At 39.3% G+C, this 72,089-nt stretch overlaps 1 protein-coding gene and 1 long non-coding RNA gene across 3 annotated transcripts in view; both read right to left on the bottom strand.

Annotated features, from left to right (window-relative positions):
* LOC145816174 (uncharacterized) overlaps positions 1-9,762 on the bottom strand; it is a 10,207-nt gene extending 445 nt beyond the window's left edge. Inside the window, exons 1-2 of the long non-coding RNA XR_014358614.1 lie at positions 9,626-9,762; positions 9,423-9,503 (exon numbers count right to left, since the gene is read on the bottom strand). This is a non-coding gene — a long non-coding RNA (uncharacterized LOC145816174). The remainder of the gene's footprint in view (positions 1-9,422; positions 9,504-9,625) is intronic.
* Positions 9,763-28,248: 18,486 nt separating this feature from the next.
* LOC145816151 (serine carboxypeptidase-like 7) lies at positions 28,249-60,418 on the bottom strand. 2 transcript variants are annotated; one of them, XM_082912396.1, is made up of 14 exons: positions 60,066-60,418; positions 59,803-59,948; positions 58,651-58,727; positions 57,494-57,616; positions 57,180-57,282; positions 54,110-54,147; positions 45,833-45,931; positions 45,124-45,210; positions 44,694-44,846; positions 32,862-32,933; positions 32,374-32,492; positions 30,190-30,303; positions 30,045-30,090; positions 28,249-28,531 (listed from the first exon to the last, which is right to left on the bottom strand). In XM_082912396.1, exons 1-14 carry the CDS (start codon positions 60,206-60,208, stop codon positions 28,448-28,450), a joined length of 1,404 nt encoding a protein of 467 aa, XP_082768522.1. In that variant the 5' UTR covers positions 60,209-60,418; the 3' UTR covers positions 28,249-28,447. The 2 variants fall into 2 exon arrangements, with proteins under 2 accessions (XP_082768522.1, XP_082768523.1); XM_082912397.1 differs by lacking the exon at positions 57,494-57,616 and having other exon boundaries at positions 60,066-60,270.
* Positions 60,419-72,089: the final 11,671 nt, after the last annotated feature.

Raw genomic sequence — 72,089 nt, 5'->3', positions numbered from 1 at the left:
CAGAGTGTTACTAAATAAACATTACATGAACATCAAATTAAATGCCCTATGGGCTTACATCTTTCCAAGCCAACACTTGGATACAAAATAAGAGTTCTAACTCAAATGCCAACAAAGCCCTAGGCTTGATTATTTATCAAATAAAACAAACAACTAAAAATAGTCTTCAAAATCCAAATCCTTCCAAGCTAAGTCCTGGGAGGTAGCTTATCACCTGGACCTGAAAATGATGTTCCCATAAAGGGTGAGCCACAGCCCAGTAGAAATATACTAAACCACATATAAGCAATGAATAAAGCAATAGCATTCAACAGATGGTTAACCAAGATAATCAATTACTTCATTTTACAGTCTCATGACACTATTGTCTAAGATACGTTTTACTTTCCAATTTTATCAACATGGCTCAGAACCTGGCCAAACTTACAACAGTGAATTACATATATCATATTCACATCCTTCCAATATCAACAAACAAATGAGACTCAAGCTCAAATCAAAACACTTCATACTTCCAGATTGATACACATTTTAGTGTTGTATCAACAAAACACTTCAATATAAATAAGCACACATAAAAGTGATGCTAATGGAGTCCATCCCCTATCTCCTCCCAAACAAAATCCGGTTTAGAGGTCCATCCCCTATCTTCCCCTAAACCATGGAGTACATCCTCTATCTCCTCCCACACAAAACAATGTATGCAAATGCAATGCTCAATCAATACACGTATTTTCTGTATCAATGCAATAGTCAAAATTAATGACTTAACCAATGTGATTAGTTTCAGTTATTCCTAATCCACATGCAATGTCTACAACAATCACGACTATCCTCCACCGATAGCCCAAAACAGTTATTTCTAAACTGAAAATAACTATACAATTCAATAGACAAATGATTCAAATTATCAAACTACGCCATTTAATCAATGAATTCCCCAATTCCATGAATTTAACGATCTTTTCCCAATTCCATGAATTAATTATACAAATTAATTTAATAATACAACTAGGGTTTTTCCCAAAATTTACCAAAGTATCCCCAACATATCAAAATACCAAAACTTAGAACAAAACCTATAAAATGGAGTAGGAAATCCCTACCTCGAAGAAAACAACCCAAATGGTGAAGACAGAGATGAGTGCCCAAATACTAATGTGCTCCAAATCGCCAAATGTTCAGATTAAATGAAAGCCCTCGACTCCCTCTATATTTTTAATAAAGCAACTAGGGTAGAAACACCCTCTAAATACATCAAATCTAAGAAAGAAGGTGAGTAGGGAGAGAGAGAAGCCGGACCTAGGGTTTGGAATCAAAAGAAAATGAAAAAGACTGATCAAAACCCGCTGCTATGTATATATACTGGACAGGCTCGCTCGAGCGAAGACATGGTCGCTCGAGCGACCAGACACAGAGAAGCAACGCTCGAGCCAAGGAAGCCTTGCTCGAGCCAACAACCCAAAAGCTCGCTCGAGCGAAAGAAAACTCGATCGAGCGAAGAACCCAAACCCTCAGGTCTGTAACCAGACTCACGCTCGAGCGAAGGAACTATCACTCGAGCGAAGAACGGACTAACTCGCTCGAGCGAAGAAAATCTCGCTCGAGCCGAGAATGCAAAGCTACAGGTCCATACTGGACGCCACCTCTCGCTCGAGCGACCAACTCCTCGCTCGAGCGAAGAACCAAAAACCTGGACAGCAACACTTGGTTTCTAAACCCAACCAACCTGAAACAAACCTGCCCCACACATCCTATAATTCCAAATGAGAAAATAAGGGACAACAACAATAATTATACAATGACAGAATCTACGGAACCTAAGTCCGGATACAATTAACAAATGGGAAAAGACCGGGGTCGCTATAACCTCCCCCCCTTAAAAGAATTTCGTCCCCGAAATTAAGCATAAATTTTTGAAAACAGGTTTTTCTCAATTCCCAAAGATATTATATAACAATAATAAACAACTTGACCCAATACTGGTCACTTCATCTCTTTATCAAGAGGCATCTCACAATATATAAAACAACATATATTTCAGCCTGTATCACTATTATGCATAATTCCCTTCAATGTTAGCATTTCCCATATCATAGTCAATTGTATGATATATACAACACATTTAACAATGCAATCAACATATGCAATGTTACACTAAACTTTTATAATGAAGCAAGTTTCAAAATACACCCATTTACCAAAACATATCAATGTTTTACAACTTATGACATATGTAAAGCTCGTAAGTTCAATAATATACAGAATCTAATTATAAGATTACAAATCGACAAACATGTCCGGATATTTTTCGCGAACTTCCAACTCACGTTCCCAAGTGGCTTCCTCCACTCCGTGATGTTTCCACAAAACTTTGACCAAAAGGATGGTTTTGCCTCGCAAAACTTGATCCCTCCTATCTAAGACCTGAACCGGTCTCTCCTCATACGAGACATCCTCATCAACCACTAAATCGGTCCAATCCAACACATGTGATGGATCCGGCTCATACTTCCGAAGCATACTCACATGAAAAACGTCATGTACTCCGGACAGCTGCGGCGGTAAAGCTAAACGATAAGCAGCCTCGCCAATCCTCTCAAGGATTTCAAACGGACCAATGAACCGAGGGGACAACTTCCCGCTCTTCCCAAATCTCATCAAACCCCGTCTGGGTGATATCTTCAGGAAGACATGATCACCCACCTCAAACACCAAAGGTCTCCTCCTAGGGTCGGCATAAGATTTCTGACGACTCTGTGCTGTAACAAGCCTCTTACGGATAAGCTCAACTTTCTCCGTCGTTTCCCTCACCAACTCCGGACCCAACAGAGGTGCATCACCCACCTCAGCCCAACAAACAGGAGATCTACACGGTCGGCCATACAAGGCCTCAAATGGTGCCATACCGATACTAGAATGGAAACTGTTGTTGTAGGCAAACTCTACCAATGGCAAGTGTCTCTCCCACGACCCATTAAAGTCTAGAACACACCCTCGAAGCATATCCTCAAGGATCTGAATAGTACGCTCGGACTGCCCGTCAGTCTAAGGATGATAAGCTGTGCTAAAGGTCAACTTAGTGCCTAAGGCACTCTGCAAACTCTGCCACAACCTGGCAGTAAAACGAGGATCTCTATCTGAGACGATCATCACTGGGACCCCATGCAATCTCACTATGTCCCGAATGTATAGGTCAGCAAGATGATCGACTGAATCTCTAACACGCATAGGAATAAAGTACGCCGACTTAGTCAACCGGTCCACAACTACCCAAATAGCATTATTACCCCGCTGAGTCCTCGGAAGGCCCACAACGAAGTCCATAGTAACATGTCCCCACTTCCACTCGGCAATAGGCAAGGGTTGCAACAAACCCGCCGGCCTCTGATGTTCGGCCTTCACTTGCTGACAAGTAAGGCACTTAGATACGAAAGCTGCAACATCTCTCTTCATACCCCGCCACCAGAACTGGCGACCCAAATCCCGATACATCTTAGTGCCTCCCGGATGCACCGCAAGGCATGAATGATGGAACTCTTGGAGTACCTCCTCTCGGCAAGACTCCGGCACAAACAGACGGTCTCGGTATCTCACACTCAGGTCGGAATACACCGTTAAACCCTTCTCAACCTTCCCACCAGAAATCTTCTCACGAAGAGATTTTACCTCAAGGTCACCTCTCTGAGCCTCTAACACTCGAGTCACAAGTGTAGGCTGTGCAACAACAGAAAACAAGGCCGCAGCCTCAACGGATTCACCCAGAAGTAAATCAAACTCCCCAAGTGCACCCAACATCTCCCATTCTCGGATGGCTATACTAGCTATGTCACCAACAGGTTTCCTACTAAGGGCATCGGCCACCACATTGGCCTTTCCCGGATGATAATGCAACTCAAAGTCATAATCCTCTATGAACTCCATCCACCTCCTCTGCCTCAAGTTCAAGTCTTTTTGTGTAAACAAATATTTCAGACTTTTATGATCCGAGAATACTTCAAATCTCTCACCATAAAGATAATGCCTCCAAATCTTCAAGGCAAATATCACAGCCGCTAACTCTAGATCATGCGTAGGGTAATTTTGCTCGTGAATTTTCAACTGACGTGAGCCATAGGCAACTACTTTTCCTTCTTGCATTAATACACAACCCAGACCCTCTCGTGAGGCGTCACAATAGACTGCATAACCCAACCCTCTCTCTGGAATAATCAATACTGGAGCGGTGGTCAGTCTAACTTTCAACTCCTGAAACGACTTTTCACAAGTCTCACTCCATACAAATTTGACTCCCTTCCGAGTCAATCTAGTCAAAGGCGAAGCTAATTTGGAAAAATCTTTCACAAACCGGCGATAATACCCAGCTAACCCCAGAAAACTACAAATCTCAAACACACTCTTAGGCTGTGCCCAATCTTGCACTACCTCAGTCTTGGATGTATCAACAGACACTCCTTTCCCAGAAACTACATGGCCTAAGAACTTGACCTCTTGTAGCCAGAACTCACACTTCCCAAACTTAGCATAAAGCTTATGGGCTCTAAGTAACTCAAGCACCACTTTCAAGTGTGCCTCGTGCTCCTCCTCAGAAGGCGAATAGATAAGGATGCCGTCCACAAAAACAACTACAAACCGATCCAAGAATTCCCGGAAGATCCGGTTCATCAAGTCCATAAAGACTGCCGGTGCATTGGTGAGCCCGAATGGCATTACCAGAAACTCATAATGGCCATACCGCGTACGAAATGCCGTCTTCGGAATATCCTCTTCCCTGACCCTCAACTGGTGGTAACCCGATCTCAAGTCTATCTTAGAGAAACAATGGGAACCCTTCAACTGGTCAAACAGGTCATCTATACGGGGCATAGGGTACTTATTCTTGACCGTAGCCCGATTCAACTTCCGGTAATCTATACAAAGTCTCAAAGCACCACCTTTCTTTTTAACAAAGAGGGCCGGTGCTCCCCACGGCGAAACACTAGGACGTATAAAACCCTTGTCTAGTAACTCCTGGAGCTGAATCTTCAACTCAACTAATTCGGCTGGGGCAAAACGATAAGGTGCCATGGAAATCGGCGCCGTGCCGGGCACTAGGTCAATAGAGAACTCAATCTCCCGATACGGTGGCAAACCAACAAGATCCTCAGGAAAGACGTCCGAGTACTCACAAACCACCCTTGGCAACACAATCTGTGTCTCATCATCCTCACTAATCGAAAGGTTTGCAAGTAGACCACTAAGCTCACTCCGTCCTCGCGGAACATACCCCGGTGGCAACACATTACCAACCCGGTCCCCCAGAAAATGAAAATACTCTCCGCTCACGGTACAACAAGTGACCCCCTGGCGGTAGCAATCAATAACTGTCCGGTATGACGATAACCAGTCCATACCCAAAATAACATCGAAACCCCTCATAGGTATAACTACAAAGGAAAATGGGATTCTATGATAATCAACCTCTATATCACAACCCCTAACACCTTGTTTCAAAATCAATTCACCCCCAAGAGGTGACACTACACAAATAGGAGATGCTAGCTGTGCTAACTCCAACTCCAAAACAGATGCAAATGCAGCAGACACAAAGGAATGAGATGCACCCGTATCAATCAAAACATTAGCAACCGAGTTGCAAAACAAGAAGGTACCTCTCACAACTGATGGTGCCGGTACAAGATCCTGCGCGGTAACAGCATACACGCGCCCAGACGACCTCTGATCAACCTGCTCACCCCTAGGAGCATAAGATTGCTGCACTGACTGGGACGATGAAGCCCCCTGATTGGCCCTCGAGGCCTGACCCGACTGAGCTGGCTGCTGCCCCTGAATCTGCCTCAAACCAGATGCACCAGGTGTGCCACCCAACTGCGGGCAATACCTCTTCATATGCCCTGGCTGACCACACTGAAAACACGAGAGTGGCTGGCCTCTACCCTGACTCTGGCTCTGAGATCGAGCCGAAGATGATGCTGCTCTCTGCACTTCTCCCCTCTGAGGACAAACTGGAGACTTGTGACCCAACTGGCCACACTTGAAACAGGTAATGTCTCCCTGACTGCCTTTCCCCGAACTAGCACTCGGCACAGGAAAAGTCGATCTAGAAAAGCTACCCTGAGACTGCTGAGGATTAAAACCCTTCTGTCTCCTACCATCACTCTAACCATCCTGACTCCTCTTGGAGCCCTTCTGTCCTTCCTCCTCCTCCTGCATCATGATTTCCATGTGGGCTGCAGCATCAACCAGACGCCCATAATCCCGAATCATAGTTCCCCCAACTCTCAGCTTGAGGCCACGCCTCAACTTCTTCCCAAACTCAATACAGCGGCGTTCCTCAGACGCCACCAACTCAGGTGCAAACCTGGACAAACTAGTAAATGCAGCCTCAAACTCGGCCACTGAAGAACTCGACTGCTTAAGCTGGCAGAACTGGTCTCTCAGCTTCTCCCTAACTGCTGGAGATAAGAATTTCTCCTGGAAAGCATTCACAAAAGCCTCCCATGTAGCTCCTATACGACCCTTAGTGAACTTCCACCACTAACCTGCATCCCCTTTCAACTGGAAAGATGCCAAGGTCACTTTCAACCCCTCGTCTTCGATGCCAAGCATCTCAAACCTCTTCGTTGTCTGTTCGAGCCATTCATCTGCCTTAAGCGGCTCTTTAGGATCACCCACAAATTCATCCGGATTAGACCGGAAGAACTCCCTCTTCAGAAAGGAAGGTCCTGCATCCGCAACAACAACCTGAGCTTGATTCTCAGCTCTGAGAATGCCTACTGACTCCCTGAATGCCGCTGCTATCTCTCGGGCTAAAGCGCCCATAGCCTGCTGGCCTACTGGCTCGGCCATATTGGCCTGGCCAACTCCTTCCTGAACTACCGAAATCTCCTCTGGCACAGGCACCTCCTGCCTACCCGGCCTACCACGCCTACCGCGCCCTCGTCCTCGTCCTGACATCCAAATAAAGGAAACAAAGACATTAGCACATAAATAAATGTGCCGAAGCTAAACACTCGCGTCCTAATGCATTGGACAACAATAATTCATTCCACGTAAGCACATAATCACATAAGCACCTACGAATTTCATTCCTGGATAATGATAGTCCCAATGCGTTACTATAGTTCCGGTTGGAAGCAGCAGTGATCAAGTGCCTTTCCAACAAGACTACTAGAAACTCAAGGGTCCAATCAACATCCTAGAAACTACATTCCATACCCACATAATCACATAAACATGTTATCACATAGGCATATAACATTACACTAAGTCTCTATCAAACGAGACGAACCCAATGTGATACTAATCACTTCCCACGTACCCAAAGTATTCAAACCCGGTACGCCCTGATACCAAGTTGTAACGCCCTCAAAATAAACCCATTATATGTATATCATCAACATGCATTACTTAAAGAAAACAATTTATTCATCAGAGTGTTACTAAATAAACATTACATGAACATCAAATTAAATGCCCTATGGGCTTACATCTTTCCAAGCCAACACTTGGATACAAAATAAGAGTTCTAACTCAAATGCCAACAAAGCCCTAGGCTTGATTATTTATCAAATAAAACAAACAACTAAAAATAGTCTTCAAAATCCAAATCCTTCCAAGCTAAGTCCTGGGAGGTAGCTTATCACCTGGACCTGAAAATGATGTTCCCATAAAGGGTGAGCCACAGCCCAGTAGAAATATACTAAACCACATATAAGCAATGAATAAAGCAATAGCATTCAACAGATGGTTAACCAAGATAATCAATTACTTCATTTTACAGTCTCATGACACTATTGTCTAAGATACGTTTTACTTTCCAATTTTATCAACATGGCTCAGAACCTGGCCAAACTTACAACAGTGAATTACATATATCATATTCGCATCCTTCCAATATCAACAAACAAATGAGACTCAAGCTCAAATCAAAACACTTCATACTTCCAGATTGATACACATTTTAGTGCTGTATCAACAAAACACTTCAATATAAATAAGCACACATAAAAGTGATGCTAATGGAGTCCATCTCCTATCTCCTCCCAAACAAAATCCGGTTTAGAGGTCCATCCTCTATCTTCCCCTAAACCGTGGAGTACATCCCCTATCTCCTCCCACACAAAACAATGTAGGCAAATGCAATGCTCAATCAATACACGTATTTTCTGTATCAATGCAATAGTCAAAATTAATGACTTAACCAATGTGATTAGTTTCAGTTATTCCTAATCCACATGCAATGTCTACAACAATCACGACTATCCTCCACCGATAGCCCAAAACAGTTATTTCTAAACTGAAAATAACTATACAATTCAATAGACAAATGATTCAAATTATCAAACTACGCCATTTAATCAATGAATTCCCCAATTCCATGAATTTAACGATCTTTTCCCAATTCCATGAATTAATTATACAAATTAATTTAATAATACAACTAGGGTTTTTCCCAAAATTTACCAAAGTATCCCCAACATATCAAAATACCAAAACTTAGAACAAAACCTATAAAATGGAGTAGGAAATCCCTACCTCGAAGAAAACAACCCAAATGGTGAAGACAGAGATGAGTGCCCAAATACTAATGTGCTCCAAATCGCCAAATGTTCAGATTAAATGAAAGCCCTCGACTCCCTCTATATTTTTAATAAAGCAACTAGGGTAGAAACGCCCTCTAAATAGATCAAATCTAAGAAAGAAGGTGAGTAGGGAGAGAGAGAAGCCGGACCTAGGGTTAGGAATCAAAAGAAAATGAAAAAGACTGATCAAAACCCGTTGCTATGTATATATACTGGACAGGCTCGCTCGAGCGAAGACATGGTCGCTCGAGCGACCAGACACAGAGAAGCAACGCTCGAGCCAAGGAAGCCTTGCTCGAGCCAACAACCCAAAAGCTCGCTCGAGCGAAAGAAAACTCGATCGAGCGAAGAACCCAAACCCTCAGGTCTGTAACCAGACTCACACTCGAGCGAAAGAACTATCGCTCGAGCGAAGAACGGACTAACTCGCTCGAGCGAAGAAAATCTCGCTCGAGCCAAGAATGCAAAGCTACAGGTCCATACTGGACGCCACCTCTCGCTCGAGCGACCAACTCCTCGCTTGAGCGAAGAACCAAAAACCTGGACAGCAACACTTGGTTTCTAAACCCAACCAATCTGAAACAAACCTGCCCAACACATCCTATAATTCCAAATGAGAAAATAAGGGACAACAACAACAATTATACAATGACAGAATCTACGGAACCTAAGTCCGGATACAATTAACAAATGGGAAAAGACCGGGGTCGCTATACATGCTGCATAAAGAAAAACCCAGCGAAACTTCAAAATAAACAAGGGGAAGAAACAAATAATACCAGAGGCACAATGCTACATTCTTTACAGAACAATGTACTGCAAGTTAAAAACCAAAACCTGTTTAAATATACTAGAAACCGGATCTAAACCTCGAGGTATTTTGGAAAAGAGCCTATACATCCTTGATAAATCCTCTACCTACAAGAGAACAGGAAAAAAATGTTAATAAACTTTAGTTAATTGCAACTGAAATAACAGCAAGAAGGCTTGAATAATAACACTATCCAAGTCTGATAAAAAAAAATGGTCCAAATGACTACCTTGTCATCCCTAAGCAATGCATGACATCCAGAGTGCTCCTTCTCGAGCAATTGGGTTGCATAAACGGACAACAATTCATGTTGAACTTTCTATAGGAAGACAAAATTACCCACAATTATAACAGCAAAAGTGCATATCTTCAAAATTGGCCTCAAAATAAATAAATAAAAAAGAATTTGTTATATTTACACATGTAGAGAACCATAGCTTGGCTCAATTTCCAAAAGTAAGCTTTCATTACCAATGTTTTAATTAATATGAATATGCTTTTATTTCATGTAATACCCTAATTTTTCAAAACTACAAAGGGAAAAACTTTTCAAAATCACAAAATGACTTCTGATTCATATTTTGTGAACACTAGATGGATTTCTTTTATCAGATAATTTAAAGCATTTACTGTCATTGATATTTTACATATTTATGTGACTTGCATATTTATTGGGAGAAACTGTCAGGTTGCTTGGGATGTCTGTCTGTAAGAGGCATGGACCACCACATGGCCTTCGCCAGGTGATGTCCTGGAAGCACTGAATAACTTCTCCCAAAGCAGAGCCCACCTGTAGGCCTTTTATCCACTTTTAAAAACATATTTATTTTTATCACAGCACAAACCAGATACACATTTGAAAAACATAATATACCATGCAATCAGCGTAACTGGAAAACATGCAAAAAGAAATGTACACCTGATCCATACTTATATCAATGCAAATAACTTACAGTAGAAAGCTGGAATGGACAGAACTTCGGCTTCCCTCTGCATCCATACTTTAGCAGATATGCCCCCCTCTTTAAGGCTGCAATAGACTACATTTAAAAATAAGATACAGAAAAAATTATCAGATCACTCACGGATAATTTAGCAAAAGCATATAGCATACTGAAGTACCCTAAGAGAAAACAGGGAGAATATTAAGAAAATTAGCATATGTGAAGATAAATAAAAACTTCATGATATCACAAGAAATTCCCAATCATGAGCTTCCTACACCAAAAATGGTGTTTAATCATGGGCATCCATCCCATGTCTAAGGCCAAAGCAAAGATAGAAGCATAGGAACCACTGGACCACAAGCAACAAAATCACTTGATGCACTGCTGGATTACTCTACACAATAAATACTCGATCAAAATGAGGAATCACTCAACTCCAAAGCAAGAACACTTGCAAACTTGATCAAAAGGCCAGCCTACCTATCATATTCTCAGTGATGACTATAGATTACAATGTAAGAAGAGGGACCATTCGACTCAAAGAGGAAGCCAAAGGAATTAACCATGTAACTAATATTCAAAACTAGGATACTACTTGTTCACAATTCAAAATGGCACATAAGCATTTTAATTGTTCCTAGGCAGTCAAAATGTAAAACTGGAATGGAGACTTGCATCTTAAAGTGAAAAATATTTCATATGACTTCTTGTTGGTTTTTATTTTTTTGTTCTTCTATTCTTTTTTCTTCTTTGTTTATGTTTAAGAACTCCAGCAAGACTCATTTCCATCAATTGCAGATACCAACAGCCATCTTAGTTCTTTCAGAGAAAAGAAAACTGAAAGCACTTAAAGCAGACTTTCAAATGGGAAATTCAATGCAATTGGATATCAAGTCAACACAGAAGCCACACTTTCAGATTCTGGCTATTAAAGGAAAGAACAAAATTTCTAAAGTCTTAATTTGTAAATTGAAGTAAATTTTTGGCAACTATGTATATTTGAGCGGGCATTGTGCCCCTCCATTGTTTGATTTTGTAGTCTTGTGAGTGTGTAGTATTTTTCCAATTGAGAAAGAAATTGTGTCAGACATAACAGATTCAATGTGGCCCAATAAATTGGTTTATGATTTTTTTACACTTGCTTCTTCTCCTAAAAAGTTGTGAAAATGGCTTTTACAATATTTAATAGTTAAAGCTGTTCCCATCATATAGCTATGGAAGCAACCTCAGATAGGAAACAAAAGCAAAAAAATTCTAATTGGCAATAAAATTATGAAAGAAAAGAAAAGGAAAAAGATAGAGAAGTTACATCACCTGCTCGACATCCCTTTCATCAAAACTAGTCCTCTGTACATGAGCCATTCACACTGCAATATCAGGTATAGCCCTTGTGCAGTGTAAATTCCATTCGGACAACACAAAATCTCTAGAAGATGCATCGAAATTCGCCCCATAAAAAACCTAACAGCACGCTCGGCACTAAAGAATCAAAACTTGGCAACAACCAAATCAACAAAACAGAAGAGAGTTATAATATATATACATATATATATATATATAGAATCACTGAACCAACACAAACAAAATAGAATCACCGAATCAGATTTATGATAGTCATATAGAGAGAGAGAAGGGGTAGATCCGAACCTTTCTGCCTTCTCTTAATGCCTTGATCTCCGCATAACAAATAGACCTTCGCAATCGAGAGAGAGACCTTCGAAATCGAGAGAGAGAGCGCTTTGAAATCAAAATCGAAATCGCCGAGATGTCATTCTGAGATGAATCACCGAGATTCGATTGATCGATCCGTTGAGAGAGAGCGATCCGTTGAGATATCGATCGATTGATATTCTGAGATGAATCATTGCTATTGGAAGTATTTGAGAGAGAGAGAGAGAGAGAGAGAGCGAGCCGTCCACAGATTAGGAGAGGGTTGAGTGACTGAGAGCTTAGGAAGAGGGTGTAGAAGAGTGAGTCAGCGGCCGGCCCATTTAGGGAGATAGTGTTTAGAGATTTGAAGGCGCTTTTGAACGCCTCCTATCATTAAAACGGTGCCGTTTTCATTTAAAAAAAGGCGACGTTTGCAAAACGCCGTTAAATATTATAAAACAGTGACGTTCAGAAAAACGTCATTAAATAAACGCCGTTAAAACCTACATTTCCTGTAGTGTTAGCGTGGCTAGCATTCGATAAACACTCAATGGGCCATCAATTGCACTTTGTGCAGTAGCAAGCGATCATTGAGATATCGATTGTTAAGCATAGTATAGCTTTGGCTTTCTTGCATACTCGTGTGATTGATTGTGCATGTGTTAATTAGGTTAATTGGTTAAATTGAACATAAAATTAACTTTTTTTAATTGGATAGCCTACTCATTCCCCTCTAGACACAGAATATTCAAATTCCAATATTACAAGAAACTTAATAATTACATTCATAATTGGATAGCCTACTCATTCCCCTCTAGACAAAGAATATTCAAATTCCAATATTACAAGAAACTTAATAATTACATTCATAATTTCATACATAATTCCCCTTTTACTAATATATTTTTGTTCCCTTAAAAATAGGATTAGTCCAAACGGACTATTGCTTTGGCCCTCCGGAAAACCGGCACCAAGACTTTCAAAAACAAAGTAGAAAGAATAAATTATATCTTCAAATTCTTTTATGGTTCCATCCTAAAATTCTTTAATTAATTACGCAACAGTTCAAAAATTTCAAAATCTTCACATGATTCGTTAAGACATAAGAGAGACACGCACAGATATTTCCCGGCGTAGGCCCTGCTCGTTTAGGCCCATTTGGGCCTAGGCCCGAGCCCCTAGGCTAGGGCCTAGGCCATCATTTTGAAGCCCGGCCCTACTTGTGGGCCCAACTGGTTAAGGCTCACTCATCGCCTGGCCTGAGGCCTAGCTCGCCTAAGGCCCAGTGTTTTTCTTAGTAGAAAATTTTGGTAGAAAAAATAAAAAAAAACTAAAAAATTTGTTCACGCCAGCCCGAAGCCCCGAGCCCCGAGCCTAGGCCCACCGGTCCATCCAAGGCCCGAATACCTCCTGGGCTTGGGCCTAATTTTTTAGCCCTGTGGGCCAGTCCAGTCTGACTTGAATTTTGGTTGGAGCTTGCGAGGCCCAACATGGGCCGGGCCGGGCTGGGTCAAATTTACACCCCTAATTGACGCATTTCTGACCCAGCCTCAGCTCAAAAATAATTTTTAGAATGGGTCTAGCTCCTCTCTGGTCTGGAAATTTTGTTTGGTCATGGTGGATATAACTCTGGACTCATCTCAATAATCTAAATTGTTTAATATGTAGAACTCGTCAAGCACATTATCTTTATAAAAAAATCACGTTAATCGGACATCGATAACGACTTGATTAGTTTGCATTTGTGTGTGTAATTTCTTTTAAAAACATAATTGCCGTTGAAACAAATGCAATCTGTGATTAATGAAATTGATGAATAGTTCCATGTGCTTTCAAACAATTCCATTAATCATGGCATTATTTCCATAAATAAGTCACCAAACAATTTCATTAATTTGCTATTTATTTGGTTGCATATTTTGAAAATAGTTTTGTAGTTTGGAGTTTTTTAGTTTGTGATGTTTTGTAGTTTTTTTTGTAATTGAATAGATGGGTATGAAAGAAATAGTGATTGAATGATGTGTCAAATGCAATATGCGATTGACTTTTTATGAAAATAAGGACATGATTAATGAAATTGTTTAGTGAGTAGGTCAAATTATTGTGTTGAAGAAATTTGTTTTCTAATTTATGCCACTGATGCTAGATCTCACTACCAGACCACCGCCAACGCTAGAAAATTTTCCAGAAAAATGGTCGAAAATGTCTGCAGAGGTGGCGACTAGTGGTAGTGGTGATATGGACAAATAGACAAATTATATAGACAGATAAGTAATTTGTGGATAAATACTGTCATCACCTGGATTTCCAAGATCTAAACTAAAAAGAATATTCCTGCACAATAACGGAAAAGGCAATAAATACTGAAAATAAAATATCATTCTCCGTGGCTATATGTATCTTTTAATACATGAAACATATTTATTATATACATCATATATTCTATATGGCATGAATATAAAATATGTAAATAAAAAAAATCATTATTTTCACAAAAGAGATGCTTGTAGGCTTATATAAAAAACTGTGTAACCTGTAGCAAAAATATAGGCACTTGGCCTACAAAATATAAAGGCCATATAGGACAACAATTAACAGAGCTATCTCTAGCTCATGCACACATCTGAGGTCAACTCAAGGTCATGGCATGTTCTCAACATTTCAAAATTTATTAACAACGTAGGGTGAACATATAATTCAGTAGAAAATTCTTTATCTCTACTAATATGTATCCACAAAAGCATTTCATAATGATACTACACATATATAGGATGCTCAAATTCGTTTTCCATCAACAACAATGTTTACTTTCCAAATTTCATAAATTCTCGAAGTGTTTAGTAAGAAACCTCAATTCTCAATTACATTCCATTGAAATCCTCTCAAGGTACATTCATTTGTTAATGGCCATCACTAAGCACCATCTAAATACCACATTTTACCAGTTACTAGCTAGAAGGACAAATGGGTACTTATTCTGTAGTGGCCTGGGTCGAGGCTGATCCATTGTATTCTCTCAAGTTTGGACACGGGATTGTCCCAGGTGTTTGTGGCCTTGATGGTGTGGTGTAGGGCCTCGTAGGGTCTTGGGTTGGCTGTGTAATAGTAGCACATAACTTTCTATCTAGGCAGGTTGTACCCGCGGCCATAGGGCTTGCAGTCGCAATGGTCTAGTATGGAGGTCGCGCCTGTGATGGGCCTCGGCCAAGCTGCAACCAAAACATAGCTTCACGTTGGTTGACTAGGGGGAAGAGTGCATTGCCTGTGAGAAACCACGGTGTCAGGCCGCGACTAAAGCAGTTGCACCCGCAAGGATCCTGGTAGCCCTCGTGACCAGGTATGCTAGGTGATTGCACATGCGATGGTGTTGGTCGCATTCACGAGGTGTTAGATCACGGCCATGATGGTTCGTATATTTAAGTCGTCAGTGCGCTGAAAAGTTACTTTTTTGGGTTCTCTCTTCTGCCATTTTCGAACCCTTTAAGCTTTCAAGCTTGTATTTCATCTATTTTCAATGATCTTTGACCCCTAGTTACATAGACCAAATATAAAGGATCATGAGGGCTTCGATTTAATCTGAACAGATCGTGTTTTTGTCACTGGTGGATTTTTTACTCTTCTTCTCTTTGCGTCGAGAGGCAAGGATTCTAGAGCTTCTTTTCAATACCTCGCTATACATAGACTTGTGATACTTTTTACGGCTTTTAAAAACATAATTTTATAGTTGATTTTGTTAAAAAGCATATGGGTTGCTTTGGGTTTAAATTGTTGGATTTATGAATTATGTTTATAATTGACTATGGATTGTAAAAGCATGTTTAGGATATGGGGTTGGAAGGGTTTGGCATTTCATTCATAAATTTTGAAATGTTAAAGAAAAGCTTAATGTTGAATTGAAATTGGGTTATGTTGTGGTTGTTTACGAATTTGTGGTTTTGGATTAATGTTATTGGATGTTGGCTAGTATTGTCTATGTTGGGATTTGGAGTAGTGAGGATTTGTTTTCGAAACAAAGTATGATTAAATTACCTCTTTTATAAAACAAGAGAGTTTGGAACGAGCATGAACATGGAAATACCAACAGGTGTATTTATTGTTTTGATTATGTAATTGGCGTCTAGAGTTTTGTCCTTGGCCATTGGTGGAGGATAGTATTGATTGTTTCTAGATATATGTTATGAGTATTATTGTATGACGGGCTATGTAATGTAGGATGATATGTTGTTGATTGTAAATGGACATTATGAATAGACAATTAAATTGTTGAGTTGTGGATTATGTTGTTAGAGAAGGAATTGAAATGCTTATGGATGTGTTTATGTTATGAGACTGTTGTTGGATAGCTATGGTTTTGATGTGTAGTAATCTATATTGTGTTTTGGAAACATTTTGGAAATGTAGGAAAACTTGTTGTTGAACGGTGGTGCATGGAGCACATTTTGAAATAAGTGGGTTAATGTATTTAACTATTAATAGTCGTGGTTGTGATAATTGGACTAGGTTTATGTATTACACCATTATTTATGTTGGTTAGCGTGTTATGCTTTTATTGTGATGTTGTTTAGGGGTCCGTTTCCCGCTGTATTAAGTTAGCAAAGCGTGGTGCCTTGACAAAGGTTTCCTCGTCCTTTTGGTTTTGCACCCTGTAAAGTGTGAAAGGGAGTCCATTTCCTGCCGTATTTGAGCCGGCAAAGTGTGGCACCTTGTGATAGGTTCTTCTTCCTTCCAGTTTGTGCCTCGTAAAGAATGACCTGAGGGGTGCCCCGTTCCGGGCAAGGCCAGTAAATTGTTATGTGTTATTTGTATTCTGAAATCTGCCTGTGATAGTTGAGTTTTTCAGGCCGCTCGAGTGGTCATTTGGTCACTCAAGCAGTGATCTTCAGCTCCCAGTAGTTGGTTATTTTGCGAGCAAGATCGCTTGAGCGGTGAAGTTGTCGCTAGAGCGTAGAATTCATGCTCCTAATATTTTCACTTTAGCTTTGTAAAACTTCTGGGACTTTTTTTTTTTTTTTTTTCCCTTGAGCGCTGGAATGATTGCTCGAGTGATCGCTTCAAATTTGCATTGTTCGCTCGAGCATAGGAAGTTGTCCTCGAGTGGTCTGTTCGGGATCAGCCAGTATAAAAGCCACTTTTTGCTCATTTTTTCTCATTCTTCACTTTTTTCTCTCCCTTCCCTCTTCATGTCCGAAAACCCTAGCCACAAAACCTTTGATTTCACCTTATTATACCAAGGATCCACCTTAGATCATGTAAGATTAGTGAAGATGGAGTGAGGATCTTCCTCTTGACCGATTGGATTACGATTTCGTTAGAGTTTGTTCTTAGGTCTTTATTGTTTGCACACCTTCTTGAGGTAGGGAGTTCTCTTAACTCTAATCTTTTAAGATTTAGTTCAATTATGTTGTATTATGGAAAGTTTAGGTTGATTTGAGTTTGAAATCTTTGATTTAACAGATGTTTATATTAAAAAATTAGGTTTTTCACTCAACCTTTGAAATATTTAGAATGCTTTGGTACTTTGATGGTTAACGCTTGATGATTTGAGGATTTAACAAAGAAATGAGGAAAACCCCCAATTTTATTCAAAACCCTAGAATTGGGTTTTTTAAATTAAAAGAGGTTTGAGTTAATTGGTACCTTGTGTTGAAAATTAAAGTGATTTTCCATGTTGATAAGTGCGTTGGATAAATTTATTGCCTATGATGATATTATTGGTGATTTAAATAAGTTGAATTGTGTAAATACTACGAATGTTGAAAGGATGTAAGGTAATGTTTTGCAAGGATTGATGGTTGGTAAAGAGTAGAACATGGAGCCTTGAAAATGAGAATAGTTCATTAGATTTTATGTGTTGAACTTTTGTGCAATTAAAAAGGAATTTTGGGATAAAGAGGAAGGTTGAGAACTCATGCATTGCATTGCATTTCCGTGGGGTTGGACTAAATATTGGATCATTCTAAGGTGTGTGTGTTTGTGGTTTCGAAATGCGTTGTTCGTGTGTGCGTGTGTGTGTGTGCTGAGGTGCCCAATTGCCCTTCCATGCTCAACGGCCGGTAAATGTGGGGGATGCCATTGATATTTTGGTACACGTGCCCAATTGCCCTTTCATGCTTGGTAGCCAGTAAATGTGGGGGAAATGTGAAATGATTGATGGGTGTCCAATTGTCCCTGTGTTCGGTGGCCTGAAAATGTGGAGATGTTTTTAAAATGAAACAGATGTCCAATTGCCCCTCCATGCTTGGTGGCCGGTAAATGTGGAGGTTTTCAAAAAAAAAAAAAAAAAGTAAAAGGTGCCCACTTGACCTACTGTGCTTGGTGGCCAGTAAATGTAGGGGGGGGGATTTTGAGGTGTCTTGCGTGGAGTTGGTTTCAAAATGAAAGTTCTTGGTCATGATGATGGGTAATGAGTTGAGACACATGGGTTATAAATTATGTATTTCAGAATTTGGTTTCTAAATAAAGTTAAGTCGTAAACATGCCATGACATTGCATGAGCATAATTATATTGTATATTCATTCATGTTCTTAAGTTTACTTCCTACTGGGTGTAAAAGCTCACTCCCGTTTTATGGGCTGGATGTCCTCAAAGTCCAGGTGATGAGGGTGACCCAGGACATCGTTGATAAGTGAATGGAATTCAATACGGAGCATTGAAGCTTCTTTGATGTTGTTTGCCTACAGTTATCGAGCTTACTTGTCGAGTTAGGATTTTGTTTGTTGAAATCAAGGCCCTTAGTCTTGAAAGGTGTAAGCCCTTATGGAAATTTGGATGTATTTAATTCTTCTTATATGTATTTCTGCGCCTTGTAAATTATTATAAAGAACTTGAAGAGGAACCTATGAGAATGTGACAGACTCCAGTTTACAAAGTTATTTACTTTTATTTATTGTTCACATGTATAACCCAAAAATTAGGGAAATTAATATTGGATTATTGGATAATAAGGAATGATGTGGTATAAATCGGGTCGTTACAACTTGGTATCAAAGCGCACCAAGTTTGAATACATTGAGCTCTTGGGAAGTGACGTTTATTACAATGGGTTACTAGTTTAGAATGGGACGTTTTAGTGCTTACTCAAATTTGTGTTTGCTGATGTGATTATGTGGGTATGGGATTAAACTCTTGACATGAAGTTTGTGCCTATGAATTCTTAGGCGTCTTGTTAGGAGGGCACCTAATCAATGCCATTCTAAACTTGAATTCTTTGAATGTTGTAGGATAGATTGGCATCTTAGGAGGATAATCCGTATGCACTTTATGTGACTATGTGTTTTTGTGGTTTGTTATTGTGAGATAGTTATGTGTATATACATGTTTAGATATTTTGGGTAGAGTGTGGGGTTCCATTCAGGTTAAATTGTGAGATAGGTTTTATCTTATTCTTATATAGGATGTTCGGGCGTAGTGATGGGAGTCGTGGTAGACCTCGTCGTAGTGGTCGGGGTGTTTCCTCTCGAGGAGGGGGTAGGCCAAGCAAGTATGGCCGAACGGGAGGTGCATGGTGTAGTGGGCTTGTTTGCTCGAGAGTTGGCGGGTGCACTTCCGGAATCTATGAATATATTGAGGGATGAATAAGTGGCATGGGCTGCTGTAGGAGAGGCTAGATTCTCTTCTTTGGCTAAGGAGTTCTTTAAATCTAATCCTATGGAAATTCACGGTGGTGCTAATCCCCTTCCAGCGGATTAGTGGCTTGAACAGACATTTGAGGTGTTTCACATAGTAGATGATGAGCTTTGGGTCACGTTGGGGGCTTTTCAATTGAAAGAGGACGTGGGTCAATGGTGGAAATATGCCAAAGATTGTATAGTGCACATGTGGGTGCCATTCACTCATGCCTTCCAAGAGAAGTATCTCTCACCCACAGCCAGAGAGCGTCTAACAAAACAGTTTGAAGAGCTTGAACAGCTCGACACAATCGTAGCAGAGTTTGAAGCCATTTTTACTAGTTTGTATAGGTTTGCACTAGAGTTAGTGGCAACCAAGGAGTGCCATTGTTTGGAGTTTGAGAAGAGACTTAGGTGGGAGATTAAGATGAAAGCGGTTGGTAGTATGATTCGGAACTATAATAGACTCATGGAAGCAGCCACACATGTGGAAATTACTTTGGAAGGGGAAAGGTAACAGGAAAGTAAGAGATAAGAAGAAAACGAGTCACGGAGTGACTCGGGGACATCCAAGAAGTCGAGGGGTAGCATTAGCACACCTTTGCAATCACAGCGAACTGAGCCTCAGGGTTTGGTAACGGGGATAAGTTTAGGGAGTATCAGTCAGAATAAGATGACTTGTTTTTTATGTGGCCAGCAGGGTCACAAGGCTTCAACTTGCCCTCAACGGGAGGGAAGATGACTATAGTAACGGTTGGCTCCTTCTTAGAGTTAGTTTCAGGGTAGTGGTTAGATATCCATCTGCTACTAGTGTTGACAACAAGGGCATGTGAAGAGACTTTGCCCACAGTTAGTGGAAGTCCCTAACGTCTCGGGATCTAAACAGTCGCGTAACCATCCACCAGTCTCGAATTGGAAACAACTCCACCAGTCAACCCAATCACAAGATAGGGGACCCTTTACTTGTTTTAAGTGTAATCAGCCAAGCCATGTTAAGCATAATTGCCCCCAGAGTGGATGGGACCCATTCAATTATCCTAGTCTAGATGGTGATGTTATGAAGGAGTAACGTGATGTATTGTTGTTTTAGTATGGTAATGCTATGGTATTGTAGGTAAGGCAGTGTAATTACAGATGTTGCATATGTATGTATATATGTGTGTGTCTTTTCCAAAGGAATTGGACGGTAATTATATGTAATTTTATATGTTCTGATGAATCCTTGTTAAGTTTGTAATCTTAATCCTGTTTCGAACGCATTATTGCTTTGTAAGTTGAGTGTGTGAGGTCTTGTGAGAGTTATATGTAATTGGGATGGGATTGTTGGAATTTGGGATTTATACTGAGATGTTAGGAATGGAATTTCTTTTATTTAGGTGTATAATATGAGGGTGGTGTGACCCCTTAGAGTTCATAGAAGGAGAGAGTGGTTGGGAACAGGTTGGTGCGGGGAGTGAGTTATTGTAACTCTATCAGTCTATTGTGTACTGTGAGAGGTTTGATGGCCAAAGGAATATGTGTGACTTGATTTAAGGGTGTGAGCGGTATGCTTTGACCTTTAGAAGTCCAATTCGGACTCAGGTGTGATAAGAGGATGCACTTTCCTTATAGGCATGTGAATGGTGGTTTGTTTGAGAACATGAGTGGTAGGGTTTGATTTGGGAAATCTGGTATGAGTTCAAGGAATGTGTGGAATGGTGTGAAAAACTCCTTATCGAAGTAAACAGTGTTCGGTGGAACGTCTATGCTTACTGTCGCATGTAGGAATTTGTTGAGTTGGTTAATCAGTGGGTTGATAGGGGAGTTTGGTTATCAAGTGGTCACCTTGGGAATGGCAGGGCTTGAGTAGGAGGACTGTAAAGTTGTAGGTGCATTAGGGTGGTTTTGTGAGTGTGAAGTCTCGTGTATGTGGTTGTGTAGCTATAGTGAAGCTTGTCTTGAGTTGATGAGATTCCCTCGGGTTGGAGTAATGTGTGGTAGACTCATTGTTTTGACTTCTGCATTATGCCTCGTGTAGGTAATAATTGATGGTAATGTTATGGAGGAATAACATTGCAGAATTATGAATTTTCTTGTGTTTTACTTGTATTGGTAATACGATTGTTGTTCCTATTAATTATTATTATAGAAATGTTGTGTATACGTTGTTGCATCACTGTAAGAATGATGAGCGTTGTTGGGTGATGGTAGAGGTTCACTGGGTATTATGTGAAAAAGGAAGCGGAAATAAAATTTTTCTTGTGTTATGATCGCTAATGGCGTTGATAAACGTATATGTCATGGATTTGACCTAAATTCCGATGAGGGATTTCACCAAATAATTGTTGCAACATAATTGTGGAGGATTATGTGTCCAAATTGGCACTTACGTGAAAAAAATAAAAATAAAAAAATTGAATGAGAAAAAAATGTATTTCTAACTTTGGATGGTATGAGTTTGAACACTTTTTGAGAAATGTTCTAAATACAAAAGATTGATTTTCAAATAATTAAGAAAAGAGAAATTTTCTTTTAACAAGGAGTTATGTTGTTAATTCTTTGAAATGAATGGGTTGGATAGCGACCTTGTTTGAATTGTTAGTCACAGGTTTGTGTGGTTGATTGGAGGAGTGTTTTGGGGTTGTTGGGGCTTGTTATGCCGGAGTGTTGTTTTAATCATGTTCTATTGTAAGTTCTTCTCTTTGGTGAGAGTCGACCAAAGGTTCGATTGCGAGGGCTTTCTTTCATATTCGAGCATTGAATACTCGATGGGGTTGTGCATGTTGTTGGTAGTGGGGCATGGTGAACAATCTGGGGGTGAAAGTTGTTGTTGTTATTGTCCCTTGTCTTATAGGCTCTAATGAGTTATGTGAGTCGATGAGATGTTTTTCTTTTTCTTTTTCTTAAGTTGTTGTTGTTCAGAAGTCCTTGGGGCCCCGAAATGTTGGACCGGATTCGGGAATTTCTTCCAACTGGACCTAATTTCAGTTTGTGGTCATCCTTCTGTTGGTGGTTGAGTCATCTTGTTAGCTTTTTCTTTAATTTTGGGGACGAAATTTTTTAAGGAGTGTAGACTATGACAATTCAGTTTTTCGGACCACTCGAGCGATCATTTGGTCGCTTGAGTGGTGATCTTCAACTCCCAATAGTTGGCTATTTTGAGGCAAGATCACTCGAGCGGTGGAGTTGTCGGTCGAGCGTAGAATTCATGCTCCCAGTATTTTTACTGTGTCTTTGCAAAACTTCTAGGACTTCTCTTTCTTCGTTCGAGCGGTGGTGATCGCTTGAGCAATCACTTCGAATTTGTGTCGTTCGGGATCAGCCAGTATAAAAGTCACTTTTTGCTCATTTTCTCTCATTCTTCTCTCTTTTCTCTTCCTCCCCTCCTCATGTCTGAAAACCCTAGCCACAAAACCTTTGATTTCACCTTATTATACCAAGGATCCATCTTAGATCATGTAAGATTAGTGAAGAAGGAGTGAGGATCTTCCTCTTGACCGATTGGATTGCAATTTTGTCGGAGTTCGTGCTTGGGTCTTCGTTGTTTGCTCACCTTCTTGAGGTAAGGAGTTCTCTTAACTCTAATCTTTTAAGATTTAGTTCGATTATGTTGTATTGTGGGGAGTTTGCGTTGATTCGAGTTTGAAGTCTTTGATTTAAAAGATGTTGATATTCAAAAAAATGAGTTTTTCACTCAACCTTTGAAATATTTAGAATGTTTTGGTACTTTGATGGTTAATGCTTGACGATTTGAGGATTTAACAAAGAAATGAGGAAAACCCCCGATTTTATTGAAAACCCTAGAATTGAGATTTTTAAATTAAAAGAGGGTTTGAGTTAATCAGTACCTTGTGATGATATTATTAGTGATTTAAATAAGTTGAATTGTGTGAGTACTAGGAGAGTTGAAAGGATGTAAGGTAACGTTTTGCATGGGTTGATGGTTGGTAAAGAGTAGGACATAGAGTCTTGAAAATGAGAATAGTTCATTAGATTTCATGTGTTGAACTCTAGTGCAATTAAAAAGGAATTTTGGGATAAAGAGGAAGATTGAAAACTCATGCATTGCATTGCATTTCCATGGGGTTGGATTAAATATTGGATCATTCTAAGGTGTGTGTGTGGTTTCGGAATGTGCTGTGTGTGCGTGTGTTGAGGTGTCCAATTGCCCTTCCATGCTTAGTGGCCGGTAAATGTGGGGGAAATGTGAAATGATTGATGGGTGTCTAATTGCCCCTCTGTGCTCGATGGCCTGAAAATGTGGAGATGTTTTTAAAATGAAACAGACGTCCAATTGCCGCTCCATGCTTGGTGGCCGGTAAATGTGGAGGTTATCAAAAAAAAAAAGAAAGTAAAAGGTGCTCACTTGCCCTACTGTGCTTGGTGGCTAGTAAATGTTGAGGTGGGGAATCTGAGGTGTCTTGCTTGGAGTTGGTTTCAAAATGAAAGTTCTTGGTTATGATGATGGGTAATGAGTTGAGTCACATGGGTTATAAATTATATATTTCATAATTTGGTTTCTAAACAAAGTTAAGTCGTAAACATTGCATGGCATTGCATGAGCATAATTATATTGCATATTCATTCATGTTGTTAAGTTTACTTCCTACTAGGCGTAAAAGCTCACTCCCATTTTATGGGCAGGATGTTCTCAAACTCCAGGTGATGAAGGTGACCCAGGACATCGTTGATAAGTGAATGGAATTCAACACGGAGCACTGAAGCTTCTTTGATGTTGTTTGCCTATAGCTATCGAGCTTACTTGTCGAGTTAGGATTTTGTTTGTTGAAATCAAGACCCTTAGTCTTGAAAGGTGTAAGCTCTTTTGGAAATTTGGATGTATTTAATTCTTCTTATATGTATTTCTGTGCCTTGTAAATCATTATAAAGAACCTGAAGAGGAACCTATGAGAATGTGACAGACTCCAGTTTATAAAGTTATTTACTTTTATTTATTGTTCACATGTATAACCCAAAAATTGGAGAATTAATATTGCATTATTGGATTAGTAAGAAATGATGTGGTATAAATCGGGGCGTTACACTACCATCCGTTCTATATGCCGGGTTGATGGAATTGGTAGTATGTATTACTCTCGGTTATTTATTTTTTATTATATGTGTTATCGATTTCGTGTCATGGTTGTCTGTTTGCCCTTGGGCCTATGGCCAGAGAAGATAGTAGATGTATTGGTGCGTAGATGCATTTAGTGTATTGAGATGTGGGGTTGGGTTATGACTTGCATGTGGGGTTGTGTTTTCAAAACAAATGTTTAAGTGAGATTATTTTATGTTAACGTGGAAGGTTTTATCAAAAGAAGAATGGGGTTGGAAATGCTTTTGGAAGCAAGACAAGAATTTAAAAGAGAAGAAATGATTTTTATACTATGTTGTGTCAAGAGGAACTTTTTGGGAAAAACATATTTATATGAGTATTCTTTTGGATATTAACTATCACATTACTCATATGGTCTATTGTGGTGCATGCATGATCATTTCTAACTATATGTTATGATTGGTTACGATCTTTGGAATCTCTACTAGGCATGGTGCTCATCCCACATATTGACAAATTTTTCAAGTACACGGCTGGAAGATTGTTCGGGACTTGAAATCTTTTGTTATGTTTGGCCACGGAGCCTTTCTATTTGTTGGCCGAGTGCCATGTGATATATAAGGGTAAATCCCTTTATTTCTATCTATTGTTATTCAATGTAAGCCTAAGGGCATTATACCATGTTTTATTTATACATCATCATCATTATCGTGAGAGAATGTTATTATTCATTCTTAGTTCATATTCTTGAATGGAATGAATGGTTTAAAAATAGTAATAATATAAAGAATTTGGTAATGGATTCCAACAATAAAAGCCGGCACGTTACATATTTTGCACGTATTTTTAGTCTTTCATTGTAGACTCTCTCACCAACTTAATCTCATCCATTTATATATTATATGGATTCACCATGACCATTCAATTTAAAATAATGATTTTCTAAACTCAATGCAACAACACATGCAATTCTAATGGATTTGCATCTCTTGAATTCAACAATTCAATATACATCACATGAGTTTCAATTCATCCTATACTGATGATTTCTACCGTGATATCATTTTCCACCAATAGCCAATAATAAATCTTTACAATATGCAAAAAATTCACAATTTAAAGGTATTCAATTGAAACAAATTAGGTATGGTGATCGATCGCCCCAACTTTGCGATCCATCATTCTGCGTAGAAAGTTTGGTTTTAACTCTCCTATATAATGCCACTAACACCAATATCAACTTCTCAACTCCCGGACATGATTTATTGTTTTAGCAACATTATGCACATGTGATAATGATACATATAAGCAAATGTATGTACAAGACTAAAAAGGGTCATGCCTAACATCAAAACAAATATGAGTAATTAGGTCGAATAAAGACCCGAAGTGTTACAAATATAGGCAATAACACATGGATAGATAGGTGGACAAATAAATGACACCTGGACTGATAGGTGATGTGAATAGATAGACAAATAGATAGGGATGATATGATCTTCTCAAATTATTGTATACTTTTGAACTTACAAAAATACTAGACCTTGGGGCTACGGTCCCAAAAAATTTTAAAATTAGACTTTAGGAAAAAAAAAAATCAACTTTTATTATAAAAAATAAAAAACCACCAAAATGTTTGTCATCAGCTAAAAATTCAACTATCACATCAAATATTTTTTTTTTTCATTAATCAAAAGTAGTTTTATAGTAATTTACCAAACATATTTTAGGGTTTTTAATCTTTAAAAAAAGCCAAAAATCAAATAAAAAAACAAACGTAAACAAAGAGAAAAGTGGGTTTGGTAAATTTGGAGAAAATGAAAGCAGTTGAGTGTCATATTATGGTTGCTAGTTATGATATTTGTGGTGTTAATTATCACAAATTAATGTCATAACTAGATCTTTTTAAGTTAAAAAATAAAAAATAAAAAATTATAACCAAACCCCATATAAAGACTTTTTTAAATCATAACAAAAATATTATCATAATTATCATCTCAATAAGTCAGAATCAAATTATAACTCATATCACAATAACTAAAAAACAATAATTCTGAAAGTAATAATTGGAGCATAGAACACATATCTTTTTATATATCATAGAATTTCTATAGTTTTAAATTTATTTATTTATTTATTTATTTAATTATGATAGCATTTAGCAGCAATATGCGGGTCACGTGGAAATTATAAAATCACCTACACAGTAAGAGACAGAGAATCAAAATCTGTAATAATTGAGTAGCCGGTCATTAATCAAGATCTATGTCATTATATTTTATTTTTATTTAAAAAAATGTTATAAAAATCTAAAATAAAATAATATGTAGGGCGTGTTTGGGTAACATTTACATATATAGTTATATGCTTATAGTTATAGAATTTTTAAAAATTTTAGAGCTCTTTTGGGAACACCAGTAAAAAGCCAGCTTTTTAGCTTTTCAGCTTTTTTAGCCAAAAAACTAGTTTTTTTATCCAAAACAACCTAGTTTTTTGCTAAAAAAGTCAAAAAGTCAACTTTTTATCAATTTTTCAAAACACCACTTAATCCAAAACTCCTTTAATTTTTGTTTTTATTTTCAAAAAGTTGTAATTAGTTTAGTAACCACCAAAAAAAAAAAAAAAAAAAAAAAAGAAAGAAAGAAAGAAAAAAAGAAATGGAATAAATAAATAAAAGGAAATGGAATAATTAGTTTATTTATTCCATTTCTTCTTTTTTTTTGTTTTTTTTTTTGTTTTCTGTTTTTTTTTTTTTTTGAACCACCCCCATTGCACATCACTACTATTGACCACTATTACAAATGGCCTCTTTTGCCAACCACCTCCCTCGACTATAAGCCACACCTTCTACCGCTGCCAACTACCTTCCTGTGATAATCACCTCTGCCAATTGATCACAATCTCTAACCGTAGACAACCACATTTGATCACTTCTAGCCACCACCAATTACCTCTTACCGATGACAACTACCTTTAGTCACCAACTCTCCCATCTGCTAACCATCTCCGACCATCGACAATTACATCTTTCACTTGTTTTCAAAATACAATTTTGAAATACTTGTGTACTGAGCATGACTTATATGACACCAATTATATTATTGAAGTGAATTATATATATAAATATATATATATATATATATTTATGAAGTTTCATCATTGTATGCCACATATGTTACTAAAATAAATAAATAAATAAATAATTGCATGTGAAAAGTCCATACTTATGAGGTCATACATGTTATTTGGTCTAAGATTTAATCTTTTTCAGTTATAAGGGCACCTGTTGTCATTGCAGTAAAATTGGCCAAAAAAAGTCATTGGGTGCCGAAGGAGGTGGTTGGTGGCAATGAGGTAGACAAATATGTGACATTTGGACAGATATATATCATCTTTTGGACAAATAAGTTATATTTGAATAGATAGACAGATAGATGAGCTTTTGGACAAATAGATGTGTTTTTGAATAGGTAATGTCTTGTTGGCCCCAAAAAATTTACACTTGGGGCTAGTGGCCTAATAATTTAAGAAGTAAACATCTGACCTGAATACCATATTTTATTTCTAGATCCACTAGGATCATTTTTTGAACAAGCAAGTGAGCATAGACAATTGAAATATACGAGCCTACCCATTTATTGATCACTTTCTCATAGAAAAATAACAAACATTGCATCCTTAAAAAATGGTGTTTATATAAAAATAGTTGTAGCAATAGATAAGACCATGTCTCGTATTGGAGTTTTGGCAACTTGAAGGTGATCACACTTTCAGGTGTTGGCACATCCATTTGGGTTAGGTAAAAGATTGATCATAGAGGTTGATTAGAAATCCATCTTTCGAACATAGCACAACATTCAGCAGGTTTTTCCTCTGGAGCTATATGTCCTCCTCCCTGTTAACACACATAGAGTTCACACACACACAAAAACAAAAAGGTGGGGAGAGTGGGAGGGGGTTAATTTCACTTTCTTTTATCCTTTTAACTATTGCCATTTTTCTTTTGTAATTTTATCTTAAATTATTAATTTTATTTATATGGTTATTGAAGTATTGACCACAAACTCATCTAAAACCTGAAGTTGCTTGATAAAACAACAACTTTATTATTTATATTATATTTTCAACATGCCCTCTTACATGTGCCTGAACTTTTATTCTTCATAATAGGCCAAACACGTGCAAACATTTTTTAATTAACGGGTAGGTGGTGAGGTTCAAAGACAAAATATTATCTGCTCATATACCATATTGAAGTGTTAACTACAAACTCATCTAAAAGCTCAAGTTGTTAGAGAGAGGGGTAATTTTATTATTTATATTATATTTTTGATATTAGTCTATAGAGTGTTTTATTTATTTATATTTCAGTTCATATGATCCAATTCAAGATAAAATGTACAAATTAATAGTGGTGGAATTCTAACCTTTTACGTCCATACAAAAGGTAGTTTTATAATCCACACAATCTAAATCATACAATCAACCATTTGTCTTCTCACTCACATTATGCTAGACAACTTACAACCTATAACCAAATAACCCATATTCTTTTCCACTCCTTATTTCAAAATAATGAGCAAGAAAATATATTAGTGTCTCAGTTGTGTGGTTTAAATTGCTTAAATTTTAAAATGACATTTTTGCCCATCAAAATAGTCTTAGTGGTTATATTTATTCTTCATTTGGCTAGCTTAAAAGCCAACTTATTGGTGTTTTTTTTTTTTTTTTTTTTTTTTCTCTAGAAACTCTTACATCTTACTAATTCATGTTTTGCAAAAAAGCGAACTTTAACTACTCAAAAGCTTGTAACAAAACCGAAAACGTTAAGAATATGTCAAATAAATTAGTTTTTTTAATAGTAAATTTTTTTGTTGACTTATTTTTACCCAATAAATTAGTTTTTAAACTAATTTTCAATAGATAATCATCTCCAAATAGACTAAGTCTACCCTCAAATTAGAAACTTTAGGAAGGAAGTAGACAAAATTGATACAAATAGAATAAAGGATGATCATTTAAGAGATAAAAGTGAAAATGACCTAAAAAAAATACGAAGAACGTAAACAGAAAATAAAGAAAGAAAAAACAAAAGAATAAAAGAATGTACTTCACCTTTTGTACTATGATCATTTTTTTCTTCAAAAAATAAAAAAGAAAAAAAAAATGATGCAAAAAACTTGTTTGGCTACTTGTTTTTCTAAAATATTTTTCCAACATCTCTGTTTTTTGGAAATACTTTTCTCAATTTTTAATAATAACTCTTTTCGCACAAAAGTAAAAAGGAAAGTGTTTTCAATTTTTTTTTTTCATTTAAAAAAACGTGAAAACCAAAAATAAAAAATTTGAAACGATACCAAACACATTTGAAAAATATGCAAAACAAGTGAAGTGGAGAAATATCATACCTTAACCGTAGCAAATGTCATCCGATTGGAGTAAGTCCTTGTATAACTACACATTGTCAATGAAAAATAAATAAATAAATAAAACAACATTTGCAGTAAGCTTTCATCTAAGAAAAATGAATATGAAAAACTAAGGTGAACCTACCCGGCAACTTGACCTTGGACCCACCATGAATGCCAGTCATCAACAATGGAATAGTTGAGAGCTCTAATCCATGCTTGGGTTCCCAAGAATGGAACTACCATGTCGTGATCACCACTGTTTCAGCCATCATTACACCAACAACTTCTTTATTATTATTATTACTAATTTATTATTATTATTATTATTGTTATTACTATTAGGTTATATTGTAAATATACTCCTTAAAATTTGCTGAAAGTACAGATTACAAATCTACCCCTTCAGGTTATGTCTGGTTAAGTCTCACTTTAATATCTAAACAGTTTATTATGTAAATTTTTTGCATATCAACTCATCATAAAATAAAATAAAAATTAAAAAATTAAATAAAATTGATCTAATAGTGATTATTATATATAATTTTATCAGATTTAACTTCAAAATATAAAAGTATGTTCTTTTCACTATGAATCTTAGTTGTTTAATCGTGTTTCAAGAAAATATAATGAAATCATGTAATAATAATTTATTAATTTCTTTTTCCTTTTTTTTTCTTTTTTGGTTTTGTTTATTTATTTATTTATTTATTTTTGGGTGTGTGTAGATGATCAATACTTATGAGACCTATAAAAATGAAGAGTTAGACTTCTCTCCACGGAGAAGCCAACTCATTTTTTCTTCTTTATGCTTTTTATTTTTGAGAGCCTTTTTTTGTCCCCACAAATCAGTCTCTTTACCCTTACCATTTTCCAAATTTTATTTATTACCATTTTATCTATAATTAAATTACCATTTAAAAATTGAAACCTTAAAATGATACAAATATTGCATCATTGCTAAACCCTCTCCCTTTGTTATCCCATTTTCAATGGCCTCTTCTCTACCCTACTCGCCACCTGCTCTTTCCCACCTTACCACCATTTGCATCGCTAGGAACGCCTGCCTCTTCTTCTCTTTCCTTCCTTACCATTCCTCCTTTTTTCCCTCCTTATCTTCCTACTTGCAATATCTTTCATTTCCACTACCCTACCTCTTCATTCCCTTACAATCTACGTGAGACCTCCCGTCCCTTTCTTGCTCTCCTCACAACCTCCACAACCTCCTCTCACCACCTAAAATCCTAGTTCTCGTCATTGTTGTACCCTTCGAAACCCTAAATTGAGAGATCAAGGCTCATCTTCTCATACATATGAGAGTGAGAAGTATGAGAGATGATAGAGAGTAAGGAGAAAGTAAAGAAGAGAATGGATGTAGAGAGATGGAGTGAGGTTAACATTGGACCTACACTTATCCCTAATTTTTTATTACAATATTATTTCCATTCCTAGTCTTTCAAACCCTAACCCTAACTCTACACCACCCACTACCACCATCTTAGGCTGCCACACCTAGACCTTACTGACCCTCTCTCATTGCTCCCCACCGCCTTTAGCCCCAACCTCATCCTCTTCAGTCCTTCTTTACTATTTATCACCCTTTTCTAGCCTAGCCCTACCCTTCTCCTCTCACTTCCCTATGCAACCCCTTTGATAGAGAAAGAATAACACTGCGAGAGTGCATTCAAGAGAGAGAAAGAGAGTAAGAGAATAAGAAGAAGAGAAAGAAAATAGGGGGTATCGAGGGAGGATAAATAGGGGTTGATGTACTAACAGAGAAAGAAGAAGCGCTAAGGAAGGGCATAAGATGGTGCAAATGGGGTTGGGAGCTAGTGATGGTGGGTACAGATGGGCTAAAAGGTAACGACAAGGTAAGGGATGGGCTACTTGAGGCAGAGGTAGAGGTGGGGGCTAGGGTTGCAATTTCATATGTTAGGAATGAAGATAAAATTAAGATTAAGGTTGGTGTTCAAAGTATGGTTGGAGAGGGTGGGTGAGGATGGGCATTAAGGTGGCAGACGTGTAGGGGATGGGCTACTTGAAATAAAGGTTAACATAAGGGCTAGAATTAGAATTTCATATGTTAGGGATGATGATAGAATTGAGATTAAGCTTGAAGTTCAAAGTAAATAATAATAAAAATAATAATAATATCAAAAATCAAAATTGTGGTAGTGTTGAAAGAAGATAGGGGTCCAAAAAAACATGAGTACTTTTAGCAACATTATTTTTAAATAGGTACAATGAGGTGAAATATTGTGTAACTAAAACCACCATTATTTATTGCACTTAAATTTTTATTGTAATGAAAGAAACATAGTGATCTCACCTGTATATGAGAGATTTGTAACCTTTAGTGCTGAGGTTCACATGATATTGGAAACTGTCCGAGATTAATTGAGTGTAAGGCAATCCATAGTCGCATCTTATCCATTCCCCTATGCTTCCCTATTTTAAGAAATACAATTCATTTTCATGATATTTTTCTTATAAATAGTTTTAAATATCTATAGAAATGTATCTTTTTTTCCCTCCTGGTATTGATACATTTCGACAAATCAATGAGAAAGAAAAAAAATACATGTATATCGGTCAATTCACAATAGTAGCAATTTGTACCTGATACCATTGGTTCACAGTATTGATACGACAAGTTATGCTACTATAAAACACATTTATTTCACGGTTAATGATTTAAAAAAAATTGACAACCCATCTCTCAATTTTAATACATTTCACTCGATTTTCTCGATACTAATTCTTCTCTGAATACAAGTATTTAAACATTTTACTCTGAAGAAACAATGTAAGATGTACCTTTTGGATATGCAGTGCTTTTCGGACTCTATCATCGTTAAGCCACAAATGGGAAAGTTTGTATGCATGAGTCTGCAATCAAGGAAGACAAGTGAAATAGTCATAAGATAGAATCTCATTCTCAAACCGTACTTATGGGATAATTGAGATAAAATACAGTTTCAAATGATATATCAAAGTTTGGGAACCTTGCCAATTGAATAGCTCAGTTAAAGGTTTTCCATTAGGGTTCTCACCCCTCCTGCTCGTCACCTACTTGTGGAATACTTTATCATTTTTTACACATCTATCCAACCAATGTTGGATCTTTCTAAAATATATCTAATCGTTAATAGTAATGTCAAAACTTTGGCAATCTACTAGAGCTTTTGCCAAATTGGCATAAATAATCGCAATGCTAAAATTTAGAAACTTCAATGGCAGCCTCGTTAGATCACCCAATTAATTCAAATAGTTTCTACAATGTTTTCAACTTCAAAAAGATTTGATGGACATAACTATGTAGTTGCCAAACTTCTCTTTTGTAACGCCCCGAAATAATTACAACAGGAGTATCCACAATATTAATAAATAACAATACCATGTTGAACACAATAACCTTTTTATTTCATATAGTCCCGTCGTACAAAAGGTGGCACATGCAGTTATATATTCACAAGTCTTAATCCTGAATTTATAGTATGTGTTACAAGCTAAAGATATGAAATAAGATTTAAAGTAAATAAGAAATTCCCTAAAGGCTTATAACTTTCCAAGACAATGCTTGGTTATAACAAAATGGATTTAAATCCAATACAGTTAAAGCTATTGGCTTGCAAAAAATAAATACAACCACATACAAAAAGAAGCCTTCAACTCCATGTCTTCCTAGGCTATTGCCTTGGCGGAGGCATATCATCAATACCTGAAAATGATTTTCTCTACATAGGGGAGCCAAAACCCAGTAGAGATACTATAACACAGTTTACGAATCGTAACAAAGATATAAGGTGAATGCATATGTAATGCTCGTGCCAAAACATTTTCATTTCTCTTTCTAAAATCGTCCAATGTCAAGTTTATATCTCAATTCATGATATCATTTCCTTTACAATAGAAAACAGGGCAATAAATACAACACTGTGAATCTCTAGGACGTTTCTGCGAGTAGGTTACAAGTACTACAAATTTGTCATTTTTACCAGTATTAACAGGAAGGCTCGACACCTTACCGCGTGGGTTTTTGGACCTTCACCAAGGACGCTCCGGCCAACATAATACCACAACTACACTCCTATCCAGATTCACTAAGATATTCACCTCTTTTTGCTCAAAACAACAACATTTTCAATGTGTTAAATATGCAACAATGCTCAATGCAATGGTTGAGAAAATAGTTTCAATTCTCCTAATTCTCATGCAATTTCTACAACAATCATAGCTATCCCCCCACCAATAGCCCAAAACAGATTTCTCTAAACAGATAAATAATTTCCATAAAGATAAACTTTTCAAAAATCTCAAGATGGAAGTGATAATACATATCTAACTTCACCATCCTTATCAACATCAATCCAATTCCACATTTCTAACATCAATTCCATTTATCCTTACAAAATCAACATTTGAAATCTTTAGGGCAAAACCCATTTTTCTTTATAAATCAATCCCCATGATAAAACGCACTATTTTATCATAACTCATCCTTATTTACAATCCTATAACCATTTCCAAGAATCCATTTGAAAACCCCACTTTTTGATTTTTAACTCAAAACCCCAGAAAATTCCCAAATCACAATATTGTTTTAGAAATAGCAAATAGCTAAAAATCATAAGAAAGTGTGGAGAATCCCTAACTCAAGCTTAGAAGACAAGAGAAGGAATGGAGAAACTTCAACAACGCCAAAACCCAACTTTGCTTCGATCAAAAGGAAGCTTTCAGAGTGTTCTACCTTTTTATCAAAGGGACATAGGTGAAAAAATCAATGGATCTAGGTGCATTTGTAGAAAGAAAGTGAGTTTTTGAGAGAGAGGGTCCCAACTTAGGATTTTTAGAAAGTTTACACAAAGAGAGAGAGAGAGATGAAAAAGTGAGCCAAAAATGTGACTCTACGAACTGATATACACGCAGACTACTCGAGTGCAAGGAGTGTCACTCGAGCGACCAGAGACAATAAGTGAGACCACTCGAGTGCAAGAATGGTCACTCGAGCACGCAATGCACCCTCCCAGTAGTTCAAACCTTTAAAATTTTTCTCAAGCATAAGAAATGTCGCTCGAGCGCATATATCAAACTCTTAGTAGTTTTGCAGACTATAAAAGAACGATCGAGAGTAAGAAGTGTCGCTCAAGAGAACGAGCAAAATTCTAGGCAACACAGTTTTGAAAAGAGTAACTCCTAACTTGTTCCAAACACGATAATGATACTCCAACTCAATGAGGAATAAGGGGAAATAAGACATGAACAACCATATAAGACAATGAAACCCAAATTTATATGACAATGAAATAGAAATCCAGAACATCAAATGGGTCAAGTCTAAACTAGAATCGCTATAATCTCCTTCCCTTAAGGAATTTCGTCCTCGAAATTTTAAATCTACAACAAAACCATGTTTAAACCAATTACGACAATGATAGTAAATCAAATTCATCACCATGACCCATCCATCAGTCATTCATTTTCATACCAATGATAAACAATTTCTCAATAGTGAATATACAATTCACATTTCCAAAACATATACAATGTTTATATTACATTAACATAACAAAACTTTCAATAAATGTTGAAACATCAACAAATAGGTCCAGATACTTCCCACGGATTTCCAACTCATGCTCCCAAGTTGTTTCCTCAATCTTGTTATGTCTCCACAACATCTTTACAAAAGAAACTGTCTCATCATGCAAGACTTGGTCTCGAGTATCTAAAACTCTAACCAGTCTCTTCTCATACGAGATATCCTCATATACCTTAAGCTTGGTCCAATCCAACATGTGTGATGGATCTGACTCATACTTCCGAAGCATACAGATATGAAACACGTCATGAACCCTAGAAAACTGTGGCGGCGAGGCGATATGCTACCTCCTCAATCCGCTATAGGATCTCAAAAGGCCCAATAAATCTAGGAGACAACTTCCCACTCTTCCCAAACCTCATCAAACCTCATCTAGGTGATATTTCCCAAAAGACATAATTACCTCAGATAATAACGGTCTCCTCCTATGGTCAACATAAATCTTCTAACGACTCTAAGCTGAAACTAACCTCTTACGAATAAGTGTAACCTTCACGGTCATTTCCCAGACTAACTCTGGACCCAACATAAGTGCGTCACCCACCTCGGTGCAACACACGAGATCTACATGGTCGGCCATTCAGGGCCACAAAAGGTGCCATGCCAATGCTCACTTGAAAGCTGTTGTTATAAGCAAACTCCACTAAAGGAAAGTGCTTCTCCCATGACACTTTAAAGTCAAGAACGTAACCCCAAAGCATATCCTCCAGGATCAGAATGGTGTGCTTTAACTGCCCATCAATCTTAGAATGATAAACAGTGCTAAAAGTCAACCTAGTGCCCAAGGCATTCTGTAGGCTCCGCTACAACCGAGCTGTGAAACACGGATTTTTGTACGAAACAATAGTCACAGGAACCCTGTGAAGTCGAACAATGTCCATAACATAAAGGTCAACTAGAAAATCTATTGAGCCACTCGTGCGCATAGGTACAAAGTACACTGACTTAGTTAACCAATCAACTATCACCCAAATGGCATCATTACCCGGTTGAGTCCTCGAAAGACCCACAATAAAATCCATCGTGACATGCCCTCACTTCTACTAGGCTATAGGCAAGGTTGCAACAAACCCGCTGGCCTCTTATGCTCGGTATTCACATGTTGACAAGTATGGCACCTTGATACAAACACAGCTACGTCCTTCTTCATCTCCGTCTACCAAAACTAGCGACTAAGGTCATGAAACATCTTTGCGCCTCTCAGATGCACCGTAAGGCGCGAATGGTGGAACTCTAGGAGTACCTCCTCTCTGCAAGACTCCGGCATGAAAAGACGATTAAGGTATCTAACACTCGAGTCAGAAAACATGTTCAAGCCTTTCTCTACTTTCCCACGAGAGATCTTCTCCGGAGGGATCCTACGTCATGATTACCCCTATATACTTCTATAAGTCGGCTCACAGGTGTAGGTTATGCAACTACAGTAAACAAAATTGCTGACTCAATGGACTCACCAAGATGCAAGTCGAACTCGCCAATAGTGCCCAACATCTCCTATTCCCGAATGACAATACTAGCTACACTGCTAAAGGGCTTCCTACTCAAAGCATCAGCCACTATGTTGGCTTTCCCGGAATGGTAATGTAATTCAAAATCGTAATCCTCTATAAAATCCATTCACCTTCTCTGCCTCAGATTCAAATCCTTCTGTGAAAATAGATACTTCAAACTCTTGTGATTGGAGAATACCTCAAACCTCTCACTATACAAATAATGTCTCCAAATCTTTAAGACAATGATCACTGCTGCTAGCTCTAGATCATGACTAGGATAGTTTCTCTTTGTGTGTGTTTAGCTGACGTGAGCCATAGGCTACTACCTTCTCCTTTTGCATCAAAACACATCCCAAACCTTCCCGAGACACATCACAATACACTGAATAGCCTGAACCCCTCTCTAGAACAATCAACACTAGAGCAGCGGTAAGTCTAAACTTAAGTTCTTGGCATGACTTTTCACAAGTTTCACTTCATACAAACTTAATTCCTTTCTTCGTCAGTCTAGTCAAAGGTGAGTTAACAAAACAACAATAATACCTAGATAATCATAAGAAACTATGAATCTCAAAGGCATTCTTAGGTTGTTCCCAATCTTGTATTGCTTCTATTTTGAAAGAATCTACAGTCACCCCTTCCCCGGATACCACATGACCTAAGAATTTCACTTCTTTCAACTAGAATTCACATTTCTTGAACTTAGCATACAACCTGTGGGCTCTAAGTAACTCAAGCACAACCCGCAAGTGTTCCTCGTCCTTCTCCTCAGAGAGTGAGTAAATCAAAATGTCATCAACAAAGACAACCACAAAATGATCTAGGAACTCACAAAAGATCCAGTTCATCAAATTCATAAACAAGGGTGGTGCATTGGTCAATCCAAAATGCATCACCAGGAACTCATAATGGTCATACCGTGTACGTAATGTCATTTTCTAGATATCCTCCTTCTTTACTCTCAATTGGTGATAACCCGATCTCAAGTCTATCTTAGAAAAGCAACAAGACCCCTTCAACTGGTCATACAAATCATCTGTACGAGGCATTGGGTACTCATTCTTAACAGTTACCCGGTTCAACTTTCGATAATCTATACAAAGTCACAATGTGTCATCCTTCTTCTTGGCAAAGAGAGCCAGTGCTCCACAAGGCAAAGTACTAGGGAATATAAAGCCTTTATCTAGCAATTCTTGGAGTTGAATCTTCAACTCATTGAACTCGGTGGGTGCAAATCTATACGGTGCCATGTAAATCGGTGTTGTGCCAGACACTCAATCTCACAGGGAGACCCTCAGGAATGACATTCGGGTATTCACAAACTACATACGGTAACTCAACTAGGGTTATATCACTCTCAATACCCAAGAATGTAGCAAGAAGGAGACTAAGCTTGCCCCGACCACGCGGATCACGCACTGGAAACAAGGCTCTATCAACTCTGTCCCAACTCTGTCCCCTAAGAAATAAAAACAATCACCACTCGAGATACATACAGTAACCCTCTAATGGTAACAATCTATAACAGCCCAATAGGATGACAACCAATCCATACCTAATATAATATCGAAACTTGACATATCAATCAACACAAATGCAAAAGAAAGTCGGCGATTGACAACCTCTATTTCACAACCCCGGCACCCCTGGTCCAACACAACCTCACCACCAACTGGTGACTCTACCCTGAGTGGAGATGCTAACTTAGCCACTTCTAAGCCAAATATCAATACAAATGCAGACAAGATAAAAAAAATGGGATGCACCCGTATTAATCAATACATTGGCAATAGAAGTACACAACAAGAAGTTGCCTCTCACTACCAAAGGCGCTGGCACTAAATTTGGCGTGGTAACAGTATACACACGCCCTGTAGCTCTCTGCTCTATTTGCTCACCCCTCGAAGCATAAGTCTGCTGCATAGATTAAGTTGAAGAGGCCCCTTAATTGGCCCTTAAGGCCTTGCTGACTATGCAGGCAGATGGCTCTGGGTCTGCCTCTGGCCAGATGTACCAGAGGTGCCACTCGACTGAGGACAAAACGTCAACACATGCCTTAACTGCCCACACTAATAACAGGTAGGCAGCTACCCTCTTCCTTGATTCTGGCTCTGAGAACGAACCGCAAACGGTGTAGACTATTGCCCTCATCCCTTTTGTGGGCAAACTACCGACTTGTGACCTAGCTGGCCACAATTAAAACAAGTGATACCTTCATGACCACCTCTTCAGAACCCGAACTTGGTACTGGAAAAATGGACCTAGACTGTGCTTCCTGGGACTACTGTGGGTTGGAACCCCTCTGCCTCTTACTGTCTCGAGTCTCTCCTTGAACCTTCTGACTCCTCCACCTCAAACCTCTCATCATCTCCTCCTCGGTCTAAATCGCGGTCTCTAAGTGAGCTACCGCCTCCACAAGACGACTGTAATCCCTAATTATAGATGCGGCCACCTTGAAAAGGAGTCAGGTCCTTAACCTCTTCTCAAACTCCAAGCAATAGCATTCCTCCGTCGCCACAAGCTCTAGTGCAAACCTTGATAAACTAGTGAAGGTAGCCTCAAACTCGGCCACCAGTGTGTTCAACTTTTTGAGCTTCAAGAACTACTCCCTCAACTTCTCCCTCATAACGGAAGGCAAAAACTCGTGTTGGAAGGCTTTGAAAAAGGCCTCCCAAGTCACCCCAATGCGCCCCCATACAAACTTCCACCAATGACCCACATCTCCCTTCAACTGGAAATATGTCAAAGTCACCCTCAACCCATAGTCATCGATGCCAAGCATCTCAAATGTATTGACCATTTACTCCAACCACTCATCTGTCTTCAGTGGCTCCTTCAGATCCCCTAAAAACTCATCTGGATTAGACAGGAAGAAGTCCGTCTTCAAGAAAGATGGCCTTGTCCTCGTTACTTGTGCTTGGACTTGATTCTCAGCTCTGAGAATGTCCATGGATACCCACAAGATTCTGGCCATTTCACGGGCCAAAGCATTCATGACCTGTAAACCAACTGGTTCGACCACACTTGTTTGACCAACCCCTTCCTCCTGTACCAAAATTTCTTTCGGTAAAGGCACCTCCTACCGTCTAGGCCTGCCATGCCTACTACCACCACGTCCACATCCTGACATCCTAATGAAGGTAACAGCAGAGATTAGCACATTTACAAATGTGTCGAAACTAACTCACTCGTGTCCTAAAGCGATGGACAATAATTAATTCACTCCACATAAGCACGTAGTCACATATAATGATCGTCCTGCGACATTACCAAAGTTCCAGTTAGAAATAGTAGTGATCAAATGCTCTTCTAACTGGACTGCTAGAAACTTGTAGATCCAATCAACATCTTAAAAATAAAATTCCATATCCATTTACCCACATAAACATTTTATCACATAGCATACCATGCATACAAATATCTCTATCAAGGGAGATAAACCCATTGTGGTAAGAACCATTTCCCACGTACCCAAAGTAATCAAATTCGTACACTCTGATACCAAGTTGTAATGCTTTGAAATAATTACACTAGGATGATCCACAATATTAATAAATAACAATACCATACTGAAGACAATAACCTTTACATTTCATATAGTCCCATGGTACAAAAAGTAGCACATGCAGTTATATATTCATAAGTCCTAACCCTGAATCTATAGCCTGTGTTACAAGTTAAAGATATGAAATAAGATTTAAAACAAATAAGAAATGCCCTGAAGGCTTACAACTTTCCAAGACAATTCCTGGTTACAGCAAAACAGATTTAAACCCAATACAATTAAAGTCCTTGGCTTGCATAAAATAAATACAATAACACGCAAAAAGAAGCCTTAAGCTCAAAGACCACCCATGCTATTGCCTTGGTGAAGGCATATCATTAATACCTGAATATGGTTTTTCCTACATAGGGTGATCCAAAGTCTAGTAGAGATACTACAACACAGTTTATAAATCTTAACAATATTATAAGATGAATGCATATGCAATGCCCGTGCCAAACATTTTTATTTCTCTTTTCCAAAACCGTGTAATGCCAAGTTTATATCTCAATTCATTATATCATTTCCTTTATAATAGAAAATTGGGCAATGAATACAACATTGTGAATCTCTAGGACGTGTCTGCAAGTAGGCTACAAGCACTACCGATTTGTCATTTTTATCAACATTAACCGGAAGGCCTGACACCTAACCATCGGGTTTTTGGACTTTCACAAAGGACATTTCGGCCAACATAATACCACAACTACACTCATACCCAGATCACCAAGGTATTCACACATTTTTCTCAAAACAACAACATTTTCAAATGTGTTAAATATGCAACAATGCACAATGCAATGGATGAGAAAATAGTTTCAATTCTCCTAATTCTCATGCAATTTCTACAATAATCATCGCTATCCGCCACCGATAGCCCGAAACAGATATCTCTAAACAGATAAATAATTTCCATGAAGATAAACTTTCCAAAAATCTCAAGATGGGAGTGATGATACATATCTAACTCCGCCATCCTCATCAACGTCATTCCAATTCTATATTTCCAATATCAATTCCATTTATCCTTACAAAATCAACATTTGAAATCTTTATGGCAAAACCCACTTTTCTTTATAAATCAATCCCCAGGATAAAGCGCACTATTTTATCATAACTCATCCTCATTTACAATATCATAACCATTTCCAAGAATCCGTTTGAAAACCTATCTTTTGATTTTTAACTTAATACCCTAGATTTGTCCAAAAATCCCCAAATCACAATATTGTTTTAGAAATAGCAAATAACTAAAAATCATAAGAAAATATGGAGAATCTCTACCTCAAGCTTAAAAGACAAGAGAAGGAATGGAGAAACTTCAATAACGCTGAAACCTAACTTTGCTCCAATCAAAAGGAAGCTCTCGGAGTGTTCTACATTTTTGTCAAAGGGACACGGATGAAAATATCAATGGATCTATGTGTATTTGTAGAGAGAATGTGAGTTTTAGAGAGAGAGGGTCATAACTTAGGGGTTTTAGAAAGTTTAGAGAGAGAAAGAAAGAGAGATGAAAGGGTGGCCCAAAAATGTGACTTCGAGCGACCAGACACAATAAGTGAGACCGCTCAAGCGTAAGAATGGTCGCTCGAGCACGCAATGCACCCTCCCAGTAGTTCAAACCTGCAAAATTTCACTCAAGTGAAATAAATGACACTCGAGCGCAGATATCAAACTTTCAGTAGTTTTGCATACTGTAAAAGACCGCTTAAGCATAAGAAGCGTCGTTCGAACAAACAAGCAAAATTCTAGCAGTACAGTTTTGAAAAGACTAACTCCAAACCTGTTCCAAACACGACAATGATAATCTGATAGCCAAACTCAATAAGGAATAAGGAAAAAATAAGACATGAACAACCATATAAGACAATGAAACCCAGATCCCGAACATCAAATGGGTCAAGTCTAAACTAGAATCACTATATCTTTAGTGCATTAGTTTGTCTAATTTCTATTGTGAGAGGCTTGTGGTTCCAACAACATCCATAAGGCCAGTTGTGGGACCCACAGGCCTCTCGCATCTGTGCAATGGACAAAACTTTTTTTTTTTTTCCTTTTCTTTGAAGATCTTCAATTTGACCTGATTAGTCTCACTAAGATGTTTGGCATTCACTTGAAAAAGTTATAATTTTTTTCTAAACCTTTTTGTGGAATAATCTAAAAATTAAAATATATAAAAAAAATCAAAATTCAAAAACGTCAATGAAGACCCCAGAAAAAAAAAAAGAAAAAAAAAGAAGGCCAACTATTTTTACTTCTTTTTTTTATTGAATTTTTTTTCAAATTTATTTATTTATTTACTTTTTGGTTCATCTAGTCGTGTAGATTCTAAAATTTAAAGATTTTTATTTTTATTTTTATTTTTTATAAATTCACTAAAGATGAGAAAAGTCAAAAAAAAAAAAAAAGTTGGTAAAAAGCCAACGCCAAATGAAATGACCTAGAACCTAATTGAACTTCAAAGAACATTTCCATAACTAAGATTTGAAAATCTCTCTCTCTCTAACAAATCTCTCTCTAAAAACCTCCCTCCGCGGCCTCTGTTTGGGCTGGCCGGCCGCCGCCTTTGGCTATGGCGGTCGGCTGGCCTAGCTCGCTTTCGGCGTTTGCCTGTTTGTTTTTTCTTTAAATAAACTTGAATCCCTCATTTTCCCTACCTAGGCGTGTTTTATGTTGCTGCGGGGGTTGTTCAGGTTTTCTCTAGGGGCCATTGGGTTTGCGATTCAACCTTGCCGTTACTGCTGATGCATCAGGGGCCGATCAGGACTTTCATTCGAGCGCTTTCTGGCAAGTAGGAGCTTGAGGGGTGCTCTCTGGTTCAGTTTGGTGGAGAAGTATTAAAGCTCTGTTTGGGCAGAAACATGAGTGTCGTAGGCGATCCAGTTCTATCCGGTTGTCACTCGAGCGTTCCTTCTCGTGTGAGAGTTTGAAGGGTGAACTTCCATTTGTATAGAGGTGTCCCAGCGGGTGGTCGGTGTTCGGTGGGTGTGTGGATCCGCGGTGTGAGATAGAAGATCTGTCCAAAGATTTTCTATCAGCCTCAGCCGTTAGGACGTTATCCGGGAGTGGAGCTGCAGCAACATAGGCGTGGGCTACAGCAGAGGCTTAGGCGTGGTTTTGGGTGTGAGTACTTCGGGTATGAGCAAGAAGAAGACCTGGTGGGCGATGATCAGTGGGTGCTGTTCTGTCTTCCGCAGGGGAGTTGCCGCAGCATCGAGTCTCCTGGTGGTGGCTATGGAGTATTCTCGACGGTGTGGGCATTAGGAGGTGGGAGTTGTAGCAGCTAGGGGTGGCGTGGGCAGCAGCTCAGGAGTGGTTGTAGCAGTAGAGGCGTGGGCTGTTGGTGCAGCAGAGGCATGAGGGCTTTGGGAGTTGTAGCAGCAGAGGAGTGGGCCTTGGCAGAGGGGTGGTTTGTTGATTAGATGTTGTTTTGGTGTGGTTCGTGCTACTTTGGGGGTTTTGGTTTAGTTTATTTATTAGTTTGGTTTAGGTGTTTTGGTGGGTTGATTATGTGTGGTTTCATGTATTTTAATTTTCTAGTTAAGTTCTTCTTAAATTTTTTGTTTAAAAAATCGAGAGGCATAGGGGTTGGTTGTATAGATGCGTATAGCAGTAGTAGGGGTATTTTTATACTTCCGAACCTCTTTCGATGCATGTCATCTTCCTGTACCTTTAATTTCATGCTGTTAAATGAAATTTTTCTTTACTGATAAAAAAAAAAAATGAAACGACCTAGCTCCTTCATTACAAAATGTGTAAAATTGATAACTCATCTTCTAATGTTTAAAAGTCATAAAACAAAAACTATTTAAGTATAATTCAGCATTGGTATAAAATTTTAAATCTAAAAAAGAAGATAGCTTATACAAATCCGATTGAATATCAAAATTTGATCCATTAGTTTTTCGTAATGCATAGCATATTGCCACTATTTTTTATTTTTTTATTGTAAATGATATACCATGCTAAGTCTATATTGGGACCAAATTAATGGAATTAGGAAGGCTTACAGAACTCGAATCACAGGGTGATGGTTGACGAACAACAGGCTCTATGTTTTTCTCATTGACAGATCTTCTATCACTAAATAATTCTTGTGGCTTTGGAGAAGCAAAACCACATGATGGTTCCAGAATTTGATTACGGTAAAGTCCATCAATACACTGCAAATGCAAATAATGAATTTTCATTAGCTTAGTATCTAAGTAAGGCACAAAATAAGATAATGGAAAGGTTTGTAGAACAGACTATAACATATATATATATATATATATATCATTTTAGAAAAGTTAGGGATCAAGAAAATTTTTTCATTAAAAATAATCGTGAAAGATTTATGATCTTTGGATTACCTTGATTAGTGTATGGTGCTTTATTCTAAGTGTAAGCCAAAGGTCACAAAGCTTTTATGATTATTTTCATGAAAGGTTTTTTATTTACCTGAGAGTAAGCTTGATAATCTTGCAAACACCGTGCATTACTGGGATCTATATTGAAATACTCTCCTTGACAACTTCTCTGCAATGACTGAAAAAAGAATAAAAAGAAATAAGGAACAAGATTGCTTTTAGGAGGTCATGGATTCAAATATGTTCTCTCTCCTTATCTTTGCCATTGGGGAATCAATCTATTTTGTCTATTTTTCTCTACGAATGAAATAGTCGCACGTGATTAGGAAGAGTTCGACTATATTAGTTTTTGTAACAATTCATTGCAATAAATTAAGGTTTTAGAGACAAAACTTCAGGATTTTAGGGATGAAATTTTTTTTTTGCCAAAAGTATCATTATTATATTTTTTTATCCCTAAAAGTGCATTTATTAGCGACAATTTAATTTTTTTTTTTTGACTTTTTGGGACAACATTTTAACGACTATTCTTGCGAATACATGAATTGGTCACCAAGTGTTTTTTGCAACAAAATTTTCCCTTTTGGAGATAAAAATAAAAATAAATAAAATAAATTTCGTTCCTAAAACTCTTATTTGTTGTAGTGTGAGGTCACATGTGATTGGGGCGTATTTTTTACCATATAAGTTTTTGGGACAGTTGTGATTTATTATCATACCTAATGAAATAACATTATGCATGATATTTGAGTGGATTTTGGAAAGAGAGGAACGGAATTCATTTCAAAGTAGTAAAGCACCTCGTAGAGTTCATCTGAAACAAGTCCCATTCCATGTGCAAATGGGATTGCATAATTTCTATCATCTGGAGTTGTTAATGGGTTGCCAAGTAAGTATCCCTGAAACCATTTCAGAACCACAACAAAAACACTTTGTAAATTTGTAAAGCATTAAAAACAAACTTTGAAAGGGTAAATTACACGACTGGTCCCTCTAGTTTGAATGAAATTTCATTTTGGTCCTTGTAATTTTAAGGGTTATTTAGAAAGAGACCCCCTAAACTATTGAAAAGTCCCACTTTGACACCCTAAACTATAAAATCACACAAATGGATCCCTCCTATATTGCGCAATATCACTTTACCCCTAAATTATAAAAGTGCACAAATGGATTCCTCAAATTATTGGTGTGTTTTACTTTGACCCCTTTCGTTAGGGGGTCCAATTTGTATGTTTTTATAGTTTAGGGGGTTCATTTGTACACTTTTATAGTGTAGAGGGACAAAATGATATTTCTCAACAATTTAGAGGGTCCATTTGTATCCTTTTATAGCTTAGGGGCTCAAATAAGTTAGGGGTCTTTATTGAAATAACCCTAGTTTTAATTTGAACATTTTGGTCCTTATACTATTAATTTTGTTGCAATGTGGTCCCGTGGTCATGCGTTGTTAATATTTTGAATGGAAAAAATCATGTACAAAACTTAAAACAAACAATAAAGACCACCAATGTAATGAATATATTACACTAGTAGTCCTTGTAGTTTGTTTTGAATTTCACATTGGTCTCTCTAGTTTTTGTTTGCACAAAAATTGTCTAAGCAAGGAGGTTTGGGATGTGGGCTTGCCAAGACAAAGTATTGCTTATATGAAAATGGATCTGACTTCTTTTTAGGAGATTGTACAAGCCCCACGGTAATAAAAGCCTCTTGGATCTTTACTCACCTCAATGAAGAAGACTTAAAATCTCCTAAAGGTTGTAAATTAGGAAGAAAAGTTGGTCAAAGGAAACAGAAACAAAAACAATAAATTGCCAACCTTAATGTACTAAAATGGATTGAACATACAAAAAGTGACAAAAACATGTTTAAATAAAAAAACAATTGACTTATAACGGATTGTAATCATAATTGAAATAAGAAAAATCAACCATGAATGACAAAAGTAATCTAAAATGACATGGATGTCAATGACACTGATGCCTAACAACTAAACTACGACACATGTGTCTTAAAAATGAACTACTGCTAAATTGACATTGATGTCGTTGAGTGTTTTATTTTATTTTATTTTATTTTTGTTTTGAGTTAGTGTCAATGCCTTGAACTTACTTGTGCTTGTAAATGGCCTTTTATAGCCATTGGGTCAACCTTCTAAACTATTTGGCCTTTTTTAACCAGGAACAAGCCAAACAGTGTAAGAGCATGTTCCTGGCTTACTTGTGCTTATTTGGGCTTTTATAGCCGTTGGGTCAACCTAGCATCCATAGAGCCAACCTAGCATCCAATTAACCAAATTTGTTGGAGGTATTGAAAGAAGAATATCTCTCAACTAATTCCTATAAAATAGGAAACCATCACCACCCTTATCCGATAAGCACTTAAATAAAATCACCCAGAACTTTCACTTTCATAGATCACAAGCGCCATGTGTCATCTCCTAATTTGGCTATTCCTCCTAGAAAATCACCTTAGGGGTAGCTTTATCAAACTTGCCAAATCTACTTAAATTACCATGAATATTCATTTATTTGAATGCTAGCATCATCTGATTGGGCGGTCATTTTCGGGGCAAACAATATTTCCCTCACATGTTTCGTCTATAATGTTCAATTAAGAGGAGACATTTGATTGATTTCCACTTTTGGAATCTTTTTAAAGTGTAGGGATCTAAAAAGGCAGGTCCCAGTAGCTGTACACTTCTTCAGGCAACTTGCCTGATGTCTCGCTCACGATGAGTGGGATCAATCGGGGGTGCAATGTGAGATACGAGCGAATGGTCTAGATTTAGCATATCCGATAAAAATCCACTTATCAAACGTAAGTGCTAAATGTAAATCAAACATCAGACACGGATTCAGTCTGGGAGTATAGGTATGAGAGGGGAAATATCATTAATTGAGCACTCCCACTCACCCGATCAAAGATTGGCCTCTATTAGTTCTTGATATAAGAATTATTAACACAATATGATCGTATAACCCAATTATTAATGCTATGTTTACTATGTGAAACACACAAGTATAGATCAGATCACCTACATTAGAATACTCTAATCGCTCGCGATTTGAAAAGGGTTTGGAAGTAGAAATATCATAAAAATATGAGATAACTAACGTGAGAAGAGATAATAATCATTCCAACTTGGGAAATAAGGCATCCACGCAACGAGCAATCATCGAGATATATCACATAAGTACGTAGCCTCATGGTAGTATGCTAGACATAATAAAGAGCAAACACATACAGGATGCAATAGAAAGGGGCAAGGCTCACTTAGTACTCCTCTGCAACATGTCATGAGTGTAAGGGCTTAGAAATCCATACATGATCCTAGATGCCATAATCTAGGGGATGATATGCAATGGAATAAAAAGGAGACTCACTGGGTACTCTAGCCAAGTGTGACATAAAACAAAATGGTTAGAAAAGATGCACGATCCTAGATATGATAATCTACAAAATGCAAACACACACATGGAATAAATCTTACGGGCCTAATCACAACTGAGATGACAAGCTAATCATCAAGGAAAGCATACCACATAACGATATTTACCAAAACATAATTATTTGGGCTCGGATACATGATCCTAATTTAATCATGTGAATACCATCATGACAACCCAATAATCAAAGAAAAATAAATAAACTTAAAACTAGAGAGAGAGAGAGAGAGAGAGAGAGAGCGTAGAGAGAAAAGAAACATGTTTCAACACATTTGATTATGAACTACCTGAATCCATGAAAAAGAGGTTTGAGGGGGTAGGTTCAATCTATCCTTGTGGAGGACACTATGCCTGGGTTTTTCAAGATAATAATAATGATTAAAGCTTGGAAAATCAAGGCAATAACAGGCACCTTAACGAGAGTGAGGAGCTTCTACCCCTCAGACACAGAAAATGGTAAAAATTACCCAAATCCATGAAAAAGAGTAGGGAGAGGGGAGAATCAACTCGTTCTCTCTAAAGGAAGTCGTGATTATGCTTTTATAACATCAAAATCAATGAAACGATAAAATAAACAAGGCTCCGACGAGGATAGAGAGACTCTTACGCTCTAACACATGAAAAATGGCATAAACTACCCAAATTCATGAAAAAGAGTGACGAGAGGGGAGATTCCATTTATTCTCATAGAGAAAACCTTACCTAGCTTTCTATAGCAACAAAAATCAATAAAGTAATAAAATAAAACAAACTCTAATGAGAATGGAGGGATTTTACCCCTCAAACACATGAATAAGGGTATAAACTACCCAAATCCCTAAAAATATATAATGAGAGAGGAGAATTAGACCATTCTCATAGAGGAAACCATGCCCGGGCTTCTAACCCATAATAAAGCAAGAAAAACAAGTTGGACCTGGCCAAAGTCTCTATACAGGCCTAAATTACTACAAAAAATGGGTAGAGAAAGAGAGGATCCAACTAATCTATCAACAATAGCCCAACAACCATCTTAACATCTCAAGAAGATTTCAAAAAGAGAGGAAAAGGGATAGAAGATGAAATAAAATGGAAGTAAGGATTATGTCCAAAGCTAGCAGAGATAGGGCCTAAGCTGGTCACAAACACCAATCCAAGCTTCCTCAAGCTGATGAAGATCTCTAGCTCCAAATCTTTAAGCCAAATGATAATGAAGAGACTCCAAGTGTATAGGTATCTTAGGTATGTGTAAAGTTCAATGTCCCTTAGATTTAAACCTAGAATCAACAACTGTTTTTAAAAAAAATTCACCAACCCCTCACCCCTCCAAAAATGAATGATTATATAGGCTTGGGATGCTTAGAATATGCCATTTGGGCCTCAAGGATCTGGATGGCATATTCCAAGATGCTAGGGGACACCTCATGAGAAATCTATTAGGCAATTGTTGGCGGACTTGGCCAAACAAAAATTTGTATGGCTAGCCTAAAGTGGTTCGTCGTGTTTTCTCGAAAAAATGTGTCAAAGCAAAAAGGGTATTTAGAAAGAAGTACTCTAGTCATGTTTATCCTTGCCAAAGTTGTCCGTCTTGTTTCTAAAAAATTGTTCGACCGATCACATCCCGCCCAGCCACACTTTTCCCAGAATGTTTCCTCATCTTCTCACTCATTCCGGCTTTCTAAGCTCACCTTTCTGAAAAATAAATAAATACTTTTTAGAAAACATAACTTTGGAAATAGCCGAAACAATGAGAAGGTATCACTTACCTTACGAAAATCATTTTGAAAAATAGGTTTGAAGGTATGGAAAACTCTTAGGCCAAAATGTGTACAGGAATGTTCATCTCTCTTCATCTATGACTTGTGCTTGAACTGATCTTTGCTTTCATCATCGGAAGCTCTTCACGGAGCGCCCAAGTCTTAAGGCTAGTAAAAATTGGGGTCTCTCCAATATGCTTTTATTAAGATCTCCAGAAATGACACTCAACAAGTACTTCTGCATCTTTACTAGACCTCTTGGATTAAGTCTTACAGATTTGTCAGTCATTTTGGATTACCTCTCGCAAATTTGACAAGACTTCATCATGATCTTCTGAATCCTTATCAAACCTTTTGAATTAGTTCTTGCAGACTTGATAAGCCTTCATCAAGACATTCTCAACTACCTTCTGCAGGCCTAACAAGGCTTCATCAAACCCTTCTAAATTCTGAATGCCTCTCAAGTATACACCATGACCGTTGACCTCCTTATCCAAGCTTAGGCATTCACAAATCAACAGCTGAACTCTTTCGTTCTCGTTTCTCTCAACCAAGCTTGGGTGAGTTCCTTACAAAATAAGATTGAAGTGGACATCTAATTCTTCTAAGTGAAACTCCAAACATACTCTAAGGAGGCCTGCTCAATGTGCTAGAACGTTTGAAATGTTGCTCAGACTTGAAACTTCTATTAGGCTTTTTTTGACATTCTAAAAAGCCAAAACTCTTGCGTGAAACGTCTACTAAACTGTAAGGCCTATTCATTGGGCTACAAAGCCTAAAGTACTTGTTAGGCTTGCAAAAGATGTTGGGCCTTCTCAAACATTCTAAAAGGCCAAAACTTTGATTCGTGTCTTCAATATGAGACAAGTTGTTATTTTTCTTCAAATAGCCAAATTTATTATAAGTTGAACTCTCTTACTTGATTTATACACTTTGCTTCCTTCAACACCTCCTTTGAGTTTTTTGATGAATCAATTTGAACGAATGGAGATGTTTGTTTGGCTTATGAAAATATTCGTGTGACTTGAGACTTCTTGCACTCACCTTCTTATTTTGTATAAGCCATGTGAATAGTATTCTCTTTTGAAGTGCCCTACAAACCCAATGTGGATGTAAGTTTTCATGTACAAAACCGAAAGTTGGCACATGCATGCAATGCTTTTGGCATTTTGGGAGTTGTCGAAAAGGTCTTCATCTGATAGAGGAGGAGAAAGAGGTTGTTCATCACCTTCAATGATATCATGCTCCCTATGCAAAATATCCTCAAATTCTCCAACTTCATTTTGTCCCCCTTGTGCCCTTTCGTGAGAAACAAATTGTTGGATCTCCTGACTACTTTTCAGGCCTTTATTTTGGCTTACCTCAAGTTTGACTTTTGACTTGATTTCAAAGTTGACTCAAGGCTTGACCTCCTATCTACATCTTTTCTCCTCACTTTTGAAAATTGAGTTGTAATCAAAGATTATTATCTCTTTCTCTTACCAAGTTCATAAGATTATGGGTAGGTTTTTTTACTGTAGACTTGATCATTGGTGGGTTGTCTTTACCTCCTGACGGCCTATAAAGAAGATGCTCTCCTAACACTTGTCCTTATCGCTCTTTCCTTGGATTCGGTGATGAAATGATGAAGCCTGATAGAATCCCATGGGAGATGGGTATCCAATAGTTGGTGGGTCAAAAGAATTCACCTTTGGGGACACTTCTAGAGTACCAGATTGTGGAACAACAAACTGGCCATTAGTGGGGTCGTCTCTCCCTTTTGGCAACTTACAAGAAGGATGCCCCATCGTGTCCAAGTCTTGTCCTTTTGGAATAGGAGTTCTCGATGAAGATCCTTGATACATTCTAGGAGGATATGACAAGTTAACAGCTAGTGCTTTAGGCAAATCTACTTTTGCAACAAGGAGCCTTTGCCCTCCCATACATTATAAGGGTGACTAATTAAACCTGCTATTTTGGAGTTCTGAAATGCTCTCTTGCCCTCATTGTATGACTGAATTCATTAGGACTGACACTTCATGTAGAAGGCATTTAAGGAGATAGTTTATATCACGTTGAAAATATTGAGTTTCATCTCCAAATGATCATTTTCATCCATGAGCTAATGAATTTCATAGTTTAATCGCCTTTTTTGTTTGTACCCCCAATTGTACTTTTCCATAGAAGATATAAAATATACAGGAATAAGTTGACATTTTACATTGTCAATAAGATAAATCTCATTTTTTAAGTTGTCAATCTCATCTTCGCACCAATGCACTTCTTCTTTAAAATGCCAGATTGCTAATTCCAACTCAAGATAATGCATTGATATAATAACAAATTGGCATATTCAGCCCCTTAAATTCCTTTGGGGTTTCACTAGACATGCTAAAATATGTTTGCACAAAATTTGGCTAAGTAAGGAGATTTAGGATTCAAGCGTGCCATGGAAAAGTATTGCCTACGTGAAAATGGATATGTCTTGTTATTAAGAGATTGTGCAAGGGCCAATGGGATAAAAGCCTCCTAGTTCTTTACTCGCCTTGATGAAGAGGACTTAAAATCTCCTAAGGGTTGTAAGATAGGAATAAAAGTTAGCAGAAGGAAATACAAACAAGAAACTGTCAACTTCAATGTACTCAAATGGATTGAACATACACAAAAGTGACAAAAACAGTTTTAAGTAAAAAGCAATTAAGTTACAACAGTTTGTAATTACAATTGAAATATGAAAAATCATCCACAAATGACAAAACTAATCTACAATAACATGGATGTTAATGGCATTGATGCCCAACAACTAAACTATTGCACATGTACCTTTTTTTTTTTTTTTTTGATCAGCAAAGAAAAATTTCATTAATAGCATGAAATTTAGAGTACAGGTAGATGAAGTGCACTGAGAGAGATTCGGAAAGTACAAAGTAAAGGTAAATGCTAAGGCTAAATTGACACTGATGTCGTTGAGTGTTTTGTTAATTTAAGTTATTGCACATGTACCTTAAAGATGAACTAAAGGTAAATGCTAAGGCTAAATTGACACTGATGTCGTTGAGTGTTTTGTTAATTTAAGTTGGTGTCGATGCATTGAACTTGAGCTTGCAAATAGCCTCTTATAGCCACTGGGTTCCTCTTGCAAGTTACAAATGACCTCCTAAATTTTCTTAGCCACTTTGCTTAGTAAGATGCTAGGTTGGCTCTATGGCTGCCATGTGTCCTATTACCAAGTCTTGAGGCCCAAATATTTGAAACATGTGTTTAATTATTTCTTACATTTACTGAATTTGCAAATTTGTAGGAAGAATAGTTTCTACCACATTCTTCTTGTCTTTGGATCATGAATAACATATGTCATAACCACCAGACCAAATCCCAAGATTATGGCTCTATGGTGGTATGGAATAATGGTCAATAACCATATCCAAAAATATTAGGAACACATTCTGCTGGAGATATTGATAGAAGAATAACTCTTAACTAATTCCTATAAAATAGGAAACCATCACCACCATTATCTGATAAGCATTTTGATAAAATTACCAAGAACTTTCACTTTCATGGATCACCAGTGCCACGTGCCAGCTCCTAATTTGGCTATTTCTCCTAGAAAATCACCTTAGGAGTAGCTTTATCAAACTTTCCAAGTCTACCAAAATTACCATGAACATTCATTTATTTGAATGACTATCGCCAAGTGGCATCATCCAGTTGAGCGGTCATTTTTGGTATAAACAGTTTTACACGGTCTTTTTTAGATACAAATTCTAATGGTATGTAACAGAGAGATCACATTGCAACAAAATTAAAAGTGTAGGGATTAAATTGTTCAAATTGAAACTACAGGGACTAAAATGACACTTCACTTAAATTACAAGGACTAATGGAGTAATTTACACTATAAAGAGTGACAAACCTTGAGATTGATAAGTGGTTCAATGCCAGCTTCGTTTCCTGCATTGCAACATAGTTAGTACACTTGAAACATGAGCAAATAGAGTTTTCCTTCACTTTTTTACGGTAATATTGTCCTTCCAGCCAAATGATTTTAGGAGAATGTTGCACTTGATTCATCCATCCCTTCTTCAAATTGCTACCCAGTCCTATTTTCCACTTTGAAATGCTTGCTATTTATTTATAACAAATTCAGCATATATTTATGTTAAATATAGGTGTTTAGTGTGGGTATGTATTTATGTGTCCAATTCATCTGATCACATATCCAAGGACAAGGGGACAGGACAAAAAAGATCATATCTGTTAATTTACTTCTTTAATGTTTCAAAGTAAAAGAATGGAAACCGAGGTTACTGTTGTAAGTAAACCATATTAGTAGCCATTGTTACATCTGTGGTGACTTTTCCTAAGCTTATTTGGATAGTCCAAATCGTTTATATTGTAAGATCCGTCACGTAGATTATTTATGAAAAGAATCAGATTAGTCGGATATTTGTAGTCCCTCAACGAGATCACGTTTTTGTTTGGAAAAAAATGAATGGTTAGCTTGATTTTGATAATGTTTTTAAAAATAATTAGAACTCGATCATAGGGTTATAGATATCTGATTAACCTAATTTTTTACATGGATAATATGTTTAACAAACCTTACAATATGAACAATTTGGATTATCAAAATAGGTTAGGAATAATGTTCCACAGAAGCTCACAACAGTTAATACTATGACTACTACAGTAACACTGAGTCCAAAATAATGTCAAATGCATATTTTGTTTCCTTATCCACGTATTCATATGTCAAGTATTTAACATGAATACTTCATATATAAGGAAAATGAAAAAATATATATATGTAAGTGTTGGTACCGAAAATGACCTCCCTATCAAATGATACCGCATGGCGTTGATTATTCAAATAAGAGCATTGATAGAGACCCCCTTCAATCACCACCCCCACCACCCCACACACACGTGGCGGGTGGTGATTGGAGGAGAAGGAAAAGAAAAAAAATATAAAAGAAAAACTGGTCAATGAGAGAGAAGGGGGGTCTCAAACATTTTTGTTCAAATAAATGGATGTGCGTGATAATTTTAATGAACTAATAGATTTGTAATGTTTTATAAAGTTATCTCCAAGGTGTTTTTCCCGGAGTAACATCCAGATCAAGGGGTGATACGCTGTGTGGGTGACCCATGAGAGTGAAGGTGCTTGGTAATTTTATCAAGTATGCTTAAGTAATGATGGTTTCCTATTAATATGTTGAGATATTAACTCATTATCGCTAGAAAATCATGTACTTATTTTCAAAGAGATGTTTATTAACCATTCCTATTAACCACCATGGAACTATCATCTTGAAATATGGACATGTGGCACGCATTATGGGGTATTCACAGACTAGGCTGACCAGTCAAAACCGGCCCGATTCGACCCAATTCCCTCACTTTTAAGTGGTCTCAATAGTATGGGCAGGTGGATGTGGATGGAGATTTTTCTAATCCACCTATGTTTGGGTAGATGGCGGATGAGAGGCCACCGAACCCAGCTTGATCCGCCAACCTCCCTTAAGAAAATGATGCTATGTTTACATAATTTGCATGTTAAAAAAATGACATTTTATTTAGTAATAATATTAGCTACTTATGAAATATGAAAGTTTGGCCATTATTTAATTACAAAAAATGAAGAATAAAAAATTTTGGACTCAAATAAAGCCCAAAATAGTAAAAAAAAATTACTATAAAATAGTTCAAATATATATGTAATTGCAAAACCCAAGCCACTAAATGGATTTGCATCCACCTGTCAATCCGCACGAATTGCTCAATCCGCATTCACCAACTATGCAAACAAATACAGATTGATTTTTTCTAATCCACCTAAGTTCAAACGAATGGTGAAAGGGAGGCACCCAGCCCAATCTGATCCGCGAGCACCCTTAGCACCCATCTATTTAGATTCAAGACCCACTACTACTTGATCCAACGACTAGGCGAAAATGGGGCAATCACCAACATTTCTTGAGGGATACATTAGAGATATTTGGACAACATGGTTGTTGAGGGACACTTGGCACTCTAGGAGGTGTTCTAGAATACCACTAACCAAAAGTAGTTGAGGGATATATTAGGAGCTAGTTCGAAACGGCTAGAAGGTCAAACATATGAAGGTCATTTCAAGATGGGAAAACCCGCAACCAATCATCCAATCAATTCAAAAAATACTTAGCAGTTATCTCTCAAGACTTAGTGACTTTTTAATATTAGATTACCAGTAACTTCATTAGCTTACTGTATTTTTCATTTCTATTTCAAAAGTTAGCTTAGTTTGTCCCAAATATTGTACTTTAATTGTTTGGATATAATAAAATTCTTGTTGTGTCCTCTTCCAACTTCAAGCACTTAGGAGATTCTAAGTCCTTTTCATTGACGGAACAAATAAACCAAGAGGATTTTTATCCCGGGACCTCACATATTGTCTTGAGAAGAAATTAGAAATATTCAACAGATCGGACTATACTAGTCCTGGCACACCGCTCACAGGTTCCTGCAGCTTCCATTGTTCATTTACACCCATTTTTGTGGGAAAAAAAAAAAAAAAAAAAAAAAAAAAAAAAAAAAAAAAAAAAAGAGAATTCTCAGTTTATCACTGATTAAAGAAGTTTATTTCATTTTTTATTAGTCCAACTTCGAGTGATTTTTTTTCTTTCTTTTTTTTCCCCCTAATTTAAAAGAGTTAATTACAAGACCAACAACCACTTGGGAAGAGGACCAATTTGGCACAGTAAGGTAATATGTGTCGAAATGGGATCAATGTATGGGACTCTTGGTCAAGCAAGAGACTTCTATCTAGTAGAGTATTTTCTAAAGAGGCAAGATATATGCAATTTTACTCTATTTTTAAAGAGATTAATTGTATAACTCAAACTAACATTGGACCAAGAATGCTAGAGACAAATTTTAAAATTGGACCAAGATAAAAACCTAATTTTCCTAAATTTTCACTGACTTGTCCATTAATTTCTTACCATTTGATATTAGTTGAACAATTATTGGAATCGTAATGCCAGTGTACGAGTCTCCACCAACGTAAATAGGGTTTGAGAAGAACTTTGAATGATCAATCAACCACTGCAAAAAAAAAAATTTTAAAATAATTGATAAATGGTTACAAAAATAAAAATAAAAAGTCTAGTATTGATAGCCCAAAAGAAGAAAAAAAATTAATAATTTTATGAAATTGTTTACAACTGTCTAATGCTATGAACAAATCTCCATTTACTACAAAAGCTACTGTTAAGCATTGTATCTTGTTGCTTTTGTTGGAGAGTTAACAAATTACCTTCTTGAGAAATTCATAGGCTTGGTCACATGATTGCAAATCAGTAGATTTAGAAGCAAGAGAGGTAGTTCCATAGGAGAATCCGGTACCAACAGGCAAATCTACAAAGAGTATGCTCGCCACCTGATATTTAATATCACTGTGATTAAATTTTATCATATGCGCTGATGCACATAATCGCTAGAGGAGATTGGCTTTTCTCCAGTCAATTGGATATGCAGTCCAATTTTTTGTGAGATGGAAGGTAAAATAATAATAACAATAACTTGGTGATCTAAACAAATTTTCGTATTTTTCATGTGTAGATTAATAATAATAATAATAATAATAATAATAATAAATTTGTAGCCATATTATTTTGACTTTAAAAATAAATAATAGGGTAAATTATAAATATTCTTAAAATATTATGGTTGTGGAAATTACATTCCACCCTATCAAGTTTCTAATTATATAACAAATGATCCATTTTATTAATAAATCATCATGTCACTTAACATTTTTTAATGAAGTCATAAATATATTTCAATTGACAATTTAAGTAATTTTATTATTGTATAGGAGAACAGTTAGGAATTTCAATTTTTGTTAATTTTGTTCAATAAAAATGTGTGACAATGAGGTATTTGTAATTTTCATAACCAAGGGACGATTTATATTTTAAAAAAATCTCAAAAGATATATTGTAATTTTCTCAAAATAATAAATAGATGGAAAAGTAAACCTTTCATTTTTTAAAGATAAATATTATATGGTTGTCATCAATCAATCAATTAGATTTTTCTTTTTTTCTTCTTTTTCTCTTTCTTTTTCTTTTTTTTTTTTGGGGGGGGGGGGGTTATGTTGATAAAAACCACAGTATGAATATATCACCAAATTAGGACAAATGGTGGATACTATTATCCCAACAACAATGTGTAGTCATAGATTGCTAGACTAGATGTTCGGTTTACTGAAGAGAAACTCATCCCTACTCCATATATGCACATGTAGTTACACAAATTCTTACAAAATAGGCCAATTGTTAAACAAACTATGGTTGCTGTCAAGGCAAGATATAAAATTTTAATGCTTCAGATAGTTATAGATAGTAGCTCTCAACAGCATATAAAATTAGTATGACAATAATAGTCTCACCCTTCTTGTATTCTATCTACCTTCGTCCATGAGTTTGGATTCAAGACTAAAGTCGGCAAACTTCCATCGTTCTGCTTGACCTTGAAATTTAGTGGACCTGCAAATTAGTTAAGCGATTTATATATTGTCAATACATCAACAGTTCAAATCAATTAGAAATAAGATATTGTATTAATTATTTCTGTTATCAAAATTGGATTGTAATGGGGTATTTTATTGTGTGAGGGTATTTTGATAATTTGACTCACTCACTCAGTCTCGCCCATCGAGATTGAAAGTTTCGCACTATTATCTGCTCAAGTAAGGATTTCATACATGTTTTAAATCTCTTTTAAACAGTTTTTTTCAAAAAAAAAAAAAAAAGTTGGAATCGAACACAAAAACATGTTTTGGGAACATGTGCAAAATTGGCCCCGCTAAAGTGGGGCAATTGATTGCAATTTGGAGCAATCGATCTGACGTTGAGCAGTGGTTAGCATTCGATAAACAATCAATCAGCCATCAATTGCACTTTGTGCAGTAGCAAGCAGTCACTGAGAGATCGATCAATAAATAATGTATAGCTTTGACTCTCTCGTGTACTCGTGTGATTGAGTGTACATGTGTTAATTAGGTTAATTGATTAAATTGAACATAAATTAATCTTTTTTTTAATAGGATAACCTACTTATTCCCCTCTAGGCACATAATATTCAAATTCCAATATTTCAAAAAACTTAAAATATTTGCATTTACAATTCCATGTAAAAGGAGATGTGTATTATATAATTTCCCTACATAGTATTACCAATATATTTTTGTTCCTTTAAAAATAGGATTGGTCCAAACGTACTATAGCTTTGGCCCTCTGGAAAACTATCACTAACAAGACTTTCAAAAACAAAGTAGAAAGAATAATTTATCTCCAATTTTTTTTATGGTTTCATCCTAAAATACTTTAATTATGTTACGTTTAAAAACTTTTTAAATTTTCACATGATTCAATAAGACATAAGATAGACGTATACAGATATTTAAGAAAAGAAGGTCCTTAGCTTATTATTCGTAACCAATGTAAAGGACTTGGTGAATTATGTGAGGATCTCGATGCATAATTCAATCACTATTATTCTGAAATGGGAAATAGAAGAATTTGATGAGAGAGAAAGTGAGCATGGAGAAGAAATAATTACCTATTTCATTAATGAAAGCAGAGAAGGCAGAGCAGCCCGGGCCTCCTGTCAACCAAAGAAGCAGAGGGTCCTCTTTGGGGTTGGACTCAGACTTAACAAAGTAGTAAAAAAGCTGTACATCCTCTGATTTATCCACACCTACATACCTGACACATACATGTATACACAATACATAACATAACATTAATCAACTATATATTCATGCACAAAGAAAGAAAGAAAAGGAATACTATAGGAATGAAATGTACTGTTGACCCACTCACCCGGTTTCGAGTTCAAAGGGAAGGGGTCCTTCAAATCCTGGGAGAGACTCAACCACAGAGTGACCGAGTACGAGCTTAGATGAACAAGCAATTATCAAAAGAGAAAGCATGAAAATCAAAAGCAAGCAAAGCAAGTGTGCCATTTTTTAAGCCATGTTTGTGTTCAATTGGGAAGCAATTAATAGGGATGTTTGAAATCACATAAAAAAGATATGTTATCGATATATTTATTTTACAAAAAAATATATATTTATTTTTGTTTATTTCGTTGTCTCAAACTTAAAGAGTTAGTATATGACAGCACGTAAACAAGGAAAAGGGACAGGAAGGAGTGGTTGTTTTGAGTCAAGAGCCTCCCCTTGCAAGCTTGTGCTTGCGTCCGTCCTTGTAAGCCTTCGGGTCTACTTTTAGGCCCAATTTTGATAATCCGAACCGTTTATATTTTATGATTTATTCAGTATATCATACCTGTAAAAAATCTAGTTGATCGGATATCAGAAAGTATGTGTTTGAAAAATTGAACTAAACACTATTTTTTAAAGAATTTAATAAACAGTTTTCCGAACATATGCTTTCTGATATCCGATCAACTTGATTTTTTACAGGTATGATATACTGAATAAATCATAAAACATGGACGGTTCGGATTATCAAAATTGGGTCTAAAAGTAGACCCGAAGGCCTGTAAGAACAGACACAAATACGAAAGCTGCAAGGAGAGGATCCTCCCTCGGTTGTTTTGCCCACTCCTCTTTATTTTCTTTGGACTTTCTTTCTTCATTTCTTGCTGATGTGATGACAAATAAATTAAAGTATTCTAGTTTCTTGGTGATAATGACAAATAATTATATTTTAACCATAAAAAAAAATGACAAATTATTGTACACGTTAAATTTGTATTCGTACATAATTTTAGGATAAACGATCATGTATCATGTCGTTTACTTTATTTTCTTCAATATATATATATATATATATTTTTTAATTTAGAGTATGAAATAATAATATTTTTATTATTTTAAATGTAATCTAATTGTTACCTGCCACCTATGTTTTGACGAAAAAGGGGCACCTGATATTAACACGTTGCTGACTCAGCCTCGGCTCAAGAACAATTTTTAGAATGGATCTAGCTCTTTTCCGGTCTAGAAAAATTGGAAGATTAAAAAAAATATAAAATTAAAAAAATAATAAAAAATACAGTAAACTCTGAATCTGATAGTGATATATATATGATCATGACATTTAGTTGACATTTTACTTTTCAAATGGTTAATTGCTAATGCTGAATAATCAAAATGATTTGGGATTTAAAGTTTTTTAGGTATTTACATGCAAAGTACACGATTCCATGAATAAAAATTAAGTCTATATATATTCATAATTAAATTTAAATTATAAAAAATGATGGGGTGAGATTTGTTTCCAATTTATATAGTAAACTGATTGCTCTATTCTAAGTCTTAAGACTTGACATGTATAAGCCCATAAAGGCCATGAATCACCTATGGCCCATCACTTGAAGCCCAGTGCATAACCCAGCTGACGAGGTCCAGGACAGCTGGGGTCCAACATGGCATAAAGAGCCAATAACATTCAGACACACGGCAAGAGAAGGACGAACCACATCAGCAGACAAAGATCTGCAAAGTTATTGCCACTGCACATCACCATTAATGCAGCCCATCACAGCATTTATTACGACAACACCTCTCCGCCGGAACAGGACCCCCTTACCCTGAGCAAGGTAAGCTAGAGCATAGGCTTTCGGCAAGGAGAGCAGGTCGGAAGGGACAGCGAAATGATTGCCAAAGGATATAAGCGAACGTTGTAAACAAGCAAAAGGTTAAGCTTTCTATCTCTAATCTTCTCCCATATACTATACTTCTCTTCCTAACTTGATCATCGGAGGGTTCACTGGGGGACTACCCCGTTCCCCGTTGAACTTGTTTGCAGGGTATCCGGTGGGCTCGATCATTTGAGCTTGGGCTTGAGGAGCTTGGACCAGTTCGCTCCATTCACCGGGGATAAACTGTATCAACAGTTGGCGCCGTCTATGGGAACGCTTTGCTCCTCGCGCCAGTTGTGTTCACTGTCGCCGGAGGCCCCGTTCCAACAACCTTTTTCTCCTACCCGTCAAAGTGCATGGTCACGACTAGATCCATGGTTTCTCACAATAAAGCCGCCGACCATCAAGCCGACCCCCCAATCCAAACAACCCACCACAGTATTTTATCGAGCTTACCAACAGCATTAACTGCATGGCCGAGCAAAACCAGGCCTTGATAAATGCTTTACTCCAAAGGAACCTTCCAATGCCTCCTCCTCCACCTCCAGATATTCCCCTCAACCAAGAAAGAGCCCCGAGCCATATTGCTCCACAACTCCATCCACCCAACTTGGAAGGTTTGCAACCTCCCCACCCACATATAAATCCACCACCACCCCCACACCCACACCCGTCGGTCGTAGCACCAGCCCCTGAAGGGGAGGCTAGCAGCGTCCAGCCTCCATTGACTGACCATGGTGACCACGTTCCCCTCTGGGACGTTGAGCTCTGCGCAATGAAGCTCCAACTCCAAGGGGTATACCACGGCAAATTCACCATTTATTGCCTCCATCCGGGACAAACCCTTGCCCGCCAAGTTCAAGATGCCCACCATTGACTCCTTTGACGGTACGACGGACCCAGTTGACCATCTGGAGACTTACCGTACCCTCATGATCCTCCATGTCTTCCCCGACGAGATCATGTGTCGGGCTTTCCCCGTGACACTGAAGGGGTCATCTCGACTGTGGTTCAGTCAGTTACCAGCGGACTCTGTCTCCACTTTCCAGCATCTCAGTGACTCCTTCCTCAGCCATTTCATTGGAGCCCAGCGCCAACGCCACCCTGCAACCCAACACCTCAATATCCGTCAGACCGAGGGGGAGTCGCTACGCAGCTTCGTTACCCGCTTCAACACCGAAGCCTTACAAGTAGCGGAGAATGACGATAAGGTCATCCTCACGGCTTTCATGGCCGGGCTACGATCGTCCGATTTCCTTTTCCCCCTCTCCAAAAACCCCCCGACCTCCATAGCAGCCCTATTATCCAAGGCCCAGAAGTATATGAATGCCGAAGATTCACTAGCCGCTTGGCAGGATCCAATATCCAAAAACCCGACCCCCAGAGAAAAGAGAAAAGACTCGGAACCCAGAAACATCCAGTATAACAGCCAAACACCCCAATATACTGACCGACCTCCTCACGCTGAAAGGTCGACACCAGCCCGACCTCCCGGTCGGTTCAAGTAGTACACGCCCCTTAATCCTCCCATGGAACAAGTCCTCCACCAGATCCAACGGGATTACCCCCTCAAATGGCCCATGCCCTCACGAACCCCTTCCAACCGAAAAGACCAGTCCAAATATTGTCGTTTCCACCAGGATCATGGCCACAACACTAATGACTGCATCAACCTCAAGGATCAGGTCGAGACCCTCATTCGCCAAGGGCATCTCAGCCGGTTCGCGGACACCCACCCGCAACAGAAGCAAAGAACCGAGCTCCTTAGAAACAACCACCGGCGTACCCCACCCCGGCAGCCAGCCCAACCTAACCAAGGCCGTGACTGCCCCCCACAATAGCCTCAGCCCCCAGGTAATCCCCCTCCGCCAGTTGGTGAAATCCGAGTCATTTCTGGTGGCCTTGCTTGTGGCGGACCATCCCGCTCCGCTCAGAGGGCAGAGCTCAGGAAGATAAGGCAAGGCTCGGACAGAGCAGTGGACACGGTAGACCGACCTTCCAAACAGCCCAAGCAGTGGACAGAAGCCATCACATTCACGGACGCCGACTGTACTAGCATCCGTTATCCTCATGATGACCCTCTCGTCATTTCTGCCATTCTCTCTAACTATAAGGTCAGACCGGTCCTCATCGACAACGGCAGTTCTTCAGACATCATATTCCTCAACTGCTTCCGCCAGCTCAAAATTGGAGAGAAAATCCTGTCCCCCCTCCAAACCCCTTTGGTCGGTTTCACTGGAGACCGGGTAACCTCCATCGGTTCCATTGACCTCCCCATCACCATCGGCGAATACCCACGGCAGACTACCAAGTTGCTCACTTTCCTTGTGGTCGACTGTCCCTCTGCCTACAACATCATCCTTGGTCGCACCGCCCTCAACGTCTTTCAAGCTGTCACTTCAACCTACTACCTCGCCATAAAATTTCCCACCGACCAAGGGGTCGGGACAGTACGGAAGGAGCAGACCATAGCTAGGGAATGTTATGTCGCCTCACTCAAGGAGGTCAAGCTGAAGAAGGCCATGATCATTGAAGGACTTGATGCCCGAGATGAGGACGAGTTGGTCAGAGGCGAACCGGTGGAGGACCTCGTTGAGATTCCCATCTATCCCACCAACCTAATGAAAACTGCTAAGATCGGCAGCCAGCTATCCCCCCAAGCTAAGGCCGACCTTACTGCGCTTCTGATCGAGCACAATGATGTATTCGCCTGGACTTACTCAGATATGCCAGGCATCAACCCTTCTTTCATAACTCATCGCCTCAGCATTGAACCTCATTTTCGACCTTACCGCCAGAAGCAGCGCGTCTTTCATCCAGAGCGCAATACTCTTATAGCCGCAGAGGTTGACAAACTCCTTGAGGCCCAATTCATCAAAAATGTCGACTACACTAAATGGTTGTCAAACGTGGTCCTCATCCGCAAGAACAATGGCAAATGGCGACTCTGTGTCGATTACTCTGACCTAAACCGAGCTTGCCCCAAAGACAGCTATCCTCTACCCCACAAAGATCTGCTGGTCGATGCCACGGTCGGTCATCAAATGCTCAGCTTCATGGATGCTTTCTCTGGCTACAACCAAATCCTGATGCACCCGTCCGATCGGGAACATACATCCTTCATCACCGACCGAGGCACCTACCATTACCAAGTAATGCCATTCAGATTGAAGAACGCTGGGGCCACCTACCAACGGTTGGTCAATACCGTCTTCCATCACCAAATAGGTCAAAATATGGAAGTATACGTCGACGACATGTTGGTCAAGAGCAAACTCTCCACTGATCACCTGATCGACCTGCGGGAGACCTTCGCCACGCTACGGAAGTACCAAATGAAGCTCAACCTAGAGAAATGCGCCTTCGGCGTAGGATCTGGGAAGTTTCTGGGTTTTATGGTCAGTCAGCGGGGCATTGAAGCTAACCCTGAAAAGATCAAGGCCTTGATTGAAATGCAGTCTCCCAGGACGGTCAAGAAGGTTCAAAGACTCACTGGCCGAGTTGCAGCCCTCAACCGTTTCATTTCCCGCGCAACAGATAAGTGCCTACCGTTCTTTAAAGTTCTTCGGCAAACTTTTGAATGGACAACTGAATCTGAAGAGGCTTTTCAGCAGCTAAAGCAGTGCATGGCCAATCCACCCTTCCTTTCACAAGCGATTACGGGCGAGTCCTTCTTCCTCTATTTAGCCGTCTCAAGCACCGCAGTCAGTGCAGCTCTTATCAGGGAAGACGACTCTGTCCAACGACCGGTCTACTACATCAGTCGGGCTCTCAGGGGAGCAGAGCAGAATTACCCCCTGTTAGAAAAATTATCCTTGGCCTTGGTCACCGCCTCTAGACGACTCCGTCCTTACTTCCAAGCCCATTCCATAGTGGTCCTCACCGACTAACCCTTGAAGAAGGTCACGCAGCAACCAGAACTTTCCGGTAGACTTATGCAGTGGTCAGTGGAACTCAGCCAGTTTGACATCTCTTACCGGTCTCGAACAACAATTAAGGGACAGGCTATCGCCGACTTCATCTTGGAATTCACTAATCCTACCCCAACCACTGCCTTTCCACCCCTGCTAGCTCCCATCGAGCCAGAAGACCCTCACTCTTGGACTTTCAACATCGACAGATCATCCCGCAGGCAAGGTAGTGGGGTTGGCCTCATTCTCACCAGCCCTGAGGGTGGTTATTTCAAATGTGCGCTCCGCTTCTTGTTTGAGGCCAGTAACAATGAGGCCGAATATGAGGCACTGATAGTGGGCCTTTGCCTAGCCAAGGACATTGGTGTCAGCCACATCCGAGTGCTCAGCGACTCTCAGCTCATCGTCGGACAGATCATGGGCGAATTCGACGCCAAGGAGGGCACAATGTGGACTTACAGGGATCTTGCACTTCCCCTTGTTCACCTCTTTAATACCTTCCACATCAAGCACATTCCTCGGGCGGAGAACTCTAAGGCAGATGAGATGGCCCAGTTGGCTTCCGCAGACCAGTCCGCCCTCAGCAGTGGTGTCCGCCTCGAATACCTATCCCACCCCGCCATTTCTCCCGACTAGCATGAAGTACAATTCCTCCAAAATGAGCCCATCCCTTGGGCGTCAGACATCTTTCGATTTCTGACAGCGAGGGAACTTCTAGATGACCACCAGCAAGCCGCCAAAGTCAGGGCACGATCATCCAATTACATCCTTGTCGACGGCATCTTGTACAAACGTGGTTTCTCACGTCCCTATCTGCGGTGCCTCAATCCGACTCAAGCAACTTATGTGATGCAAGAAATTCATGAGGGGATCTGCGGCAATCACTCGGGCGGCAAGTCCCTGGGCCACAAGATACTCCGTACTGGCTATTTCTGGCCCACTCTTAATCATGATGCGACCGATTTCGTGCTCAAATGTGATAAGTGTCAACATTTTGCCAACATCCCCCATGCACCCCCTACAGAGTTGATCACACTTTGCAGCCCTTATCCGTTCGCCAAATGGGGGATCGACTTGGTCGGTCCACTCCCTATTGGCCGAGGCCAGACCAAGTTTGCGATCGTCACCATTGATTACTTCACCAAGTGGGTAGAGGCAGAACCCCTTGCCGCCATCACCGAGCGGAACACAACCAAGTTCATCTGGTAGTCGATCATTTGCAGGTTTGGCATTCCTCAGGCCATCATCTCCGACAACGGTAAACAATTTGAAAACGCCAAGTACAGGAAGTTCTGTGCCGACCTCCAGATTCAACCTTGTTTCTCATCCCCTGGCCATCCCCAGGCCAATGGCCAAGTTGAGGTCACCAACCGCTCTCTCCTGAAGATCATCAAAACTAAGCTAGAAGCTGCTAAGGGACTTTGGGCTGAGGAGCTACCGAATGTACTCTGGGCTTATCGAACTACAGCTCGGACTCCCACTGGGGAAACCCCTTTCCGCTTAACATACGGCGCTGAGGCGGTTATCCCAGTAGAAGTCGGTTTGCCTACTCCCAGGGTTTCACATCCGGATCCAGCACTAACCGAAGGACTCCGTCGGGCTGACCTCGACCTAATTGAAGAACTCAGAGAGACCATCGCTGTCCGACTGGCCTCATACCAACAGAAAATGAGAACACACTACAACCGCAAGGTCCGACCGAGGGAGTTCACTGTAGGGGATCTTGTCTTGAGAAAAGCAACTCTTGCTACCAAAAATCCGACTGAGGGTAAATTGGCAGCCAAGTGGAAGGGACCTTACATTGTGAAAGCCCGATCTCGACCAGGTACTTACCGACTTCAGGACATGGAAGGTCGAGACCTCCCCCACCCATGGAACGTCGAACACCTTAAACGTTACTTTCAATAAGCTCCTATTTTTGTATTGCTCAGTTATTATATTTTCTTTTCGGGAAATTCACACATTCTTGATATTCCCCCATGCAATGTAACTTATTGATTATATATCTCAGTTATCTATATGTTGTCTCAGTAACATTCTTATTTGCAGCATTAAAAGCCTCAGCCATACTGAGCACTAAAAGCCTTAGCAAGACAGAGCACTAAAAGCCTCAGCCAGACAGAGCACTTAAAAGCCTCTGCCAAACTGAGCACTAAAAGCCTCAGCCAGACTGAGCACTAAAAGCCTCTGCCAGACAGAGCACTTAAAGCCTCAGCCAGACTGAGCACTTAAAGCCTCATCCAGACTGAGCATGAGCCGCCTCGGGCAGTCCGACCGTTAACACCCTCTGCCGGACCGAACGCTAAAAGCTCCATCCAGACTGAGCGTGCAGCACTCCTCCAGACCTAACATGTAGGGTTCAGTCAAAACCACCCATGCAAAACTTCATACTTGTGGAATTAACTAACACACTTAGTCACAATTCCAGGTCCAAGTCTTCACACCACTCTTTGCTTAGTCAAATTCCAAAGACGTTCTTATCATTTTATTACATTTAACTTTCTCAGGCCTATCATTTTATTACATTTTAAATTTCACCCTGCATTGTGGAGTTCTTAAATTTCACTATCATTTTATTGCATTTAACTTTCTCAGGCCTATCATTTTATTACATTTTAAATCTCACTCTGCATTGTGGAATTCTTAACTTCACTCTGCATTGAGTCCTTATTACAAGCTTCAATTTCACTCTTATTAACAAAGAGTTCTACACACACTTCGCCTACGCCTCATTCATCTCAGATCCACAAGCAGAAACAATCAAATGACAAATGACAAGCACAACTGAAATTTTATTCATTAGCAATTCATGTACAAAAAGTTCATTACAGCACTTCAAAAAAAAAAAAAAAAAAAAAACAACAAAGTATCTCTTTCTCCTTCCTCTTCAGTTACTCCTCCTCGCTGGAGAGGAGGTCTTCTTCTTCAATGCCCTCATCCAGGGGGGTTTGGGCCACATCGTCTTCGCCAATCGTTACGCTACTAAGGTCTAAGTCTGGGAACAGCTCTTCAGCTCTACGTTTGAACACCTTTCAGCCACTGTCCCAGTAGTCAGCCATTTCGTGCTTATAAAAGTCTGACTGCTGGAAGCTCTCAATAACTTCTGCGTCAGTTCTACCTCCAGCGGTCATCCTCGATGGGCCCGCCCCTCCAGATTCCTGCCCAGCCAGGCTACTCACGACCGCGGCATCAACCGCCACCTGAAATTTGGCAAACCCTTTGAATTGCTCCACTGCTGCGACGCACAGATCGAGATAAGCCGCCCTTTCAGAGACTGCCTTTGCCCTCTCTTCGCCCAGCTCTTTCTGTAGGGCTACCCTTTCCGACGCCGCCTTTGCTTTCTCCACCTCCAATTCCTCCTTCAAGCTCTCCTTCTCCGCCGTCGCCTACACTCTCTCTGCTTCTAACTCCCTCTGAAGCCTCCCTTTCTCCTCCACCGCCTTGGCGCGTTCTCCCTCCAGTTCCCTCTGGAGATCGCCAACTTTGCCATCAGCCTCATCTTTTTGCCTCACCAGCTCTTCATTACTACTTATAGCCTCTTCATGTCGCTCGACCGCGACGGCGCAGGCTCTTTGGGCCTCGTCCAACTTCTTCTGCTCGCCAGCAAGTTGGAACTCGAGCGACACAACCTGGCGGCATGTGTCCTCTAGCTCCGCCTTAACCGCTGGCAGCTCAGTGTGGGCACTCACCCAACTTGCACTCTTCTTCGTTAACTTTGCCAGCTGAGCCTTAGCCTTATCTGCCTTGAGTTTGGCAGCCCTCGCCTTCCTCAGCAGGGCCCCTGCTAAGGTGGTTACCTCCATTTGAGCGGAGTATAACCCCCTTAGCAGTTCAGCCTCGTTAAATCTGGAGGCCGAGCGCAGGGCTGCCTCTTCTACAATCCCTACAAGACGGTCTGCCCCTGCCTTGGCTGGGCCTTCTTCTCCCTCCAGCCGCCCCGCCACCGCACAAGCATGGTAGATCACCGTGGTCGCACCGATTCCTCCTTCTTGAGGTGCAAGCCCCCCCTGGGGCTGTTCCTCCCTCCTTGGCCCAGGGCCAACAGCCTCGTCCTCCACTTGCCTTTCAGGGGCGGCCTTTGCAACCCCGGCGGCGATCGCCGCCACCACTAGCACCACCTCCATGCCCTCTGAGGCAACATCCACCACTTCTGGGCCACCCACCTTTCCTGGGGCCCCCTCAACTTCTCCCTCTTCAGCCCCCCCGGCCGCACTAGTTTCCTTCACACTCGTCTCCCTCCTCCTCTTCTGGGCAGGCACTTCCTCAGTCCGACTCACTCTCTTCTTCTTCTTCCCCACGCCCAACGCCTCCATCTCCTTCAAGGACCTCTCCTTCAAAGGGTCTGTTGGGGGCGGCCGCGGCACAAAATTGCCCAAGTTTTTCTCTCCCAAGGGTTTGGGGCGAGGTTGAATCCTCTCCCTCGCAACCGGTTTTGGTGGTCGGTCGGCCCGGGACTCTTTGAATTGTTGGGCTTTAGCAAGAATGGCCTGATCCTCTGCCTCCTCAGCCCTTCTCCTCGCCTCCAACTCCGCTCGGTCGAGGTCCCCACTACTTGGCTTTGGCCTCAACCCCGCCTCAAACAATGTCGATGGCTGAACAAGCTCGTTCCATTTGGCCTTTTCTCTCTCCCTCCACTCCTTCACCCTCTTCACCCTCCCCTCCGCAGCTGCCCCCAGTTTCAGCTCCACAGACCTGATGGGTACTTTCCAAACGGTGCGCGCTCCAAGCCCCCCATTGGCAGACACGTAGAACCATCGCGGTCGCCATCCCTTGATCGACGACGGCAGACCCGCCACCAACCCCTTCCCCACTGCTGCCTGCAAAGTGACCCACGTCTCTTGCTGCCCCGAAGCCTTTTAACACGAAAAGAATTCATCTACTGTCATGGCCTCCCCTCCATTTGCCTTCGGCCATGCATTTGCACAAGCCAGCAGGATCTTCCATGCGTTGGGCATTAGTTGCCCCGGTGCTACCTCCAGACGGTTAAGCACATCCACCACCACTTGCGGTAGTGGCAACCTCAGTCCACCCTTCAGAGCTTCTTCATAAAGGGAAAACTCTCCTGGCCTGGCGTCAGATGGCCTTTCCGTTGATGTCGGCAGCAATAACTCCACTTCCCTAGGGATCTGGTATTTTTCGCGGATAGCCTCCAACTCCGCCTCAGTAATTGTGGATTTGTCAGCCTTCGTGTGCCAATGATCTGGTTCCGTCTGGCTGATTGGCTTTGGAGCTGCTATCATGGTGGAACCGTGGGATCGTACCACCGACTCCCCCACCCTCTCTGTCCTATACTGCGCCGCTAGCTCCACAGCATCATCATCTCCAAGCGGGTCCACCCTGACAATCACATTCCCTTCTTGGGCCATTTCTGTGGTTTGTTTGTGAATCGCTTCGGCGGCTGGAACAAAGAAATCGAAAAAGTGTTGCAGAGGTGTATTGTGAGCAACAAAGGAATCCACACTTGGAATATTTTGATTTTTCGTAAACAGGTAGGTGAATCGAATAATGCCAAAAGCCCACGGTTTGCCCTTATTCCAAGGATCCCAATTAATTTCCGCCAGTTTGAAAACTTTTCAAAATCATCCACCAAAACTGTCTCCTCAACACCCATAATGACTTACCGTTTCATTTCTGATCCAACGCCTAATCTCCCCCCTACGAGATGTTGCCACGTGTACGTCCACGATCCACTGTCCCCTCCCCTAACCCTGCCTTTTCCACTTCAACTCACCACGTGACCCGTCGCGTCTTGAGCCCCACGCCCCTCCACCTCACCCTTCACGGTCGGCCCTCCTCGCGGTCTACCCTCCCTCTCGGTGAAATGCCGCGGTCGGCCCTCCCCGCGGTCGGCCCTCCCCGCGGTCCGCCCTCCCCGCGGTCCGCCCTCCCGCTCGGCCAAACGCCGCGGTCGGCCCTCCCAGTCGGCCAACACCACGGTCGACTCTCCTCATGGTCAGCCCTCCCGCTCGGCCAAACGCCGCGGTCGCCCCTCCTCGTGGTCAGCCCTCCCACTCGGCCAACACCGCGGTCGGCCCTCCCTGCTCGGCCAAACGCCGCGGTCAGCCCTCCTCGCGGTCAGCCCTCCTTGTGGTCGGCCCTCCCGCTCGGCCAACCACTGCGGTCGGCCCCCCCTCGATCACCCCTTCCGGTCGACCTCCATCCTGCCAATCCCTAACACACTCATCTATGTCACTAATATTCCCTTCGTTGGACTGAAGCTGCACTCCGGAATGGAGGACTACTGACATGTATAAGCCCATAAAGGCCATGAATCACCTATGGCCCATCACTTGAAGCCCAATGCATAACCCAGGTAACGAGGTC

The sequence above is a fragment of the Camellia sinensis genome, unplaced genomic scaffold (genome assembly GCF_055761805.1).
Source record: "Camellia sinensis isolate YWXY unplaced genomic scaffold, ASM5576180v1 Unanchor3, whole genome shotgun sequence".
Lineage (NCBI taxonomy): Eukaryota > Viridiplantae > Streptophyta > Magnoliopsida > Ericales > Theaceae > Camellia > Camellia sinensis.
This window is presented reverse-complemented; position numbering and strand designations above follow the sequence as displayed.

Bases quoted from the DNA above. Each gene is read 5' to 3' on its own strand.
- LOC145816151 (XM_082912396.1), bottom strand. From the start codon at position 60,208: ATGGCACACTTGCTTTGCTTGCTTTTGATTTTCATGCTTTCTCTTTTG. The intron at 57,617-58,650 runs GTAGATAGAATA...ATTAAATATCAG, and splicing joins ATCCAAACTCATGGACGAAG to GTGGCGAGCATACTCTTTGT. The intron at 54,148-57,179 runs GTAAGAAATTAA...GTTGCAATGCAG, and splicing joins TGTTCAACTAATATCAAATG to GAAACGAAGCTGGCATTGAA.